At 37.1% G+C, this 72089-nt stretch overlaps 3 protein-coding genes across 3 annotated transcripts; 1 reads left to right on the top strand and 2 right to left on the bottom strand.

Moving 5' to 3' along the window:
• The first annotated feature begins 25291 nt into the window (after positions 1-25291).
• On the top strand, positions 25292-29035 carry LOC127127165 (shaggy-related protein kinase theta). The gene is made up of 13 exons (XM_051056295.1): positions 25292-25670; positions 26282-26539; positions 26660-26752; positions 26842-26901; positions 26985-27257; positions 27362-27436; positions 27533-27589; positions 27676-27816; positions 27917-27967; positions 28069-28164; positions 28247-28330; positions 28418-28520; positions 28601-29035. The coding sequence occupies exons 1-13, from the start codon at positions 25608-25610 to the stop codon at positions 28660-28662; spliced, it is 1416 nt and encodes a 471-aa protein (XP_050912252.1). The 5' UTR covers positions 25292-25607; the 3' UTR covers positions 28663-29035.
• Positions 29036-29519: 484 nt separating this feature from the next.
• On the bottom strand, positions 29520-32252 carry LOC127127164 (pentatricopeptide repeat-containing protein At2g03880, mitochondrial). Its single transcript, XM_051056294.1, has one exon. The coding sequence runs from the start codon at positions 32142-32144 to the stop codon at positions 29718-29720; it is 2427 nt and encodes an 808-aa protein (XP_050912251.1). The 5' UTR covers positions 32145-32252; the 3' UTR covers positions 29520-29717.
• Positions 32253-36881: 4629 nt separating this feature from the next.
• On the bottom strand, positions 36882-41533 carry LOC127127163 (homeobox-leucine zipper protein ANTHOCYANINLESS 2). The gene is made up of 9 exons (XM_051056293.1): positions 41211-41533; positions 40937-41112; positions 40730-40847; positions 40028-40660; positions 39822-39923; positions 39446-39664; positions 38579-38753; positions 38090-38457; positions 36882-37516 (listed from the first exon to the last, which is right to left on the bottom strand). The coding sequence occupies exons 1-9, from the start codon at positions 41415-41417 to the stop codon at positions 37145-37147; spliced, it is 2370 nt and encodes a 789-aa protein (XP_050912250.1). The 5' UTR covers positions 41418-41533; the 3' UTR covers positions 36882-37144.
• Positions 41534-72089: the final 30556 nt, after the last annotated feature.

The raw sequence follows: 72089 nt of genomic DNA, 5'->3' as shown, positions 1-72089 counted from the left end.
TTGATGAAAAGAGACTTGCGGCTGTTTGTCATGGGCAGATATATCAGAAGCACATGACCCAGGCATTTAACAAAAAGGTCAAGAGACAGGTGTATCAAATTGGCGACTTGGTGATTAAGCGTATCATTCTACCACAAGGTGATCCCAGAGGCAAATGGACCCCCACATACGAAGGGCCATTTGTAGTTAAGAAGGTATTCTCTGGTGGAGCCATGATACTCGCTACAATGGATGGCGAAGACTTTCCACATCCCGTGAACGCAGACATAGTCAAAAAATACTACGCATAAAAGAGACCCGCTAGGTTGACGTACCTAGGAAAAAGTAAGGGCATCCCGGCGGACCAAAAGGGTCCAGGAAAAAATTAGGGATAACCATATAAAAATGTACATCCGGCAAGTCGAAGACCTGAAAAGGCGGCTTGGGCAAAAAGGGGTATCCTGGTGGACTGAAAACCTGAAAAGGCGGTCCAGGCAAAAATTAGGGATTAAAAGCGTATGACTATGTCCCGTTCTCAGACAACTTCACCCAAGTCAAAGGGACTGAACAAGCCAATCACTTCTATCCGACAGCAGGAGATGAGATGCTTGAAGACATAATGACAGTAGCAGAATTAAAATCGATAGGACTTTTCCTTCATAGCTTTTTCTTTATGTTCTCGACAATTTCCTCTTACTAGGATTTATGTCTCCGTGTATTCAAATTGCTTGTTTATAGGCCCTCTTTCAAACTCAATACAATTTTATTTCCAAAAAGATGCTTTGTTTTACTTTCTCTGTTTTGCTTGCATAAACGTCCATTGATTTAATTTGAATTGATACATGCACTTGAATATGATCGATGTTTATCAAAAATACATGTATAAAACAGAAATAGCAATTACAAAAGACTTCAGGATCGAGGAGAAGGTCTAACCATGCGTTCCAATGAATCCAGTTGCTAATTCTATTCCCCAGCATAAACCAGCTATTCCCCAGAAGAGGTTGGCATTGCTAGACAGACTGGTCATCTCTTCCATCCCCAGCCGGACTCTGTTGAGTGTTTCCACCATCAGACATAAATCAAGTATCCCTAGCTGAGAAAGGGTCATCAATACAAGTATCTCCAACCAGAAAATGGGGATTTATTTTCCCCAGGGAGTCGCCAGGAAAAACTTTTCGGATGCATAATTCATTCATTACATCATTTCACAGCATACGCATGCATACATTGTTCGCATTTATTTTCATAAGCATAAAACATCTCATGCATCATGACATGGCATGAAGCTAACTTTATTTTTCAGGTTAATTATCCTCCTGATACAGTCAAAACAGAGGTCCATTCAGACAGACATCTTTATCAATTACATTCAAGATTCAACTACATCTCTCATATACAATCCATATGAGCATTCACTCTGGCAAGCGCTCTGATATCCGCCCAATGGTGGCATCATTAAACCCACCCCAGATATTCATTGCAAATACAACATATACAAATACTATCAGATATAGCCTGGCGTACGGTTCATTCTGATTCAGCTCAACACGTGACTCCTTCAACTCAGATACGATCTAACATACGATCCATTCTGACCTTCAACTACTCCAATACGGTCTAACGTACGATCCATTCTGATCTTCAAATCCTCAGATACTGCCTAGCGTACGGTACATTCCGGGGTGTAGTCTAGCGTACGACTACTTTCTTCTTCAGATACAGCCTAACGTACGGCTCATTCGGCAACTCAGATACGATCTAACGTACGATCCATTCTGATCTTCAAATCCTCAGATACTGCCTAGCGTACGGTACATTCCGGGGTGTAGTCTAGCGTACGACTACTTTCTTCTTCAGATACAGCCTAACGTACGGCTCATTCGGTAACTCAGATACGATCTAACGTATGATCCATTCTGACCTTCAAATCCTCAGATACTGCCTAGCGTACGGTACATTCCGGGATGTAGTCTAGCGTGCGACTACTTTCTTCTTCAGATACAGCCTAACGTACGGTTCATTCTGCAACTCCAATACGGTCTAATGTACGACCCATTTGGATCTTCAACTCAGATACGATCTAGCGTACGACCCATTCTGATCTTTCATCCCCATCGAAGTCATCCGCCTAATGAACGACTCACTCTACTATTCAGATACGGTCTAGCGTATGATCCATTCTGATCCCTTATCCCCAGCAACGTATAACACACTCTGACTCCCCGGCGAAGTCGACAGCCTAATGGGTGACTCACTATATGGTCTAGTGTATGACCCGGTACGACACCCATGTCTTCAGATATCGTCTAATGTACGACGCACTCCGAAGCTCTCATCATCAAACTTCTTGGATGGCATCTTTAAGCCCATCTTCATCAAGACAAACTGTTGATTAACAAGTGAAAATTTTGGGGCATTCTAAGTGTTCAATAATCTTCCACCTCCAGACCACGAATGGCATACATACCATCCTAATTCTCTCGGTTCAAGAAAATTGAACAGGGGCAGCTGTCATACCCCAAAATTTGCCCGTTAATTTTGTAAGACATTTTTTAAGGCACCCCAACTTATTTTCCAAGGCATTGACCTTAAAGGAACCAAAACCCAGCTCGCAGATGGCAAAATCCAGAAAATGGCCAAACTGGCCTGCTCGCTAGGCGAGCAAAACCTTCGCCTAGCGAACCCTTTGCTACAATACTCGCCTAGCGAAGCTTGCGAATACCAGAAAATTCTGGGCTTCATTCTGAGCCCATTAGGTCACAAAAACTATTATAAATACCAAGGACTTCATTCAGAAAAAGAACGAAAAAACGGAAGGAAAACCGGAGATAGAAAGAAGGCACAACAAACCCTGGAGGCTAACCAAGAGAATTCAGAGCAACCCTAAAGGAAACCCTGAAGGAAGCTCATCCGCATCAAGGTCACCTCCGCCCAACTCAATCCGACTGGCCAATTCAAGGTTGCAATTCGATTGCAAACAGGTTTGTATTACCATTACCGCTTTATGTTCTTAATTTGCATGTGATATTATAATTGAATTCATAAACATATTTGAGGTTTTGCATGCGAATTTAAGTGTGCCTGAATATTGTGAATGCTGAACCCTGTAATTTGTGTATTGGACGCCATAAGGCGTGCAGCAGGCTGAGGTCATATTGTTCTGAAATTCAAAACCCGCAGCCGCTCGCTAGCACATCGCTAAGCGAGCATGTAGCGAGTATTCGCTAGGCCTTCGCTAGGCGAGGCAGAGGCGAACGTGACAGTCGCTAATATTTTGGGTGTTCTGTTCGGTGCTTATTTGATCTGTTCTATGTTAATCATGCGTTATTTTGCCTGACATTCCTACTGCTGTGTTTTCCTTTGCGGTGCAATCCTCGATTGCACCCCCATTTGGTATTCTGACCTGTGTGCTGAATGTTGTAAGGGTTCACATATTCCCAAGAACAAGTAGCTTGCTAGGTATCCCACTTTATTTGTGGGATACCCTTGTGGAGATTCATCCTAATTGTTCAATTGATTTTAATGTGGAGATTCATCCAAATTACTTAGTTGATTTTAATGTGGAGATTCATCCTAATTATTTAATTAATTATAATATGGACCTAATTACCTAATTGATTACAACTACCCAATTGATTATAAAATATTGCCTTTGAATATGTGATCTTGGACCTCTCTTTGTTGCCTTACGATATTACGGTACTACGGTCATGTCCCGCGAATGTGGGGATACACTTAGCAAAGGTCCTTCGATTAAATCATCATGTCCCTATAAAATAAATCATTGTCCCTCGGATGTTGCCTGCGAATATATGATTTTGTCCCTCGATGACCCTTCGTTGTAGCCTACGGTTAAATGATGATCGTCCCTTCGAATGCTAAGGTATCCTTACAAATGTTGCCTTCAATGACCAATCGATGACCCTACGATGACCCTTTTACATCCAAAGGGATAAGACTACTTACTTCTCAATAGTAAGGACTGTTTTACCCTCATAAGGATAGGAAATGCCCATAAAGACCTGGGGTGGGTATAACTCTTAATTGCTGACTCACAACCTAAAACATTTTTCATACCTCACATTTTGCAAATACTAGAAAATCACCACTTGGTATACATTCATACTAGAATCATTACCGAGTTATATTTTTCTAAGTAACTGTCAAAACTAAACGAGATAACCACTTTGTATACATTCATACAAGAATCATTACAAAGTTAAATTCTCTTTTCAAAACATTTTTTAAGCAATTCACAAACACTTTTTTCAGACAAACATAAGTGATCAAGCAATTAAGAGCCCATGGATAACCATGGATACAAAGGGTGCTAACACCTTCCCTTTGTATAATGTACCTCCCGAACCCAAAATCTAACTAAGGTCTTTCCTGTTCTTTTCCACCTTTCCTTATTGGATAAAAGAAAAGTCGGTGTCGACTCTTGCTATCCGCGACATTTGCTTTCCAAAGCAAAAACACATAAAGTCAGTTCACCGTATGACACTTACAAAAACCACCAATAAGTATGGCGTATGTGACAACATTAGGCTCTAAATCAAAAGATTCCATCCCTCTGAAGACTTTTTCATCCCTGCTCATGTCTGCCTTCTTGCAGAATCCATTGATCAGGCGGATGTAGGTAACTATATTTGGCTTGCATTTTTGTTTCACCATCTGTCCAAACATCTTGAGTGCATTATCTAAGTCATGTTGTTTTACCAGTAGGGTCATGATAGGTTGTGTTAATGCAATGGCTAGGTTTGTAGCTTGGTTGTGGCTTGTGCTCATGTCTGGCAATGTCAAATTGGATACAAGGTTTATGTGGTGAGCAAAGTGGTTTACATTGGTCATGTGCAATGCATTGGAGGTATGCCGGCGTGCAGGCTTCAAATCATGGTGCTTATGAAAACTATAATGGTTATTGAACTGCTTATGCATTGCTTGATTTGTTAAGCTTATTGAGTGAAGTTAATTGTTGTCATAATTTATAGTTATTATTATTGGACTAATGGGCACCTTTATTTTGCTTGTTTAGAGACAAAACATGTCGGTTTGAGGTCTGCTGCGTGACTTGACGACAAATTGGTCCAGGGACATCCAAGGCATAGAAAAATGGTAAACTTCTTGGTTTCTAACCCTACCTTTCATGTATATTGCAGCATTGCTGAATTTATGCATAATTACCGTATTTGATGCTTATGTAGAATTTTAGACCATGGCACATTCTGGAGAGCTCTTTGACGCCATACACAAAATGCATCCTCAACGTGGTCGGCAATCTTGAGTGCAATATGTTCAGAAGATATGTTCAAGTGATCAAGTAAGCATCCTGAGGAGAACCGATTTGATGTGCTGTACCGGTAAAATGAAATTCACAGAAGATTGACTGCTGCAGCACTAACTGACTTGTTCAGTCACCAACCCAAACTAACAAATTCTACACGCTTGCTCCCGACTTCAATGATAACAAGCTGCCGGACACCTGCAAAATGCATCACATGGCCCTGCACGTCTAATTGCTTCTGATTTCCGTTTGCGAACAACTGAAGCCCATGATGAACTATTGGAAAAGCGAGATCTCACATTATTCAGAAATTCATGTCTAGTACACCAGGTAACAATCTCCATATGCTGCTTTGTATGTAGTATGTTTCTTCATGTGATTGGAAACTTCAGTAGGAATCAAATTTCATTAGTAAATCCATGCTTTGATATCTTCTTATGTAGCATATCTACGTGAGGGAACACCAACAGATTCATGCTCTTTGTTATTTGCTTGCTTGTTGCTGATACTGCTGTGGTTAATATTGTGCAGGCAGTTTGTTATTTGTTGCAGAAAACAATTCATAACAATTCTGAACCGTTGGTTTTGTGGCAAGGTATTGGTCAAAGAGTTTGGATCGTGACCACATTTGGAGACGCACCCTTCGCTCATGGATGCTCGGAATCTTCCTATCTTGGGATTGTTGCTAATGAGCTAGGAGTTTGGCTATCATATCAAGTTGAACTATTATGGAATTTTGTTGCAATTGGGTGTATGTATTTGTATGGTTTATATATGAAATGGAAAGTTTGGAAATTGGTTCAAACAATGGTTTCTGTATTGAAATGAAATGGTTTATGTAATAGGATCCCACATGTAATTGTGACTTGGGATTATGCAATGAATGTTCATTGAATTGTATTGAATGGAATTATATATATTGAATGAAAGTTTTAAAAGTTTGAATGAATTGTATGGTTATGGTTGTAGTTTGAACTTGATTGAAGTGATTGTAAATAATAAGAATGGTTGTAACTTGGTTTATGGAAATGGATATTTGGTTATAAAAATGGATATGGATTTTAGAAATAATCCAAGACTAATCAAAATGTCAATTTAAAATTAAAAAAAAAACAATAAAACCAATTAAAATCAAATCAATCTATAATTTGTTAAAATTACTTTGATATCAATTCTAACATTTATTTGAAAATTAAAATCAATTAGAGTTTGAATCATTAGTAAAAAAAAACAATTAAGATTAAATTGAAATTTGGAATTAGACTTAATTTGAAATTAAAATCAAATTGAAAATTAAAAAGTCAAATAATTAGAATCCATTTTATAATCAAAAGCACCATGACCAATGTTTATAAAAAAAATATGGATTTGGGAATGGACGGTTGCCTTTGGTCATGAATGTATGCAAATGAACTTTAGGCCAAGTGCCAAATGAAAAATGAAAAAATGGAAAAAAAATTCAGGACCAAAATCGGGGTATGACAGGTTTACTGCAACTTTTGGCTTAAAGAGTGAAAGTGTGGGATGTGAGCATAGCGAAGGTGTGTGAAGTGGGTGGAGTGAGTTTAAATAGAAAATTCTGCAATCATGACAAATAGAGATTAAAGTAAAAAAAATCTGACAAAGGGGTAAAGTGTGAAAGATTTTACCTAATCCCAAGGTATATTCACCTAACGTGGCGCTGTCGCATCACGCGAAAAACCGGCGGGAAAAGAAAGAAACAACAGAGCCGCCACCGTGCGTTATTTATCCCAAAAGAGGGAAAGGAAACGCTCAGAGTAAACCTAGGAAAGAACATGGTCTCGCGACCAAAGAGAATGGGTTCGGGAGTCGGTTATGCGAAGGGAAGGTATTAGCACCCCTACGCATCCGTAGTACTCTACGGGATCCACGCACAAAAGGAAGGAAAAATGGTTGCTAAAACACTGCTCAAACTCACACACACTGGCTGAAAGAGACAAAAGAAACTGACTGAAACTGACTCGGCAGGACATCGTATCCTGGGCCTACTTAGTCTATCAGACATAGACATCAGAGTCGAAGTAGTTCGGATTGGGGAAACAACACATGCTCGCTAGGATATCGCATCCTATGCATACGTATCTCCTTGGACGAAGGAGAATCAGAGCATTCGTAGCTCGGCTGACACGCACACAAACAAACACAGGCAAAGGCAAACGTGGAGCCTGAATGCCAATCACTGGACTTACATCAGCATCCGAACCAAAACACACACAGGAAACCAACTGCCAATCGCTGGGCTTATGTCGGACTCCAACCAGAACACACACAAGGGTGGTTAAGACACAAAGGGTGAAAAAGAAAAAAGGGCGATAAAGGAAAAGGGCGCCCGGAGAGATCAGCTCAATCTCCTGCCTACATACTTCATCTGGTGTGAAGATCAGGGCGATGTAGTTCCCCTACGCAGGGACAAAGGATCTAGCCTGACCAGATAACAGAGGGAGACACAACTCTAGGGAGACTACGACTCGAGCCTAGATGTTGTCATGCAAAAATCAACCCTAAGTTAAGGTTTCTAGCTAAATGGCACGAGGGCCAACCTATCCTAGACAAGGCTTGCACAGGAAGCAAGGGTCTCGATTGCAACTAGGGCAAGAGAAAGGGGAGGTCTCAATCGCAACGAGGGCGAGAGAAAAGAGTTAGTGTTAGTGGTTAGTCAAACTCGGCAAGACATCGCGTCTCGTGCCTACGTATCTCATCTGAACATGAGAATCAGAGTTGCCGTAGTTCGGCCGGCAGGGAAAAAGGTCTCGATTGCAACTAGGGCAAGAGAAAGGGAAAAGTCTCGATCGCAACGAGGGCGAGAGAAAGGAAAAGTCTCGATCGCAACGAGGGCGAGAGAAAGGATCGCAACGAGGGCGAAAGCAAACAAGGACTAGTCTAAACTAAACCTAACTTGCACAGGAAGCAAGTCTAAGCTAGCGTAAGAAGCAAAGCAATCACAATCACAGATAGCACACACTATATACACACAAGAGGCTCACACAAGGGTTAGGCACTAGGGCCAACTGGAATAGGGTAAGTGTGCTCTTAACCTTGCCATTGAGAGGCTAAGGTGAAGCAGATGAAAGGATGAAGTGAGGATGAGACCTCACAGCTCTTATCCCTGGCCAGGGAGAGCTAATAGACAAATGAGCATGGGTCCAGAAAGTGGGAACCCTTCTATACTCGAAGACTCTGACACTGTACACTTTGTACAAGATCTTGGGTTTGTATCCCAATGCATCAACACACAGCAGTGTGAGCAGAGGGATGACACAACAAGAGTAGTGGGGGATAGATTGCATATCCCTACCTTCCACCAATTGCCTTTTTTGAAGGACTTTCAATATGTACAGGGACAAGATTTAAACATACACAAACATTGCCTCTTAAGGAGGACTTCAGACAGTTTGCCCGGCCAAATAACGGGCCGGGTCTCCAGACTACATGAAGTAAAAGAGATTATACCTCAAGCAAGTTGCTAAAAAGCAAAGCAAATCAAGTTCAGAGAACTTAAGCAACTAAAGGTACCTGAAAAAGTCAAACAGATCAGTATGCAATTAAACAGTTAAAAGCAAAGGAATGGGATTCACAAACAAAACAGATGATCAACTGTGCAAGGCACAAGACTCAAACACATGAGTCAAACCTACAAAACAAAGGTTAGCATATGGTAAACAATCAAGTTCAAACAAGTTTGAATGATCTTTGAGGCATTGGTGCTTAACCTGAAACAAGAACTCAATTGTAAGCTCAAAAGACCACTAGGACTAGCCTAGGGTCAAGGATGAAAGAAAAAGTCAAAACAGCAAAGAAAAGTCAACCAAAGTCAAGGTCAAACATTTAGTAAGCAATCACAATTGGGCCCACATTCAAATCATGCATTATTATCATTTCATGAACATTTGAAGTCAAAGTAAGGCAAATGAAAGCACAAAAAAAAGTCAACAGAATGACTTGCATCAAAAGTCAACCCAAACAATCTCAAAAATCATCAAATAAATCACATTCAATCCTAACATCTAGCATGGCAAGCATGTCAAATTTCATGGCATTTGGATGAGAGGAAGGCAGTCAATTAAAATCAAGAAGTCAAACCAAATTCAAGCATGCACAATGAAGGTCAACAAACATGGGTCAAATTCAAAAAATCATATCAAATTGAAAACAGATGAGAAATGAATGAGATTAACACCAATGCAAAGCTCAAGATGTCTAGTTATCACATATGAAATTTCATGATCATACAATATGGTATGAGAATTTCCCAAAGGATTTGGCATCATGTATCATATAAAGTCAACATTTGACTAGGCAGGGAAGAAAAATCTCAAACAAATTGGAAACAGCATGATTAAATCCAAGAAAAATCACACACAAACTAGACATGTAAGAGATCATTCATACAAAATTTGGGGTCATTTGGATGTCAGGAAGTGAGTCAACAAAATTCATGGAAATGCACATTCATGGTGTGACACCAAATGTAACACCTAACTTCAAAAAATCAAAGCTCTCAATCCACATATGATAAATGCACAAACTTTATATGGAAACAAAGATGAATGAGTCTAGTTTTACCACAAAAAATTTCATAACCAAAGGATGCATCATCATTATTTCACAATTGTTTTGGCAACATGTATCATTTTTGGTCACATAACACAAACCCTAGAGCCAATTAATATCCACTGATCAGAAAAAATATTAAAAATCATGGTAAAATACTAGACATCCAACAGGTCACAATGCAAAAAATCCCATAATTTTTGTAGTTGAAATGAGTAAAAAATGAATTGTTGAAGATGAGTAACAAATTGGAATAACATGAATCAAATAATATGAATGGCAAGTCAAACTATGTTGACCGAGTGGCATTTCAGTAATTACCACGCATACTAATCCAAACGCACCGTTTTGAAATGGACACGGGAAATGTTATGATTGGTCACTCAGGAACAGTGTTAGGGCATGCAGAAAATTTAAAAACAACAGCCAATCGCATGCATTGTTCTGGGCAGGGTTTAAGGTTACTAGGGTTTATGAACAGATGCAACAGTAATCATCCCTAAATCGTGTTTTTTCCAGAAAATCCCAGAAGTCAAAATCAAATACATGGAAACGTTCATTAGGGCATGGACAACATGAATCTACCACTAATTTTCAGTAAATCCACACACATACTTGGAATCAAACAGAGGAGCATTCATCATCAAACATGTGCTTATGAACAAAAAGTTTCAGAAATGAATAAATGGCATACCAATAGGTTCATTCAAGCATGGTGAAGGTAAATCCATCATTATTTTTCAGTATAACACAGCATGGAGAGAGGTTCGAACAAAAATGCAAATGATCATCAATCTTATTTTTCAGATTTCTAACAATCTACTCAACCAAATCACACGAGACAAACTTCATTGCAATCAGCATGCTAGGCTCTATGTTAAACATGGCATGGTTTGATAAATGGAGTAAATCGAAAATTTACCAAATTGAAGAGCAGTTGCAGATTCAGTGATGTTTTAGCTCCACAAGTCTGAAACAGTTACTCCACAAGCTTCAAGAAGCTGAATGAATGAAGGTTTCGAGCTCAAAGATGCTGGGTATGGTCCATGCCTAGAAATGCCATGTGTGAAGCTTGCAATGGAACAATGAATTTCTTCTGCTTACAGTCGAGTAGTAAGGTCCAAAACAGCCTCCAAATAGTTGATGGATGATGGAACAATGAAAGGAACTCGTGGTGTTTTGAAGTTTTGCTTAGAAATTCAATTTTGGTCAAAATGCCAATTGAGAGAATGGAGGTTTTCTGTGTGTTTTCCGTTGTGGCTAGGGTTTGGAATGGACAGAAAATTGCTTATATGCATCTGTTTAAGCTTGCCTAATAACATGCTAATCCAAGTTTAACTTAATGAACCATTTGCAAAAAATGCTAAGTTTGGTCATATGGAAAGTGGAGGTGTAGTGCTGCCACGAAATGGGCCTCAAACAGGCTGCCAATGACCTATAATTCATCTGTTTTAAGTTGCCAATGGAGTGCTGAACTTGCTTTGCTCTTATGAATCCATATTGCTAAATTTGCCAATTTTGCACCTATGCACAAAATGGTGATATGATGAAAGCATGAGCATGATTTTAAGCTTGGAACATGTTGCAAATACCATATGAAACAAATCTCAATTGGCCAAATGGTGTGAAAATCAATAATTCAAAAAGTCAATGGTTGGTCAAACTTGATTTTTAAATGAAATAGGTCAAAAAATGCCATTTTGACTGGCAAGGTTTAGGTACATGATGTTTACATTTTTGGAAAGAGGAGGAAAAATGTGGTTTGTAGGAAAAAACCCCACCAAATTTGGCCTTATGGTTTGAGAGATATGGCCCTTTGAAGTTCACAAATTTTTGAAATTGAATTGATCATATCTTGACAACCACACATGGGATTTGAGAGTTCTTGGACTTTTTGAAAATGGGAGAACAAGATCTTCAACTTTCATGTTGGGCAAAAATTCATTTGAAGCTTGTATCATGATGCAAGTTGAGGATCAAGAAGTTTCCATTTTTGGCAGTTAAAATTATAGGTCCACTTTCTATTTTGGGAAATTTTCTGATTGGCTTCAAATTCTTCAATGATGTTGATTGCCATGACACATGAGGTCTATTAGGACATGAATAAGCTCTCTCAAACCATTTCCATCCATCAAATCCACAAAATCAACCACAGTTGACCAACTTTGACTTTCTAGGGTTTCTGACTGTCTATGCATTGACTGATGACTTCTGAACATCCAACCCTTGACTTAAACACTTCAAATGGACCTCCAAGATATGTGAACTTGTTGGGAAAACCCTAGGGCCTTGGCTCCTTGAGAAACACCCTTGCTTGATTGGTTGACTGATCTCCTGATCAGTTTGACCTAATTCTTGACTTGCTTGCACTTGAGGCAACTGGGGGCAATGCAATGCTATGCAATGGATCATGATATGCTATGACCTAATATGAGATGGTATGTATAATGATAGGTGCAAATTTGAGGTGCTACAGGCACATCATCTGATCAGAGACGATTCAGTTTTCTAAGACACCTGTCTTAAAACTATTCCACTAATCGAGATTGATTGACAGTTATTTAATGGACAAACTATTCAGTATCCATAAAGAATATTTTTTTAAGTAAATAAGATATGATTGGATACATTCGAACTTATGAATCCTTCTCCCTTCAGAAGTCTCACACGTTCAGCATAACTGACAAATCTCATAGTCTTATTTTATCATTCTGAGAGATAAACATTCTAAGAAAAACATCCTTTTCATTCTGGACACAAGTCCATTTTTAAATTTTTCAGAATGAAAACAAATCTATCTTCAACAAGGGATTTTGTAAAGATATCAACCCATTGATGGTCTGTATCAATAAATTTTAGATTTAAAATACCCTTCTGGATAAAGTCATGAATAAAGTGATGTTTTATCTCTATATGTTTTTTCTCGAATGCAAAATAGGACTCTTAGACAAACAAATAGCAGAAGTATTATCACAGAATATAGGAATGTTACTCTCATATATCTAGAAATCTTCTAGCTGATTTTTCATCCAAAGCACCTGATGTTATATCTAGAGGTTGTTATATATTCAACTTCAGTAGTTGAAAGTGCTATTGTTTATTCCTTTTTGTTGGACCATGAGATCAAATTATCTCCCAGAAACTGACAACTTGTAGAAGTGTTTTTCCTCTCAAGTTTGTCTCCAGCATAATCAGCATCATAATAACCAAATAGCTTGTAGCCTTTGGATTTTCTATAGCACAACCCAAGGTTAATCATACCTTTCAGATACCTGAAGATCCTCTTAACAATTGTTAAGTGGGACTCTCTAGCATCTAATTAGAAACGAGCACCCAAACAAACACTAAACAAAATGTCAGGCCTAGAAGAGGTCAATTATAAGATAAATCCAATCATACCATGCTCTGGTAGCTTGTTTCAGACCATACAAATATTTCTTTAGTTTGAAAACAAAATATAGATTTTTGGTATCTTCAAAATCAGGGGGTTGGTATACATAAACCTTTTCAGTAATGTAATCATTCAAAAATTCACTTTTAACATCCATCTGATATAAGATGATGTTGTGATTAACTACAAATGAAATTAAGAGACAAATAGACTCTAACCTGGAAACCGATGTAAAGGTTTCTGTATAATCAACCTTTCTTGCTGACTATAACCTTGTGTAACTAGTCGAGCCTTATTTATAACTACCTCTCTTCGTTTGTTTAACTCATTCCTGAAGGCCCACTTGGTTCCAATAACATGAGTCCCTTTGGCTCTTGGCACCAGATCCCATACATCATTTCTGGAGAATTGATTGAGTTTCTCTTGCATAGCCATAATCCATTATGTGTCCAAAAGTGCTTCATCAATTGATGTAGGCTATATTAGAGACACCAAACCCATAAGGCTTTCTCTAGAGGGCTTGAAAGAGGATATGGTTCTAACAGGTTCAGATTTGTCACCCATAACCAATTCTTAAGAATGTGAAGATCTTTGCCTGTGCCTTCTCAGAGGAGTCTGAGCTTCAACAACTTCAGGTTGAGGAGCTTCATAGTCTTTGGCTTCAGCTTCTCTGGTTTCTGAATTCTTTCCTTCAGAACCTGAGTAAGTGATCTCCAGATCTATAAATTTCTTAACTAGTTTTGACTTATAAAATTCAAGCTTATCATTGAATCTGACATGGATTGATTCTTTAACAATCTACGTCTCAGTGTTATAGACTCTATAGCCTTTTGAGCATTCAGAGTATCCTAACATGATGCACTTTTGTGCGTTATAATCAAACTTTCTCAAATTCTCTTTAGTGTTCAGCATAAAACAGGAACATCCAAAGGGATGAAAATAAGAAATGTTGGGCTTTAAGTTCTTCCATAATTCATAGGGAGTCTTACCTAGAATAGGTAATATAAATATCTTGTTTTGAATATAACAAGTTGTGTTGACTGCCTTTGTCCAAAAGTGCTTGGCCATATTAGTCTCGTTGATCGTGGTTCTAGATATCTCTTGTAGAGTCTGTAACACCTCAAAATTTGCCCTCCTTTCTTGGGACTAGCTTAGCATATTGTATTTCATTTTGTAGGGCATTAGTCATTGCATCTTTGCATATCATGTGGAAACAATGAGCAAGTCATCCTCCTAGGTCTTTCTCAGAAGATGGAGAGGTTAAGAGATGCAAGCCTAAGGGTTTCATGAATTGATCACCAGTCATCTGAGGGTTTGTGCTTAAATTAGGGTTTCTTGGTTCCTCAAGGAGGTGGAGTATTATCTTGGTTGAAATGGTACATCATCATCATCATGATTCATTATTTCTGATCAGTTTCCTTGGGATTAGGGTTTTGACCTCTAGTCAACCCTATTCAGTAGAATTATGCCAATCAGGGTTTGTCAAGGAGATGAGGTCTTTAATAAGATGGAGATCATCATGTGGTTTTGTTGAGCTTGTATAAGCTAGGGTTTCATGGTGGAGCCATTTCATCAAGAGATTGAGGTTCAACATCCTCTGTGCATGACCAAGTCATCTATCAACTGCAAAAGTCAACTGTTGGATTTGGAGGTGGGAAGTGATTAGAAATACTTCATTCATGTTCAAACAAGTCTCATTTGACATTTCAAACATCAACATTGAAGAAAATAAAGTCAGGACAAACTTTCCAAAAATAGAAAGTGACCTATAATTTGAAATTGCCAAAAATGGAAAGGTTTTCAACTCAAGATTACATCATCAAGAAATCTTCAAATGAAATTTTGTTTAACATGAAAGTTGTAGATCTTTCTATCCCATTTCCAAAAAGTCCAAGATCATCAATTTCTCATGTGTGGTTAAGGAGATATGATCAAAACTTGGCCAAGTGAACATTGAACTTCAAATGGGCATAACTTCTCAACCAAAACTCCAATTCAAGTGGTTCTTTTTGCTAAATTCTCCTTTTAACCTCTAGTTTCCAAAACATACATTGCATTACACCAATTGTCATCACATAATCATTTGCATTTCACTTGATTTTTGGAGGGAAAATATGAAATTTAAAATTTGGGCATTGTTTGAACATTCTACCATTGCATTTGGCTCCAAAACATCATTTGAAGTGAATTTGAAGGGAAATTCGTGCACTATTCACCATGCATTTTCATGCATAGGGTGAAAACTCATTTTTGCACTTACACTCCCTAATTCATCCATTTCATTAGCATGTGGCTTAAGATTAATTAAACATGATTAAGAGGAGCTATATATACCATAACCCTAACTGTTTTTGAGAACATCCATCACAATTTTCAGATCTAGAAAATTCATCAAACTTTTTCTCTCAAATTTTCTTTGAAATTCTTCAAACAACTTGCATTTCTCTTGCTTGATTCATCATCCTGAAGCATTATCAAGGAGATTTGCACGTGGAACTGGTTGAAACAGAGCTGAATTGAAGCACATTCAAAGCATGAAGCATTAATGGTGAATCCAAAATTTGTTGAAATCATGCATAATTAATCCTCAATTTCTCTTCCAATCAACTGTACAAGCATCATAGAGAAGCATTGGAGCATTGCAAGGCTTGAATCCATTGAATTCCAAAGCTGCTCATCAAGAGGTCACAATTTCGATCTCTCTAATTCTTAAAATGCTTATGCTATATTTGTAGATCTAAGAACACTGATGATGTTGAGCTTTGAATCATTGAAATCCATGCAAAATTGAGTGAGATATGGTTATTTGAAGTTTTGATGTTGAATCTTCTTCACTTCGATCCGTGCATGTTTTAGTGTTTCTTGTTGATTTGATTATGGATTCGTGTTGTGTGATGGAAGATCTACACATTGATATGCGCCAAGCTAATTTCTGGACACTTTTAATTTTTCTGGAAATTGGTTGATGAAGATCTTCATATGTTCTTCATACCTGCATATTACCTGCGAATTTTGCTATGACCTTCATACGTTTTCCTGCGAATTTTGCTGCGTGTTCATCATGTTTCCTGCGGATTCCATTTGCATTGCATGGCGTGCGTGTTAGGGTTTCAACGTCCAAACATTGTCGTTTTGGACTTGGCGCGTTTTCTCATTCAAATTGCGCCTGGCTTCGATCCTTGGCTGAAGCGTTTCTCACAATGCCATTTCATTTTTCTCATATTTTCACATGTTAATGTCCACTTCATTTTTTATTTTTCTATCAACTTCATAAACTCATAAAAAATTGAAAAATCAACCAAATGTGCTCCAATTTTTTGCATTATGTCACATTTTCTGTCTAGTATTTTATCATCATAAGTTTGAAAATTGTGCTTGGCTGGAAAATAATTTGTGCTAGGGTTTGTGAACATGTATCATATCTTGACCTTGCCTTGCTTCTTCATTTGTGGAATACTCATTTTTAATCCAATGCTTTTGAAATTTTACATGTTGAGACTAGACTCATGGCTTGAAATTATGGTGTTGATTTGGCATTTTTATCTTTCACCATTTCTGTTATATGAATGTGCTAAGTTAGGTGTGACAATTTGTGTCACACCTTGTGATGTCCAACTTGATTGATGTATTTGCCTTACCAAATGAATTCCAATTGTCCTGATTTTTTGTATGATGCTTGATATGAATGTTGTGATTGCTCATGATTTTTGTTGGAATTTTTGAGATTATTTCTGATTTAATTGAGATTTTTCATTCTGGATGGTCACATTTGAGCTTGTACATTGCCTTGAACTTCATTCATTCATGAAATGCTTGTTCTTTATCCAATGAATGTGAAATTTTGCACACTATTTCTAGACATGTTGAATGGTGTTTTGGCTTTGGTTTGAGGTTTTTACCATGATTCATTTCTGTTTTGTGCCTATGCTAAGTTGGTGTGACAATTGGGGTCACACATGTGCTTGTTTGTGCTTGCCTTGACTTATGCAATGTGATTACCATGCCTAATGTTGTCCAAAGCTCCTAATTTTGTGTGTGATGGTCATGTTGTATGTTCTGTTTACTCATGAATTTTTCCAAGATCATTTGAATCATTTTTGATTTAATGTGCATTAGTTCATTCTGGTGTCACAATGTGGTCACAATTTGCATACCTTGCCATGTTTGGTTCATGAAATGGATTTGGTAATTGATATTGAGATTAGACCTTTTGGATTGTTTCAAGATTTGTTTGAAGTTGATTCATGTTAAATTTCATGTTTTGTTTTGGATTTTTTCTCCATCTTTGACCCTAGGCCTTGACCTAGTGGTTGGTTGCTTACCTTTGAGTTTTGTTTTCAGGTTGAACATTCAAGTTCCATAGTTGGTGATGCTCTATCACTTGAGCATTTGATGTTTAATTTTGGCTACTAACCTTGTGTGTTTTGTAGGGTTGTTAACTCATTTGAGTTTGACTTGTTGGCTTATGCCTTTGCTCATTGGGTTTGACTGTTGATATTGATGTTGTTTGTTTGTCTGTACAGTTGAACTGATTTGTTTGATGTTTCCACAGGTACATAAGTTGCTTAAGTTCACTTTGAACTTTGCTTTGCTTGGTTGCTTAACCACTGAGGTATAACTCTTTGACTTCATGTAGTCTGGAAGACCTGTCCTGTTATGTGGGCAGGCACCTGTCTGAAGCCCTCCTTAAGAGGCAATGCTTGTGAATGTTTATTTTTGTGCCAAGCAGGAAAAGTCCTCTTATGAGGCAATTGGCAGATAAAAGAGATGTGTAGTCCATCTTCTGCTATTCAGTGTGTCATCCACTTTGCTCACGCCTTGTGTTGATGCATTGTGGATATTAACCCAAGATCTTTGTTGTGTCAGTCATATGTGGAGAAGAGTTCCAACTTTCTGAACTCCCACTTTCATTTGTCTGAAGCTCTCCCAGGCCAGGGATAAGAGTTGTGAGGTCTTACCCTCACTTCCTATTTCATCTGCTTCACCCTAACTCTCAATGTTAGGGTTAAGAGCTAACTACACCCGATTCCAGTTGGCTTGTATTTCACAGCCTAACCCTGTATGAGCCCAATTGTGTGCATATAGTGTGTGTGCTTGCCTTTTGTGCTTGTATGTGTTTGCTTCTGCTGTTTAGGATAGCTTGCTGCCTGTGCAAGTTAGATAGAAACCTCAACCTAGGACCATTGTGGATTGCATGATAACTATTAGGCTCGAGTCAGTCTCCCTTTTAGTTTGTCATTTCCCAGTCTCTGGTTAGGAGAAATTTTCTCCCCTGTTAAAGGGAACTATGTTGCCCTGATCCTCATACCAGATGAGGTACGTAGGCAGGAGATCGTGCGAGATCTCTCCGGGCACCCTTTTTCTTTTTTGTGTGTGTTTGCTTGACAGTTATTAGGCTCGAGTTCCAGACTCCCTATTAACTTGTTTGTTTGTTAACCGTCCTGGGTGTGTTAGGAGATGGATGTAAGACCAGCGATTGGCATTCCGTATCCTATTGGTGTTTGTTTGTGTGGAGTCTGACGTAAGTCCAGCGATTGGCAGTTGGTTTCCTAGGTGTGTTTGTTGGTTCGGAGTCTGATGTAAGTCCAGCGATTGGCATTCGGTTTCCATGTTTGCTTGTCTGTGTGGAGTCTGACATAAGTCCAGCGATTGGCAGTCGGTTTCCTGTTTGTGTTTTGTTTGGCGTGCGTGAGCCGAACTACGGTAGCTCTGATTCTCATTCTAGATGAGATACGTAGGCATAGGATGCGATATCCTAGCGAGCCCGTTCCCCCTCTTTCCATCTGTGTTTTATTCCAGTGTGTGTGTGCATTCTTTTGAGCAGTGTTTAGCAACCTTTCTTCTATTCTTTTGAGCGTGGATCCCGTCGAGTACGACGGATGCGTAGGGGTGTTAATACCTTCCCTTCGCATAACCGACTCCCGATCCCATCTCTCTTTGGTCGCGAGACCATGTCTTTTCCAGGTTTACTTCGAGCGTTTCCTTTCCCTCTTTTGGGATAAATAACGCACGGTGGCGGCTCTGTTGTTTCGTTTTCCCGCCGGTTTTTCGCGTAATGCGACAGAGTCCTATTCTTCCTCTTTAAAACTCTATTTTGTTGTGGAGTTTTAGGGCAAGAGAAGTCATGGTAAATGTCGTTAGCAACAAAGAGTTTTTCAAAATCTTTGTTTTCAAATTCACCACCATGATCACTTCTGACTTTTACAATTCTGAGATATTTCTCATTTTGCACTTGGGAGCAGAAAGTAGAAAATACAGAGTGTGACTCATCCTTGTGTTTAAGAAATTTCACCCATGTGCATCTGATGTAGTCATCAACAATGACTAGTCCATACTTTTTTACCATTGACAGATGCAGTTTTCACTGGACCAAACAAGTCAATGTGTAGAAGCTCCAACGGTCTGGAGGTCGAGACAACATTTTTAGCCTTGAAAGAAGTTTTAAAATTTTTTCCTTTCTAATATGCTTCACAAAGAGCATCTAAATAAAACTTCATATTTGGCAGGCCTCTGACAAGATTAAGCTTGTTAAGCTGAGAAATTCTCCTCAAGCTAACATGACCTAATCGTCTATGCCATGTCCATTGCTCTTCATTCACAGATATAAGACATTTTACATTTTGATTTTTCAAATAAGAAAGTATTATCTTGTAAATGTTATTCTTCCTCTTTCCATTGAAAATAACTGAACCATCCTTTTGACTGACAGTTTTATAGGACTTTTGATTGAAAATAATGTCATAACCATTGTCACTTAATTGACTTATGGACAATAGATTATGCATTAATACTTCAACTAGAATAACATTAGTAATGGAAAAGAGTGTATTGTTACCTACTGTTCTGGAGCCAATGATCTTCCCCTTCTGATCACCTTCGAAAATGACGACGCCTTCAGGCTTAAGTGTCGGGCTTTGGAACATATGCCTTCTTCCCGTCATGTACTGCAAGCATCCATAGCCCAGGTACCATGAGTGGTGTCTCAGCTCCACTTCTAAGGATATATGCAACATAATCTATCTTGTGCTTAGGTACCCATATCTTTCTGGGTCCTTTTGGATTTAGTCTTTCCAGAGTTCTTAACAAAGTTGGGTTTCTGAGCAGGATATTTATACATGAATGCATGATTAGAATGGGCATGAGGTTTTGTTTTATACCTAGGTTTAGAAATAATTCTACCTTTAGGCATAATATTATTTTGATTCCCAGAAGGAACAAAATGAGCCTTAAGAGTATTTGGCTTATCATCTTTTTTAGAATCAGATTCTTCATCAGAATCATAACCAATACCTCTTGTCCCGTTCCTGCTAACACCATAAATCATGGAAGACATTAAGCTTCTATTTAGGCTTTTAGCAAGAAACTTCTGGAAAGATTTATCATACTTCCTTATGATATTACTAGAACTTGTAGAGTCTTTAGAAAGAATTTTCTTTTCAGGTTTGGGACTTTTAATTTAAGGCACAAAGTTATTGTTTTTCAAAGTAATATTTTCTTCACTCAAACTTGAAAACTCTTTCTGAAGTTACATTGAGCTTCTGATTCAGATACATGAATCTTTTTCATATCCTTGTATTTGTCTAAAAGATTCTGATATTTCTCCAAAACTTCTGACAGACTCGATTTAAGCTCAGAATGAGATAGTTTAGAAAATACCTCTTCAGAATCTGACTCAGATTTTGACTCTGATTAAGTTGTTCTATAGGAGCTTCTATGTAAGCCATCAACTCCATGTTAGACTGCTCTTCTTTAAAATCATCTTCTGAAGACTCTGAATCATCCCATGTATCCGTCTTTCCTCTGAAGTTCTTCCTTGGATTTTCTTTCTTTAACTAGGGACATTCATTCTTGAAGTGGCCAGGCTCGTTACACTCAAATCACGTGAGTTCTTTTCCAACTCCAACCTTCTTGGATCCAGAAGTGGACTTAGAACAACCACTTGTCCTTCCTTGTCCTCTAAATTTACCTTTCCTTTTCTTTCAGAGTTGATTAACGCGTCTGGATAGAAGAGATAATTCATCTTCTTCTTATGATTCCTCTTCAGACTCTTCATTAGTTTCAGCTTGAAGAGCTTTAGTCTTCTTAGATATTCCTAAAGACTTCAGAGCAACTGACTTGCTCTTCCTCTTGGGCTAATCTTCCTCGATCTCAATCTCACGACTTCTTAAAAAACTAACCAGTTCTTCAAGAGAAGTGTTATTAAGATCCTTTGATAACTTCAGAGCAACCATAGGTCTCCAACACTTATATAAACTTCTAATGATCTTTTTAATATGATCAGCAGTAGAATACCCTTTGTCCAAGACCTTAAACCCTGCAACAAGAGTCTGAAACCTTGAGAACATATTCTCAATAGTTTCTTCATCATCCATCTTGAAGGCTTCATACTTTTGAATCAATGCAAAAGCCTTGGTTTCTTTTACTTGAGCATTCCCTTCATGCGTCATCCTCAAAGAATCAAATATAGATTTAACAGTATCTCTGTTGGTGACTTTCTCATACTCAGTGCATGAAATATCATTTAGAAAGATAGTTATTATTTTGTGATGATTCTTATAGTCTTTCTTTTTTTGATTAGTCATCACTCTTTTTTCTACTTTATTACCACTTACATCTACTAGGTGTATGTAGCCATCAACTACCATATCCCATAGATCAACATTGTGACATAGACAAAATATATTTATTCTATCCTTCTAATAGTCAAATCTATCTCCATAAAAATCTGGAGGTTTAACATTGTAATGATCTCTATCATTTGTTTGAGCAACTGGTGGTGGAATGGGAGCCATTGTGCTTCACGCTGGATCTTTATCTGACACTGTTAAGTGTTTGATAACTTATCAAGACCAGAATTTAAGCTCTGATGCCAATTGAAGGTGGCAAGAAACGCAAGAAAGGGGGATTTGAATTGAGTTTCTAAAAACAAAATCTTTTTCAAAACCATCTCAATAAAGCAATATCACGAACAAGAAAAATAACAAAGTTATTTTTATACTGGTTCACTGTTAACGAAGCTACCTTTAGTCCACCCTACAAAGGTGATTTCGCCTTCTCAAGAAGGACTTAATCCACTATAATTAAAAGCTAATTACAGACACCACAAAGATAAATTGTCCTTGTCTTCTCGAGTCTATCTGTCTAAAACCTAGTCACTCAAGAAAACCACTCAAACAGATTTGAGTTTTACAAGTTGTGTTTACAAAGAATGTTTCTAGAAAGCAGATTAACACAAGTTAATACAATGAATATTTCTCACACAGTAACGACCAAAAACTCTTGTATGTTTATAAAGACTATACACAAGAGTAATATATTTTCACTAAGAGCGTGTGTAATAGCATAATTATGAGTGCAGTGGATTAACAACTTCTTCCAATCTTCAAGTATCCTTTATATAGGCATATAAAAGAACCGTTATAGGGTATAATTGGAATACTGAATTGCAATTGTCTCTTTCATAACGGTTTGCGTATGGGAGGGAAAATGGTACAATACTATAGTCCTTAGCCCACAGAATCAGGGTAATGGAGGAAAGGGTGATCTTGTACTGTATACTATTTTCCTGATGCAAAACCTTTTGATCTTATCTTCTAATCTTCAAAGGATTCTGATAGAATGATGTTGAAGCATGCTTAGAAGGATCAAGAGATAAGTTGATAGAATCTTCAGAACCTTGACCTTTGGAGTCTTGACATAGTTCCTCAGAACTTGGTCTTCAGAGCTTGGTCTTCAGAATCTTTCGAACTTGAGTGAAGAATCTTGAAGGCAGACAAACCTGTAGAGGCTCTAACAATCAGAGTCACAGTCAGAAGCTTTAGCACGAACATTCATCAGAACCGCTGTCTAAGAGCTTTCTAGAACTTGATAGCATCTTATAAAGCAATTGTATCTCCTCAGAGTCAGAGTGTGTTGATTCTAGAATCTGATGATGTCACATGTCATTGCTTTAGAGTCAAAACCTATTAGAAAAAGCTACACACTAGATAAAAACCATTAGTGTATAAAATTGTTCTATAAGAAATAATGCATTGTTATCATCAAAACTAAAGGCCAAATGCAAAACTAAATCTTGTTCTAACAAACACTTTGGCGTGCCAAACTTCTTGAGAGCAAAGGTTGTATGCAATTTTTTGATAAGTTTGTGCAACAATGAAGGTGAGGACCATGTAAGTAGAATATCATCCATATAGAACAAAGCGTACATTGTAACATTATGATGATGATAAATGAAAAGTGAGTGATCATATTAACTCGAGATAAAGCTAAACTGAATCAAGGCCTGGTGGAACTTTTCATACCATTCGCGTGGAGCCTGTTTCAGGCCATAAATTGCCTTTTTGAGCTTGCATTCTAAGATTCCGTCAGTATCAAGAAAACCTGGTGGTTGTTGCATATACACTTTCTCTTACAGGTCATCATTCAAAAAGGCATTATTAACATCCACCTGTTGTATTTCCCAGTTGCATGAAATAGCCAAGGTAAGTATGCTCCTTTCATGCTTTCCTCATTCAAAAAGGCATCATTAGCACCCATCTATTGTATTCCATTTGCAATCTCCTTTACCTTAAATACCCACTTACAGCCAATTGGTTTCCTATCTGATAGTAATGATGTAAGCTCTCACGTATTATTCTAAATGAGTGAATCATTATCAGCTTTCATGGCTTGAAGCCGCAGAGGATCAGTTAGATCTTGTTTAATGGAGGTTGGTTTAGAATGCACCACAAACACTTTGGGTTTGGACTTTCCTGTTTTAGACTGGGTGAGCATGCATGGTTATTTATAGTGAGAGGAGCTTGAGGTTGAGATGTTTGTATGTGAATGGAGGATGATATTATGCCTAAGCTAGACACATTCCAGTTGGATGTGCTAGCTTGTGATGGCTAAGAGTAGGTAAGTCAGTTGTATCAGATGGTTGTGGTACACTAGACATAGGTGTGTCATCTGATATCTGAGGTATGCCCGATGAGGGTGAGTCATGGGACATAGGAGAAGTTGTTTCAGACACATGAGAGGTGCTTGTATGTGGTTCTTGGAGAGGAGAATGAGAAAAATTATTTGTGGAAGGAGGCAGGATAGTATTTTGAGTTGTTTGCACATTGTTAGTATGATTACCACAATTAGGATGTATCCTAAGTGATGAACCATTAGATGGCTTATGATTGCTAAAAGATGGAGAGAAGTTTGATGTGCAAGGAAATCCAGTTTCATTAAAAACCACATCTTTTGAGATGAAGATTTTATCTTCCATATTGAAACATTTGTGGCCTTTGTGAGTGGGGATACATCAAGATAGAGACATTAAGAACTTCTGAGCTCCAATTTATTCTTGTTGTAGGGTCTCATGTGCGGGTAGCAGGCGCACCCAAATATTTTGATTGCTGCATAATTTGATTGCTTGTTGAGCATGACTTGAAAGGGTGTTGTGAATTCACCTTAACATGTACCATAACTAACCGACCACACACCTTCACTCATTTTACTACTCTACATTCCAATAAATAATGTTAAATTTTTTTTGAAAGAGAACTTTGTAATTCATTACGGTTTTATTCAACTCGAAAGATTAGTCTCTATAATTACGCGTAAAAGATACTCCGTTTCTTAAAAATAAAAACTAGTAGTACTCTTGTAGGAAATTCTATTCAAAATTTATCAAAAAAGTTTTGGTCAAAATTTCAATTGTGGACATTAAATACAATTAGAATGAAAATTGAAACCGTGAAGATTAACCTAAACTCTAGCACATTTGGTTATTGTTTCATTTTCACGTAAAGTATTAAACGTTTCTACGTTATCTATTATCCTAAAATGTCGCATATGATTCATCATCGTATTAACATTAATCTAACACCCTCGAATATTCCGTTTATCTCTCACATCTCTGTCTTATGATCCTTTTTCTTAACAATAAAACAAAACAACTAGTACCAACATTTTCTTACAAAACTAGAAGATCTTGACCGTCTATTCTTATCAACGGTCAATATCTTTCCTTTGACTAAGGTACAAACTTTGAAGCTTAGAATGATTGGAATTGATGGATTTATGTTTGACCATTCAAATTCTAACAAACACCTGTCACACATTTTTTAGATAGAGAGAGAAAAAAGGGTTCATTAGATTTGTGTTTTCTGTAGTTTTTTTTCTTCATTTCACGTCATTTTTCTCTTCTCTTCTCTTCCATTTCTTGTTGTTGTTCTTTGCAGGGAACTGAATCAGGGTAGAGGGAAGAGAGAGAGAGAGAGAAAAGAAGCTTTCTCTCTCTCGTTTTTGTGTTTCTCTCTTTTGTTTTTCATAAAAAAACTGAGGTTTGATTTGTGGGTATTTTTAGTGGGTTATTGAGTTGGGTTGTTTGGGTTGGAATAAACAAGTATGAATATGATGAGAAGGTTGAAAAGCATTGCTTCTGGGAGAACCTCTATTTCATCAGATCCTGTAAGTTTAACCTCAAGTATATTTGAGGATTCATTATTATTATTTTTTATAATCTTGTTATGTTTGTTATTATTTATTTAAATAGTTCCTTAATTTGGATCTTGTGTTTTGTTTTCTGTTTTTGCACCTATTTGCTGATGTTTCTTACATCTGTAGATGATTTTCCCTTTTGTTATGGAGCTTGTGGTTTTTGTGACCACTTTTTATTGTTTTGTTTTTGAGATGTGGTTTTGTGTGTTTTTGTGTGATTTATCATGATTGTGTTGTTGAAAGTGTACCCTTGCCAAAATAAGATGATAATGATTGTATAATGTACATTATGTTTTGCTTGTTTGTTTGTTTGTTAATATGTTAATTGTGATTTGTGATTTCACACACCTGCGTTTACAAGATTTGTTAGTTAACGAGAGGTTGGCCTATTGAAGGCTTAGGATCTCTCAAGGTCTCATGTTCGAATCTTGCTAGGTGCTAGCAATCTCTGTGTTGGAACATTCCATTCAGGGCCCCGTCTAGCGGACGACGGGATTGGTCCTTTTGGATTAGTCGATCTCAAGGCTGCATACCAAGTTTTCAATAAAAAAGATGTGTTAATTCTAACGGTTTCTTTTTAGGGAGGTGATTCTACTACAAAAAGAGCCAAGTTCGATCAAGGGACTGAAGGAAAAGAAAACGAGGAAACAAATCGTGTTGAGGGAAGTGAAAATAATCGGGATAAGTATGTAGATGCGTCACAAGAAGATACGTCTAGTAAATGTAATACTACTGTTTCTGCGGTTTCTAAAACTGAGAAGTCGGGTTATGATCAGCTACCAAAAGAATTACTTGAAATGAAAATTAAAGATGATAAAAGCAAAAACAACAAAGAAAAGGTATTTATTGTCATTCATTTTTTTTCTATTTTCTTGTGATGTTTCTATCTATATTCATGAGTGGAGGCTCTTTTGGAAGCAATCAATTATTGAGCTTTGTAATTGATTTTCTGTGTTCAGGACATGGAGGCAACTGTTGTGAACGGAAACGGAACGGAAACCGGTCAAATAATTACAACTTCTATTGGTGGTCGAGACGGACAACCAAAGCGGGTATTTTTCTGATCAGTTCCTTATTATCTATTTCACTCTATACTCTTACAGTATGGTACATTCAATAACTCCATTTTTGCTTCTCTCAGATAATCTCATACATGGCAGAACGTGTAGTTGGTACCGGTTCTTTTGGTGTTGTTTATCAGGTATTTCTATTCCCTTTAACATTGCTTCTTTTGGAATTGTCAAGTTATTCTCTGCTTATTTCGTTGCGTTGAATTTACTGTAGGCTAAGTGTGTTGAAACTGGTGAAGCCGTTGCGATTAAGAAAGTCTTACAAGACAAGAGATACAAAAATAGGGAACTCCAAGTTATGCGTATGCTTGAACATACTAATGTTCTTAAACTAAAGCATTGTTTCTACTCGACGGCTGAAAAAGAAGAGGTGTACCTTAACTTAGTGTTGGAGTATGTACCTGAAACTGTGTACAGAGTTTCAAAGCACTATGTCAGGATGCACCAACACATGCCTATACTCTACGTCCAACTATATACTTATCAGGTAATCTAGAAATTTAGTCGATAATTATCATTTATTATAGTTGTGTTGGTTATGAGCTTCGTCTATAATGTTATTGATTGATCATGGTAAAATCTCTTTTGCAGATATGCCGCGGTTTAAATTACATGCACCATGTGGTTGGAGTCTGTCACCGTGACATCAAACCTCAAAATCTATTGGTATGAATTCCTTTTTATCTTTCAAGTTTTCTTGTCTTGGAAGCGTATATTTTGTATTTTAGGAAATGCTAAATGCGATGTGAATGCACATCACAGGTTAATCCGACGAGTCATCGGTTAAAGATATGTGATTTTGGGAGTGCGAAAATGTTGGTAAGTTTCGTTTTTCTTTCCTCTTTATCAAGTTGAAAATTTAATGATTGTATATGCACGACCTTATGATATTGTTGATCTTTTAGATGCCTGGTGAACCCAACATATCGTACATATGCTCGCGGTATTATAGAGCTCCTGAACTTATATTTGGCGCAACGGAGTACACAACTGCTATTGATGTTTGGTCTGCTGGCTGTGTTTTGGCTGAGCTTCTTCTAGGACAGGTGAGAATTTTTCGAGCGTGTGTATATATGTATACATTAATTTAGAATATGACATATTGTTAGATGGATTCTTATATTGACTAAGTTATGTTATTTGCAGCCATTGTTTCCTGGAGAGAGTGGGGTTGATCAGTTGGTAGAGATCATTAAGGTAAATTTTTGTGTCTCGGTCTCCTTGCTTTATCGGCTTCTTCTTGAAAGTTGCTTTCTTTTTGTTTTGATCTTCAATCTGAGTGTAATTATGTACTACAGATCTTGGGAACACCGACCCGAGAAGAAATAAAGTGCATGAATCCAAATTACACTGAATTCAAATTTCCTCAGATTAAAGCTCACCCATGGCACAAGGTTAGTAGCTCATTACACCCTAATTTCCTCTGAAATTTTATGATTCGTAATCGATAAATATTAATACTTATGTAATATCCAGATCTTTCACAAAAGTATGCCATCTGAAGCTGTGGATCTTGTATCGAGGATGCTTCAGTATTCGCCAAATCTACGTTGCACTGCTGTAAGAAAGCTTCATCGTTTATTCAGTCACAGTACAGTCCTGTTTAGTTTGTATTGAACAGAAGTGATGATTATATTTTGTTTACAGTTGGATGCATGTGCACATTCCTTCTTTGACGATCTTCGGGACCCAAATGTACGATTACCAAATGGGCAAGAACTTCCTCCTTTGTTCGATTTCACAGCTCAAGGTAACATGTCGATAAACTAAACATGATTGATCAATTCAAATTGTGTGACTGCTAACATAATTAAATAAAAAATGTTGCAGAGTTGGCAGGCGCACCCGATGAGTTACGTCGGCGTCTCATTCCTGAGCATGCAAGGAGTTGATTTTTTTGCTCTGGCATTGTAAATTGGTTTTTGGATTAATAGATAACCAGGCCAGCAATGCTACCTTCGCTAGGTCTCTGCTGTCTGTCCAACCCGCACAATCGTGACTATACAACTCAATTGAACCTCAAACCATGCAACCTCTTTATCAAAGACCTGCAGATGACAATCACATGGATGATGTAGGAGAGTGCTGCTAAAGGGTTACGACCATTTTTTAAGTAGTTTATGATTGATGTATGCCTCAATTTTTTATAAGATAATGAGTTCATACAATTCTTTTAATCATGCTTCATATAGTTCCAGCTTGTTTGTTCCTCAAAGTGGACTATGTGGAATCATCAATCAAATGAGTAGGCATCTTGTTTTTTTATTTATAGTTTTCCACAAGCTTCTCTCTTGGTTCTGCTAACTGCTAAGTCATAGTTTTCCACAAGCTTCTCTCTTGGTTCTGCTAACTGCTAAGTCATGTTAAACTACAGTTCTAGAAGAACTTAATCTCTATATAAATTTGATGACTTGTAAGCACTTTTTCATAACATTCTCAGTGGATGTTACATATTGAGAATGGATCATTTTCCAGTAATTCTTTTGAGCCACCCAAGAATACTGGAGTGTTTTGCAAGTAATTTTCAACCTCCACTTCATAAGGGCGACGGTTACTCCATATTTAAGATAAACCACTTTATTGTCAAATTATGAAAACCAGAATTGTTGTTTTCATAGTTAAGATGATATTCTCTGCTAATTGATACAGTGGTTGTGCTGCTGGATATCATTGATCTAAACAATTTCAGCTCATAATTTACAATTCAATTAAATAATGTAGTCGTGCATCATTCTCCATCCCTGAACAATTTAGGCATCAAACAAGTTCTTAACTTTCTGGAAAAATGTCAATTTCTTATACATTAAAAAAAGAATTGATTCTTTATAGTACAAGAGAAACAAGGGATTTTGTATAATTGTGCCCCGAAAGCTTGAAATGTCGTGTGTTATAATTCCCCATGAAACTAGAGGACTACTTGTATGAAGTTTGTTAAGAAAAAAAATTCCTACCAATAATCCCCACAAGAACATTCTCCTTCTCTAAAATGATGAAAACAATTTGAATCCCTCAAGATTATATGGCGAGTGAAAACTCTTGATATATATTTCATAGCAGAATGACAATCTCCACAAACTCGAAGATTCTTAAATATCCTGATTGGTGCACTTGGTGGAGCAGCTAATAATCCAAAAGCAACAGCCAGTTTCTCACTGTGATAAGCAAGACCAACTTCCTTTCCCTCTTTATCCATGTCATGCAAAGAAAAATTCATATCTGGTACATAACCTGCTTCTTTAATTCTTACTATAATTTCTTCAATCTTGGAATAAATTTCAGCCTCCCTTGGATGTCCTCTATCATCAGAAATGAAGTTATGCACCCTGCTGTTTATCTCCAACCAACTGCATCCAGGCTCCTTTACTATTCCTTTTGATTTCATTAACTTACGAATTTTCGCAGCATCATCCCATTTATGAGCAGCAGAATACATGTTAGACAGCAGAACATAAGGCATAGCATTGTTAGGTTCCAACTCGAAAAGATTTGTAGCTGCCCTTTCTCCCAACTCTAAGTTTCCATGCACTCTACAAGCAGCGAGGAGTGATTTCCATACAGTTGCATCTGGTTTCACATCCATTTGAGCTAGTAATTCTTTTGCCTCGTCTAGTTTTCCTGATCGTCCGAAAAGATCAATCATGCAGGCATAGTGTTCAGGGCCAGGTTTTATTCCATAAACCTTGTTCATCTGTTGAAAATATCTGCGACCTTCATCCACAAGACCAGCATGGCTACAAGCAAATAATAATCCTATAAATGTGATAAAATCTGGTTTTGTGTCACTTGAAACCATGGCATCATAAAATCTTAAGGAGTCTCTTCCCTTGCCATTTTGTGCATAGCCAACAATAAGAGCTGTCCATGTAATTACATCTTTAACTTCCATTGAAACAAAAATGGTATCAGCGTCATCTAGGCATCCGCATTTGGCATACATGGCTACAAGAGAATTATTCACTGACCGTGATGACCAAAGGCCTGATTTAATGAAGTCTGAATGCACCTGTTTACCGAACTCTAGCAGAGTGAGTTCTGCACAGGCACTCAAAATACTTGCAACAATAAATTGGTCTGGATTTACCCCCGCGACTCTCATGTCACAAAAAATCTTCAATGATTCTTCATGGGAGCCATTTTGTGCATAACCTGTGACAAGGGAGGTCCAGGAGATGACATCTTTCTCAAGCATATTTTTGAACACTGTGTATGCACAATTCATGTCCCTAGTTTTGGCATACATGTCAACAAGAGCATTGCTAACAAGTTTATAATTCTCAAATCCAGTTTTGATTATCAAACTGTGAACAGATCTCGGATCTATACTACCTTCAACGCAACAATTCAGGATTGACGGGAATGTATAATCATCAATCTTCATATTTCTTCCATGCATATTTTTGAATAAGAGTAGAGCTTCCTGTTCAAACCCATGTCTTACAAACCCAACAATCAAGGAGTTCCATGAAACAATGTCATCATCCTCCATAGTTTCTAACACTGTCCTTGCACTGTTTAAATCTCCACATTTTGCATACATATCAATCAATGCACTTTGAACATAAACATTGCATCCAAAACCACTTCTTACAATGCAACCATGCACCTGTTCACCAAAACAATGAGCTAAAACAGAAGAACATGCTGTCAATATTGTTGGAAAGGTATACTGATTTGATTCCACCCCTTGTGCACGCATGTAACGAAAAAAATCAACAGCTTTACGACCATCACCATTTTGAGCATAACCAGTAACCATAGCAGTCCACAGGACATGGTTTTTCCTATCAAATGACAACCCCTTGAAAAGAAACTCAGCTTCTGAAATACACTTGCATTTTGCATACATGTCAACAAGTCCAGTAACAACATACACATTGGATTCAAATCCATTCTTTACAACATACCCATGAATCATTTCCCCCGTTTGGATCAAACCCAATGATGAACACACCCTGAGAACACTTCCTAAAGTGAACTGAGTAGGTTTATGACCCTCCAACCTCATTGACCTAAACAAATCAAAACCTTCAGCTTTACACCCAAATTTACAATACCCGGATATAAGAGAGGACCATGTGATGGAACTCCTACATGAAAACCCATCAAAAAGTTCTCTTGCTTCAACTAGTCTTCCCACATTAACATAGCCAGATATCATGGTGTTCCAAGAATATTCATCCTTTTGAGACATTTTGTCAAACAGTTTCCGTGCATCGTCAACTCGACCAGATTTTGACAACCCATTAAGGAGCTGATTGGAATGGTAGATAGACTGATAGGAAGCAGCAACGGCAGTGTGTATACAACGGAGAGATGATATAAGGTTGAATGGGTTGTGAGAAAAGACCGGAACTTTGGATCCCAGCTTATGCATAACGACTTGTAGCACCGTTCTTTCATCGGTGCTTGCATTCAGAGACGGCGAAAAAGTGCATCAGTAGAAGCATTGAATAAATATTTATGCATGGGTTTTAGAAGATGATTCTAATGGAGAAACTTTTATTCAAATAACCAATTTTTTTTATAAATAAATATCTAAGAATTTTTTTAAAAAAATAACCCAATTTTTTAAGAAAATTTTCAAAATATCTCTGGTTTAAAAAAAATCTCAAACTACCTCACTTTTAGGAGGATGCGTCAATTCAATTGACGACTCTTCTTAAAAATTGAATTGAGGCGCCAATTGGATTAGCTATGGCACATGCCTTAGCCAATCCAATTGGCGTCCATGTGTATTTTTACAAAGAAGACGCCAATTGGATTGACACCTCAGTGTAAAATATAATTTTTTTTGCTAAATGGTCTACGTGATACATGATTTTGAAATAAGACCTATTCATATTAATAAAATTTTCCGTTTACACAAAAAAGCCTAATGGTGATGACCGGGATCACCTAACCGACCTCCGGTCCCACATCCCCTAGCTACCCTAATCCGTGACCCTAACCCACGTTGATGATTCACTATTGGTGTTTGAGCATCTGAGAGGCCAGAAGCGTCACTACCAACTACAAGAGATGGCCTATTGAGGTAGTCAGACAAGTCAGCATAGTCTTCAGTATGCATCGAGTGTGTACCGTCGTAGCTGAGTTCATGACCCATGCCAGAGTAGTTGGATTGTGTTTGACTCATTGGTGGGTGACCAGGACGGTTGAAGGGAGACATGGGTGTGAATGATGCGTCGAGGAAAGGTTGGAAAGGTTGTTGGGGTGTTTGGTAGAGATAGGGTTGTTGGAGGTTTTGGTTTTGTGAGGTTTGGGTTTCTTGGCTATGGTAAGAGGAGGGGTGGTTGGGGTTGAATGATCGTTGGGTGTGAAGCGCCGTGAAAAATACAGAGTCGCCACCGGATTTTATTTATTCCAAAGGAAAGGGAAAATAGCGATAAAACCCCAAATGAGAGAAACGGTCTCGCAACCAAAAGCGGATTCGGAAGTCGATTATGCAAAGGGAAGGTATTAGCACCCCTCACATCCATGATATTCCATGGGAACCACTTGCTCGTATCAAATGCGTATGGATGTTTATTTATCTGTATGTCGCTTGCTATCGAGAATGTGATGAGAGAATAAGATGGGGGAGAAAATAAGTTTTAATTTAGTGTGCTCGCCAAAGATTTGGGCCCTCGTGCCTACGTATCCCCATACGTGCAATAGGGAAGTCAGAGCTTCGTAGTTCGGCTCAAAAATGGCGTATTTGTTTGGTTGTTTTTATTGAACAGTATTGACGTTCGCGTGCCACTGTTCACTTGCTTGTATACTCTGTCATGGGAGCGGAAAGTATTTGCTTGTTTGCGGTAAAATGGATACGCTTGGTTCGCACTCTAGCAGTTAAACATTACTTGCTCACACATGGAGGCTTAAGCTTCGTTCATAGTAGAACGGAAGTAACACGTCCTTATTGAAAGGTTTTGAAGAGTGCACTAAGGCAAAAGATGATTTTATTTGTTAGGGTTGATTTTATGCATGGAGACAAGCATTAAACCTTTGGCTAGATACAGTCAACGGTCCAATAACTCGGGAGTTGAGAGGACAATGTTGTCCTAACCACTCTTTTTCATCCAAAAAAGAGATTTGAGTTGTGAAAGAAGTTTGACAAGTTTAATCGTTGGAACTTAGAGGGGGGCACGTCTCTAACCCTTGACTAAGTACGGTCAACGATCAAAATACTTGGGAATGGAGAGAACAAAGGAGTCCTAACTATTCTTTTTCTTCCTCATAGCACCTAGATCTAACTTGTTTGAATCATTAGATGTATTAAGGGGGAAGGTTAAGTGTCGGGTCCTCAGGCTAGGTACGAACGACAACCCAATTACTTGAATGTTGTGTACAAACACGTACACCCCATTTGCATTCCAATTTGTTATGAAAATGTTTTGAAAAAGGAACTTGACGTTGAATCAAGTGTTTGAATTTATTATGAAAATAGTGAGTGAAGAATGGAGGAGAGAGATAAAATAAGGTTGAGAAGAGAATGGAGAAGAGATGTAAATGATGGATCTTGGAGTGGATGGAGAATGCTTGATGTTGGATCAAGCATTCACGTTGCAATGGTGTGAGTTTTATTTGGAAAATGACTCGACGTTGAATCAAGTACCTTTTGTTTCTTTCGAAATGCTTTGTTTATCGTTTTGTATTTTATCTTTGATTATTAACATGCATAGTGGACTATCTAGAAAAACAATAAAGCTAAGCTATTACATGATTAAGGGGAGGGGGAAATTTTGACCCACAATGGGGGATGAATCCACACAATACAATGAAAAGGAAATGAAGGTAAAATACAAGTTACAAACTATCAACTATGTATCATGCCTAAGGCATACAAGTGACATGGTACTTCAAACAATACAAAGTTATTGAATGAAAATGAAATGGTTAGGAGCATGGCTAGCTAAGAGTGAGCTTACTTCTCCAAGTCATATGTGGCAACACAAGGTAACAAACGAATTAGCATGAGATAAAGTAAGAATGATGCAATGATATACAATGGTTAAAATCGGTTCAAAAGGTAATGGATTAATCAATAGAAAATAATCAAAGATCTATCCTATGATCATGGCAAATGGAATTAGACATACAAAGTATTCTTCACCTAAATTGAAATGGAATTTTCAATTTACAATATGATCATAAACCAAAGAAATGATTAAATGGGCAATTAAAGTGATTATTAATTCTAAAAATTAAAATCTACCTAAACATGCATTAAGATCAAAATCAATCGAATATGGCATTCACAATCCAAAATCAAGAATCAAATCTAATGACTATGATTATACAACTCAAATGAGTGAAAATTAACCTAAGGTCTAACCATGGCAAAAACAACCATTAACCATATAAAATCTACACAAAATCCACAAAAAGAAATGACGAGATTTAATGACTAAAAATTAATCGTGGCAAGGTTAATCAATCACGAATTAATTCTGGAAAATTAAGAAACTAAACCTAATCTAAGAAGTGATTAAATCTAATTTCTAATTTAATCACCTAATCTAAAATTATGTTAGTTCCTAATTATCAAAAATCAAGCCTTAATTCTAATATTCCTAAAAACTATGAATTAACATAATCAAAATCTATTATATATTGGCTTCTACCTTCGCAACCAGAGGTGAAAGATGGAGTGCGGTGTTAATGTCTGGGCAAATATCCAGTGAGTGTTGCATGAAAATGATGAAAGAGGAGAGCATCAAAGCTAGCACACACGCAGTAACAGTCTTTGACCGTCATAGGCAAAATTTCAGCGTATAGGAAACAATGGACCACAATGAGGGGAGACCAAATTTATCCTATGCTATCAAACTAAACAGAAGTTGGTGCGATTGTGGAAAGTTCTAGGCCTTCCGCATTCCTTGTTCCCATGTCATTGTGGCATGCAAACATACTCGCCAGGACGCTTACAGCCATCTGTCTGATGTTTACAAGGCCATTACCATCATGAATGTGTATAACAAAAGCTTCTCAGTGCTACCAATGAAGGAATACTGACCTCCATATGAAGGTGACATAGTTTGACAGAACGACGAGATGTGTAGAAAGGAAAAATGACGGCCAAACAACACGCGTATTAGAACAGAAATGGATACGACAGATAAAATGATAAGACTATGTAGTATATGTCGTCAACCAGGAGCAACATCTGAGTCATAATCTTTTTGTAACATTGGATTTTTGTAACCTTTATATATCATTAACTTTTTGTTACAACAAGGTTCACAACCAATATCACTACAACATAAGCAAACTTAAAATAGAATATTTCTAACTGATTACAACAATCAAACTGATGTCATCTCGTCCAAACATCATTTCCCTAGCATCCTTATCAGTTTTGATTCGCATCCAACTAAACATATTGTCGAGTCTCTCAATACTTCTAATTTTTTCTCCTTCTAGTATTTTTCCATCTAACCAACGAACCAGCTCCCTCTTTAGTTGGTCGAAAGTAATGATGTTCCAAAAGAGCATCAACATCTGAGGTTTGTCTCTCGAATAAATCACATTTCCATAACAGTGACGAACACCAAACATGTTTGCAAAATGATGAAATGAGATGTGGAAAAATGATTCACAGAACACCTCTATTTATAACAAAAAAATAGCACTTTGCACTGAGGGGCGCCAGACCAATTGACGTCTCTTCTCAAAAGTAACACATGAGCGTCAATTGAATTGGTTGCACCATGTACCCTAGCCAATCCAATTGGCACCTCCTCTCTAACTTTAGGAGCCGACCCCAATTGGTCTGACGCCTCCTCTTAAAAATGGGATAGTTTGAGAATTTTTTTGAAATCAAGATTATTTTAGAATTTTTTTTAAAAATTATGGATATTTGGGTAAAAAATTCTAATGACGAAGAAGGAAAAAAAATATAAAAAAATAAAAAATATTAAATTTTAATGATAACCATTATAATTAATAAATTCTAAAGATTCAATACTGTAAAATAAAATAAATTAATTAAAGTGTATGATAGACATTCAATCCTACTATCTTAGCTAATATTTATGGGTAAAAAATTAATATAATAGACTAAATCATCAAAAAGAATAGATTTTAAAAATTAAAATATAATAACTATTAAATAAGAAACTAAAATAAAATCTTAGGAGTAAAAGATGCATTGCAAACAAAACAACTTCGCCATCTCATCACAATAAACAAACTATCACAACATAATATATTTTTGCATATTGAATGGGTCAACCCGAACCCGAGTCAATACCCGAACCACCACATTTCCTTCGTGCATCCAAACCCAACCATGTCTCGATCCTCACCACTATTAGAAGAGTTTTTCCACGCGCGGTTCGTTCTTGACTCCACACCTCGCGTTCTTCCCACGCTCCACTCAAAATCGCGTGCAATTTAACTCTCACATTGAAGTGCTGCTTTTATCTTCTGAATAGTACATGAAATAAGATTATTCACCGTCTCCACTGATTCCACCGTCAGCTTCGCCGTGGGAAGACTATTCACAAGTATCTGAAACGCAACCGTTAAAAGAGATCCCGTCTCTCTCTGCTGCGACGCGCCGCCGTGATTATCACCCCCGCTAATACGTCCATCTGGCAACACAGCGAAACCTGACGGAAGTAACGCGACGTAAGCGGAGTCACCGCCGTTCATAACCAAATGCATCGCGGGAATATCTACCGGCGCGTACACAACAAGCGACCCTGACGCGTCTGTGCAAGTCTCCTGTAAAATCAGCATGCTACTCTGGCTGGAATTAATAGCCTGCAACAAGAGAAATAACTTTAAGAAACTAATTGAATTTTATTTGTTGTCGTTTTCGTTAAGTTCTGTTTGGAGAGCAGTCAATAAGTCAAACCATGGTACCACTTTTTTTGTTTTCTTTTTCAAAATGAACTTAATTTCAAAATTTAACGTAAAATAATAGTTAGAAAAATAGGAAGTTGACAAAAGTTTGATATTTTGACTTTTGCGCAAACTTTACTGAACAAATGATGTCCTATTTCTGTTACAAATTGTCGTCATAGATGCTTCCAAATATTTTCAACCCTTTCATTCTCAATTTCACCTTTTTATCCTATTGCTAAACGACAAGACAAGATTCACGTTTCTTCTTATCTTGAAAACAGTATCATCATACAACAATAGAATCAAGAATAGTATAACCTAATTTTAACTTTCTAATTTCTATTATGGTATTCATTTGATAACTAAAAAGAATAGTATTCATTTTGAGTTTTTGTAATCCATAAAGTTCTGTTTGTTTTTTATTTCTGTATAAATTTTATTTTATATAAAAATAGTACTATTCAAGATGAAAGAGATAGATATTCATACACTAGCTCTTAGGAGGGACACACTGTTGCCATGGTCATGTCCTTTAGCAATGTGAGCCATTTCTTGCATTGGTGCGCCATTGGAGAGTATGTCCCACTCGCTTCTGAGGTCGTCGTTGCGAAGGAAATTAAACACTCTTAGGGGAGAAATTGGTAGCCAAACGGAGGTTGCCGCGCTTAGCACAACCCCCGATGGCTCACCTGGATCATTGACACTCTTCCGTGTCATAACCCTAATGTTTTCGCCCACGTTCCCTGCGTTTAGCTTGTTCCATTTATGTATTGTTGATGCACAAACTCCGGCGCAAAAGTTGTTTGTCATTCGTTGCGCTAGCTTTAGCATGCTTCGCCTTCCTCCCGCGCTTATTGCTGCACAATATACAAACACAACTCTCTTAGAACTACACTTCAACTTTTGTAAAGATATTTATATAGTACTTGAATCCTCTATGTCTTCGATCTACGTAGAGGGTTCAACATATGTACATACCAGAGTGTTCTCGAGAGGGGAGTGCTGATGACATTAAGATGGCTAGACATTCGCATTGGCGTTGGAGGGTTGCAACCCAACGTTGTGCGCCAAACCCCATGCCTAAGCTTAGCAAGGGCTTGTAGAGCTGGTGAACATCGTTTTCTTCGTATTCAGCATGCTCCACCCATGTCACCTACAACATCATATTCATACAAATAATTGACTTAAAAGAAAATCTAAATTTAGTACGTCTTCGAATTTACTATGCATTATAAAATCGCATTAGTGATAATGTAATTTTGCTGTCATTGTTCATATATGTTTTTTATCTCTGATGTCCTTGCATATTTATCAATTGAGCTGACATTCATGGAAATCTCGTTCATATATGATGATCAGGAATTAGTGAGGATGGAATCATGGAAATGTATGGACAGAAAATCTTGGAAAAAGCCTGGCAATAGGCTCAACAACAGACAAAGGTATCTTATTGAGGTCAAGCAAGTACATAAAATAATGGTTCTCTTAGATAAAGTCATATCATCCGGGGTTTTAGAGAAGCTACATACTTACAATATAAAAGAAAAACAATCATCGAGATTTGCTATATTTTGCAGTGTGGTGAACAGTGAACTCATTCCAATCACTCATATACGAAAAAGACAAAATATCCAGTCTATTATCTTGACTCAAAGGGTCCACATTAAATTTTTTTTTAACTGACCTATTGTTTATATGGTCCAAACCAGGTCACACACAATCTCATGAATTAAAATAATATTCTTATAGAAAACAACCAAAGAATGCATGAAAGATTGGAATGGAAACACCATATGAATATTTTATACTAGTAGCATTAGCATAGGTTAAAGTTGAAATACCAACCTTAGAGTAACCATTAGGCATATCTTGAACCACACAACCAGAAGGAAGTCTCCTACAGTTATGAAAAGTGGGTGCACCGCCAGAAGAAGTTTCTCTGAAGGTATCTATGGACACATCAACCACTGCCCATACCCCTTCTGCATGTTGCTTGCAAAAACGTAGAAAATTCACTTCACGAACTGGAACCAATGGAGAAAGTACTTGAAGTTCCCCTTGCATCTGTTAATTAATTAACAAACAAATTTCTAGTCGTAAATAAAATAAATAAAAAATGTGTTTGTATCCGTCTCCGTCTCCGAAACTCACACCGAAATTATTACTGTTATGGACGTGCCATTAGTAGTAACTATTATGATTTTATATAGAATTTATATACCAGTTGAAGAGCACCATTTCTAGTTCCATTTATTCCATTAGATATAACTTCACTTGTGGAAGCTTTTGCAATCACACAAGGGAACATCTCTGACCATCGATTCTGTTACAACAGAAACTAAATCAGTTTTTAGTACAATAAAAAAAAAATACAAACTAATAAAGTGGAAAAAAGTTGAATTAAGTAGTTGAAAAAAAAAAGCTTACTGAATCCATTAAAGTTTCAACAAGAGCCAGGCTGTTTATGATAACAACACCACTTTCTCTAGAAGCCTCAGAAACAAAACCATTTGGTTTCAAACCAATGCAAGAAGAACCAACTGTCCTTGAATATTCCTCATGGTTAAGAATTTCTCTTCCACTTTCAACACTTTTAATCCAAAGAGGCTCCTTAGTTTGAGCCATTTTCACTAACTCATCCATTGCAGATAAAGCGAGTTCAAGAAACATAGATCTCTCCATTGATCTATCAAAACCATTTCCATTGCTACTATTTGTTACCATGGATCTCTCCATTGATATACCAAAATCTTGTTCCAAAGGCAAAGTATTATTATTCAAACCAACGAAACCGATGTCTAAATTTGAGTTTTGTAACGACGTAATCGGACGGCCTAGAAACTTGCCAGCAAGCGTACAAACTCGGTCGAGTTCGTCTTTTAATCTCGCGTTTTCGATTCTTAGATGTTGTTCTTCGAGTGATATTTCATTAATGATAGCTGGTTCGCCGCAATTTGAACACATTGGATTCCTCATTGCTTCTCTTATTGACATGTTCTCAGCTCTTAGCTTATCGTTTGCTTGCCGAAGTAGCGAATTATCATGGCGTTCTAATTGAGTCTGGTACAAACAAACATCAGTACTAGAAAAAAGTAGTGACAAAAATGTAAACTTTTTTAAAAGTGTTACCTTCATTTGTGTTCTTCTATTTTGGAACCAAAATTTTACTTGTCTTGTTTCCAAACAAAGCCTTTTGCTGAGTTCAAGTCTTTGTTTTTCATCAGGATGAGGACACTCCTTAAACATCCTAAAAAATATCAAAAAGCAAAAAAAAAATTATCATCATTTCTTAACTTAAAAAGTGATTTTTTGTATGAAGAGAATTATGATATGTACGATTCAAGTTCTTGAATTTGTTGAGGAGTGTGTCGGTGATAACGTTTCTTCCTTGGTGGATTGTCGGCAGCATCAAAATCATCACCAGAAACACCATCCATGTTCTCACTACCACCAGATCTGCTTTCATGTTCTTCTTCTTCTTCTCTATTCCTTCTCAAACCATTATTTGTTTGCTGTAATTTAGTTTTTCCAGAAAACAAATAAAAGAAAAAAGTTAGGCAAAAATAATAATATCATATTAGTATCACAAGAATAATCAATAATCTCTTACAAGTGCTAAAGATAGACCAGGTGAGTTGAACATGGATTTAACAGAAGTAGGAGTTGATAAACGAGGTTGTGAGATTGCACCAGAAGGCATTATTGTTATGTTGTTGCTGCTGCTATGGTTTGTTCCGTTGCTAAAAGCATTAATATCTGCTTCTGATATGATTTTACCACTTTCACCACAACCTGGCTTATTCTCATCAAAACTCATCAAAGTAGAAATTTTTTGCTTTCTTTTCTAGTGGTTCAGCTTTGTCAGTGATTTTTTGGTATTGATTATTCTTATCCTAGAATTTACAACCATAAGGGTATCTTGAGAAATGAATTGGGTACTTCAGAATCAGGCTTATATACTTGAGTGAACAATCATAAACAAATTTTTTAAGTTAGGAATTTTTTTTTTCTCTTTTTTAAAATAATGACTAAGTTTGGTAAAAATATTGTCTCAAAATGATTTATCTCTTATAACTTTTAATATAATATTACTTTTACTTTTTTAATTGAACATTCTACTTAACACAATTTCTTTTATTTTTAATTTAATATATTTTATTTTGTATATATGATAAAAATAATATATAATAAGAAAATTTTAATAAAAGTTCTTTTTTAAATAAGAAAATATAAATACAACTTTTTAATCTATGAAAATGGATTAATTGAATAATTTAGCATAAAAAAAATCCTGCAATAGATATTAAACAAGAGAGACAAATAGAGAGAAAAGGATAAAGTAAATAAAAATTATAGTTTATGTGAGAAAATAATATTTCATTTGCTAAAAAATTAAAATCTCTTATCATTTAACCAGGACCACATCTCTTAAAACTTAATTCATATATATATATATATATAATAAAGTAAAAAAAGTTGAACCAAATAAAAAGAGCAATACAATGGATCCATGTATTGGTCTCTCTATAAATGCATGTGAAGAATTAAATAATCAATTCCTTAACTAGGGAGAAAGGGTGAGAGAAGATAGAAATAAATGTTAACGTAAACATGTGTCCTCTTGAAAGTCTACAAAATAATACATGCATTCAAAAAGGATAGCTAGGTTGACTCTATAAGTCTATCTACATTGTGATCACACTTTCTCTTTCTTTTTTTTATTCGATTTGTACTTTTGGAGTTGATTTTGGAATAATTTTAAAATATTTGTTTTCTCAAATGTAAAATTGATTTTATTTGAAGTTAGAATTTATATTTATTGAGTTTAAATATGATTTTTACGTTGAATTGAAATTTTTTATTTAGTTCGCTTCTACATGAACTTATTCAAAAATAAATCACTTTATATTCAATTGACTTTTAATTATTATAGATTTTTTAGTTAAATATGGCAGGGGTCCTCATAAATATGCGAACATTCAATTTTAGTCCCTACAAAAATTTTCTTTAAATAATGGTCCTCGCAAACTTTTCTGTTTTTAAAATTAGTCTTTCCCGTTAGTTTCTACTAATTGAGGCTTACGTGGCATGCCAACTGCGTATTTTTTAATTGACACGTCAGATTTTTATTAAATTAAATATTTTTGTATAATATTAAAGTGAAGCGCAGAAGCCCTAATGTCCTGGCTCTTTGGTTTTCTCCATTTCGTGTTTTTCAGATCCCCTTCTTCTTCTTCTTCTTTGTTGACCGTATTCATCTTTTTCGCTTACAGTCGTCTTCTTCTTCACTAACCTTATTATGTCATTTTCATCAAGGCAAAGCAAATCAGTATTGTATCATTTGACAAATGTGTGCAACCGTACAGTGAGAAGGTGTGGGTGTAATGGTCGTATGATATCATACATGTCCAAGAACGAACGGAATAAAGGGGGAATGTTCTGGAGATGTTCGTTTTAGCAAAATGAAGAAAGTTGCAATTTATTCATTTGGGATGATGGTATTACATAAGGAAATGATGATTATGAATTTGTAGATGAAGAATGGAACAAATATGAGAGCAAAGTGAGAGAGATGCAAGTTGTTGAAACTTTGAAGGAGTTGTATGAATCTTCAAGGAAGAAGAACAAGAGGTTGCAGATCAAGATTAAGTCAAAGGAATTTTGGGGAAAGTTGAAGTCAATTTGTGTTGTGTTTTCGTTTTTGGCCAACATATACTTGTTAATGAAGTGTAAATGTTGAAATGATCTATTGGTGTTCTCCTAAGTTTGTAATGTTTAATTGATGTTGTAGTGTTCACTAGGTATGAACTATAATTTGGTGTAATTGATTTTGTAATCTTCACTTGTCATGACCTATAATTTGGTGTAAATAATTTTGTAAGTTTCAAATTGTAATTTGGAATGACCTATAATTTGGTTCAGTTAAGCATTGTACTATAATTTTGACATAATGTGACCTATAAAGTTTGACTTGATATGACCTATAATTTTGACACAATTTGACCTATAATTTGGTTCAATTAAGCATTGTACTATAATTTTGACATGATGTGACCTATAAATTTGACTTAGTATGACCTATAATTTTGACACAATTTGATCTATAATTTGGTTCTATTTGACCTATAATTTTGACATAATGTGATATATAATTTTGACACAATGTGATCTATAATTTTGACATAGAAATGCAAACAGATTTCACCAAAGACTTACATTACATATTCAGTACTTACATTCATTACATATCAAAATAGTTGTTGATCCATATCAAAATAGTAATTGATCCATTCATTGCATTACAAAACAGAAACATAAACAAAACATAAATATCTAAGCATCAACTGCATCTTCACTGGGTTAGCCCCTTGCAAATTTTGACCAAATTTTTTATATCCTACCACCACCAACAAATTCTTTTATGATATACTCTTCAGTTATCACCAAAGGATCGTTAGGTTTTTTACTATGGCCAGATACATCCTTTGTTTTCAGGGTCTTCGGCCTTTCACTTTGTCTTTTCGCACCTACCACATCAACATTCTTGTACCTGTTCTTGGTTCTAATACTCACTGGTTCACTACAAGTTGGCTTTGGTGAAGATAATTGTGGGGCTTTGAAAGGTTTGTTTTTGAAGACTTTTGGTTGTTTACCAAAGAAAACATTGACACCACTTGGCTTTGACTCAGTTGGCTTGATAGGTGATTTGTTAACACTTAAAGGTTGAATGTACAAAACATCATCACCCCCCAGTAATGCAGCCAAAGTCTCAGCAACCTAAGCACAAAACTTATCCAAACTTGAAGTTGACTGATTGACAGCTGGCTCATTGATAGTTGACTCATTGACAGCTAGCCCATTGACAGTTGGTTCATTGATTGTTGCCTCATTGACAGCTGGCTCATTGACACTAGGTCCCTCATTGACTTTTGTCTTCTTTGGTTGGGTTTTTTTTAAACTTTGTTCCAGTCTTACTTGTACCATTGTTGACAGACCCCTCAGGCCTCCCCTGCATGAAACATTAAGATTGTTACACAATCTTAATATTAAGTACACACAAACACAAGCACAATACTAATCCTGATTGGCTTGTGCAGTATTTCCAGATATAACAAGCACAATTTGCTTATTTTTCTTGTAATTCCTTTTGTTGTGGCCTAGTTCAAAACATGTTTTGCACTTATGGCTTGTATTTGTTCTTTTCCTTTTTTTGTTCACCTCATCAGGCTTTCTCCTTCATAGTTTCTTGGGCCTCCCTGAGCCACGTTTGAACAAAGGGGGCGACATAGTAGGATTAGATGTTATAGGCCACTTGTTCTGGCCATTTAATGGGGTGATCACTTCACTATAACATTTTTCATATGTGCTTCTGTGATAGCATTTATGCACATATTTGATGGGGTCGTCTACTTTCCTAGGTATTACCTTTTGCTGGTCAGATATGAAACACCATCTGCTATCTCCAATGTCTTCAAGAAGCAATTTCATAAACCAGTTCCGTGAATCTTTTGATTCAGTCTCAACTACAACAAAAGAAATAGGCAAATATTGGTCATTAGGATCTCTTCCTACACCAATCAGTAAAATACCACCATAGTTGTGCTTCAAATGACATCCATCTATGCCAATGAATGTTCTTCATGCTTTTATCAAAGATTTCTTGGTCTCATCAAAGCACATATAACACCTCTCAAATCTAGTTTTCAAACCTGGAGCTAGAACACTAGTGTTTATTTTGAAAGTATTACTTGTTGGAGCCCTTCTCAACTTAGCACCATAAGACCATAGTAAGCTAAATTGTTTGCTAGAGTTTCCTTCAACTATGTGTCTAGCAATTTGTCTTGCTTTGGAAGCTCTACAACCTGGGATTTACGTGGCAAACCTAAGTCTAACATTTGTTACCACCTCACTTAACTTCATCTTTGTATTATTCTTCAATCCATCAAATATGACCTTGGCAACCCACTCTGCTTTAGCACTTTTGTTGAAGAATTATCTTCCACACTTGTGCTTTAAAAACAATATTTTTATCTTAAATGCTGTGGAGGTTAAAACTCTACTACACAAGACAATATAGTTACATTTTTCCTTGTTCTTACATACCACCTTACATCTGCTACCATCATTTTTCTCAAACCTAACATCCATGTCATTCAAAACATTATGCTCTAGTATAACATCTTTGAACTGCTTCAATGAAGAAAACTTCATTCCAACCTTGAAAACAAAATCCTTACTTAGAGAATCTTCTACATTGAACCTGATTAAACATGGCCTTTCATCATCACCTTCACTATCCAGTTCACCAATCATGTATGAATCCTTAATAACATGTTCCTTACATATCTCTTATGTGATAAACATCTTCTTGTCTAGTTGACTTAGGGCCTCATTATTAGCAATAAGTTCAGTTATAAGTTATCCATCAACACCTGCATCAAACCCTTCATTAAGCCCTTTCATCAAACCTTTTCATTCTCACCTCCTCATTATCATCAAAGTGTACATCCCTCACATATTCATCACCAGAATCACCATTACTTTCATTTAATTTGTCATCATCTTTATCACATGCATTCCCCTTTCCTTTATCTTTAACCCTATCCATAAAGGTGGCCTTAATTGTAATTGGTTTTGGCTCACAAAATATCTCAACTTCACAATTATTTTCAACAACATACATAGCTAACTCAGAAGCATCTCCATCATCCCAAAATGGTTTTAAATCTTCTTCAAAATATCCTTCATCATGTTTCCACCACATCTTAACACATCTCAAATCAAACTCAGGGTCAATCACTTTAACTAAGTCACAGGCTTCAAAAAAAGACCAGTAATCAGGATCTTGACCAGTAAAAGCATATAGTTCCCCACCATCGTATCTTATGTTAGGTTTTTTTACAAAAACAACCCTTTTAGTAAAACAGAACCTTAAATTTATCCATTTCCTATTAAAAAATTTAACTTATGTTTAAAATTTACCAAAATTAGGTCAAAGAAATTTAGCAAAATTAGTTCAAACAAATTTACCAAAATTAGGTCAAACAAATTTACCAAAAATTTCAACTTTTATACAAATACAACTGGGACCACTGAATGCAAATAAGTATGACAAAGAAATGAAGATGACAAAGCAAATCAAACAAGGGAACAAAGGAACGACAAAGCGAATTACCTGGGACCACTGCAACAAAGATAACAAAGTTGTTGTTGGGACCACTACAACGAAGATAACAAAGTTGTTGTTGGGACCACTACAATGAAGACTTGTTCCTTAACCACAGAGAAGCTCTTTTCAACGCATATGAAATTTTGTTCTAGGGTACGACATGTAAACTGAGATACTTGTTTATCATTATCTCACTTGTTACTTAACAAGATAACATTATCAACTATTCCATCGTGGCGAATTAGTAATTACCATTCACACGTCAGCAAACAAAATTACATATTTGACATGACACGCAGGCCTCCGTTAGTGAAAACTAACGGGAGGGACCAGTATTAAGGACGAAAAAGATTGTGAGGACCATTGTTTGAAGAAAAATTATAGAGGGACTAAAATTGAATGTTGGCATATTTATAAGGACTAAAAATATATTTAATCCTAGATTGTTTCTTTGTATTTTCAAAAATGGATTTTATAAAAATATTTTTCAAAATATTGCAAATTTTTATATATTCGTTTTTTCTAAATTGAAAAACTAATTTTCACATTGTATAACATAAACATGTTGGTATGTCAAACAAAATGTTGCAGCATTGTGTTCAACATGTAAATGTTAGAATATAATTGGCTAATAAAATAACTAACTCTGAGTTAGTTATAAGGTAGTTAGTTATGAGTGTGATTCCTTACTATGTAAGCAATTGACCATTCATGTAAACATATAGCTTGAAGTTGCATTATTCAATAACAACCTTCTCTCACATTCTAACAAGTGGTATCTAGAGCACTGGTTGATGACAAAGGTGTGACTTTTTCATTCAAGAACACACTTTTGATATCATGGTGAGATAAATTCGTTATTTTCGTTATCCTCTCGTACCAGTCCCTCATCGGAATCATCTACATGGTCGATTCATCAAAATTCTCGACACCAACAATTCCCAAATTCGATGGATTATACGATCATTGGGACATGCTTATGGAGAATCTTCTTAGATCCAAAGAGTATTAGAAATTGGTAGAGAAGGGTGTTACGGTTGCACCACTAGATGCAACGCCGGAACAAACAAAACTTGCAGAAGAAATCAAGCTCAAAGATCTCATGGCAATGAACTATTTCTTGCAAGCAATTGATCGAACAATTCTTGAAACAATTCTGAATCGCAACACAACCAAAGATATATTGGATTCCATGCGCAGGAAGTATCAAGGGTTAACGAAAGTGAAGAGAGCTCAATTGCAGGCTTTGCATCAAGAGTTTGAAGTTTTTTGCATGAAGGATAATGAAACAATTGATTAATACTTTGCAAGAACTTTGTCTATTGCAAACAAGACGACTGCTCAAGGTGAGAAGATGGAGCAAACCACCATTATTGAGAAGGTGTTGAGGTTTATGACTACAAAATTCAATCATGTGGTATGCTCCATAGAAGAATCGAATGATGTCACAACCTTGTCCGTTTATGAGCTACAAAGTAGTCACTTGATGCATGATTAATGGATGAAGATCACTTAAGAAAAGGAGGATGAACATGTGTTAAAGATTGCAAGTTATGACCGTGGTGGTATCAACGATCGAGGTAGGAGACGTGGTGGATTTTGTGGTCGTGGTAGAGGAAGACTGAGTAGAGATCAGATCCAATGTTACAAGTGCCACAAGATAAGGCACTATAAAAGTGAATGTCCAAGTTAGTAACAGAACTATGCCAACTTTGCTGAATTCGATGAAAGTGAATAGTTGTTACTCATGGATCCAAAGAAAGACACAAAAACCAACAATCAAGTATGGTTTCTTGACTCAGGATGCAGTAATCATATGGTTGGAACAAAAGAATGGTTGTTCAATTTTTGATGAAAGATTTATTTAATCTGTCAAGTTAGGGGATGATTCCAAAATACAAGTAATGGGAAAGAGGAAATTGAAGTTATACATGAATGGAATCGCTGATGTATATTACTTGTCAGGCTTGAAGAATAATCTTTTAAGTGTTGGTGAACTAATGAAAAAGGAACTAACAATAACGTTCAAAGATGGAGGTTTTCAAGTACATCATGCTGATAGAGGATTGATCATGAGCACAAAAATCTCTTCTAACATAATGTTTGTTGTGTTTGCACCTGTTGTTCTTCCCATGTGCACGAAGATTTCTTTAGATAATGTCATACACCTGTGGAATTACATATATGGACATCTGAGCTTTAAAGGCCTTGACACATTCATCAAGAAGGAGATGTGAAGGGAATACCTAATTTGAAGGACCTGGAGGAGACTTTGTCATATTACGTAATGTGAAAGAAACATAGAGAAGTCATACCAAAGCAAGCCACATGGAAAGCCAAATAAAAGCTTGAGTTAATCCACTTAGATGTATGTGGACCTATTAGGCCTGCATCAAATGGTGGGAGCATGTATTTCATTACATTCACATATGAATTTAGTAGAAAGACATGGATTTACTTTTTGCATGAAAAAGATGGTGCTTTTGATGTGAAAGAAACATAGAGAAGTCATACCAAAGCAAGCCACATGGAAAGCCAAATAAAAGCTTGAGTTAATCCACTTAGATGTATGTGGACCTATTAGGCCTGCATCAAATGGTGGGAGCATGTATTTCATTACATTCACATATGAATTTAGTAGAAAGACATGGATTTACTTTTTGCATGAAAAAGATGGTGCTTTTGATGTTTTCAAATATTTCAAAGCCTTAGTAGAAAAAGAGTCAGGCCTCTACATCAAATGTCTTAGGACGGATAGAGGATGAGAGTTTACATCAAATGCTTTTTGTGACTTATGTAGTCTTCATGGCATCAAGAGGCAATTGACAACTACTTATACTCCAAAGAAAAATGGAGTATCAGAGAAAAAGAATAGGACTCTAATGAATGTGAGTAGAAGCGTGATGACAAGTAGAAATGTTCCTAAGAGCTTTCATCCTAAAGCAGCTAAATGGGCAACATATCTAATCAATAGAAGTCCAACATTAAAGAACATGACTCCAGAAGAGGAATGAAGTGGTGTAAAGCCCTCCGTGTATCACTTCAAGGTGTTTAGGTACCTAGCTTTTGTACACATTCCTAATGTGCATGGAAAAAAGCTAGATGTCAATAGTACAAAGTGTATTCTCTTGGGAGTTAATAAAGAATCAAAGGCTTACAAACTCTATGATCCCGTGAATAACAAGATCCTGATCATCAAGGATGTGTTTTTTGAAGAATTAAAAAGTTGGAATGGGACAAGCATGACAAAGAAGACATGATTCAATCAACCAACAATGTTGATAGAGAAGAAGTAGACATGGAGAGTGACGAAGTTGAAGTGGTTAATGATGAAATGCATGTTGAAAATGATGTATCTCAACATGAGGGAAGCAATGTAGAAAGTACTAGTGAGGATAGTGCTACTGAAGAAGAAAGCAATGCTCAAAGGCAAGAGCATGCAGAGACAACAGTGAGGCAAAGAAGAAGGTCAGGGTACTTGAATGACTATGTTACAAACTCAGAAGGGGAGGAATAAGAGTAGCTCCACAACTTAGCAATATTTTTTGGGGAAAGATTATTTTTATTTATATTTTTTCAGGGAAAGATTGACCGCCCATGTATGAACGTTTGAATGCTTATGAACAAGGAAGACATGTTTCATGATATTACATATGTTGGACTATCATGTGAAGATCCTTGATGCCTTAAAAGGCTATTTGAATACGTTGGACTTTCATGTGAATATCCTTGCCGCCTTAAAAGGCTATTTGAATATGTTGGACTTCCATATGAAGATCGTTGTTTGCTTAAAAGGCTATTTGAACGTGTTGGACTTCCATGTGAAGATCCTTGCCGCCTTAAAAGGCGATTTGAACATGTTGGACTTCCATGTGAAGACCTTTATCGCCTTAAAAGGATATTTGAATATGCTAGACTTCCATGTGAAAATCATTATTTCCTTAAAGGCTATTTGAATATGTTGGACTTCCATGTGAAGATCTTTTCCTCCTTAAAAGGCTATTTAAACATGATTGACTTCCATACGATGATCTTTGTCGCCTTCCAAGGCAATGCAAACACGCTGGAATTCCATGGGAAGATCCTTGTCGCTCTTCGTGGTAATATGATCAGACTAACCACCAAAGGTGCGATCGAAGTCTAGCCCAAGAGATTTAACTTAAATACTTCTATGAGGGCTTGACATAAGTCCCACCCGAGAGGTCTAACGCCTCATCTGAGGGACTTGAAGTCTCATCAGCCAGGCTTAAGATAACCTTTCCCGAGGGACTAAGAGTCACATCAAGCATGCTTATCTAAATCCATGCTTAAGGTACTTGGAGTTTCCTCGGGCGGGATCCAACATAAAGTCTTGCCCAAAGGACGCGACCGAAGTCTAGCCCAAGAGACTTAACTTAAAGTCTTGTCTGAGGGCTTGATAGAAGTCTTGCTCGAGAGGTCTAACGCCTCATCTGAAGGACTTAAAGTCTCATCATCCAAGCGTAACATAACCTCGCATGAGGGATTAAGAGTCTTATCGAACAAACTTATCTAAACTCCCCTCTTGAGGGACTTGGAGTTTCCTTAGTCAAGATCCAACATGAATCTCTCCCAAAGGATGCGCCCGGAGTCTAGCCAAAGAGACTTAACTTAAAGTCTTGTTTGGGGGCATGATAGAAGTCCCGCTCGAAAGGCCTAACGCCTTGCCTATGGGACTTGAAGTCTCATCAACCAGGGTTAACATAACCTAGCCTGAGGTACTAAGAGTCTCATCAAATAGGCTTATCTAAACTTCCCGCCCGAGGGACTTGGAGTTTCCTCGAGTGGGATCCATCATAAAGTCTTTCCCAAAGGACGCAATCGAAGTCTAGCCCAAGAGACTTAACTTAAAGTCTTGTCTGAAGGCTCAATAGAAGTTTTGCTCAAGAGGTTTAACGCCTCGTCTGAGGGACTCGAAGTCTCGTTAGTCAGAATTGCCATATAATCTCGACTCATAAGACTTATGGACTCGTGATGCCTAATGCTTCGTAGTTTAAAGCACTTCACCCTTTGTCAAAGCCCTTATGCTTAAGGGACTGTGTAATGTTATATTTATTAAAGGCGAGAGAGTAGTGAGCTTCAGGAGGGGTGATACATATACGCCGCCCTCCATAAGGTTTATCTCACTCTAAGGGCCCCCTAGTCGCCCAACCATGAGAAATGTGGGAAAAGGCGTTCCTCGTTTAAAGGGATGTCATAGTCAACAAACTGTTCCACGTCTACCTATGAAATAGGGATTCAACGGTCCTCCATATGATTATTAGTCCCAAGAAAATCCTAGGCCCAGAAACCTCTGTAAATACCTTTCCCCCTAGGGAGAAGAAAGATCATTATACCCTTAGTAACAACATAAACACAAAATCTCTTACATCACGTGAGCTGACTCTCTCTCACCACCGTAAACAAACCCTAACCATTCTTAACTACAAAAACCTCTAAGTATCTTCTATCCGCGTAAGGATTTCATACACTCGTGTATTTTTTATTATAATTTATTCGGAAGACAAAATCAATTATTTGTTGGGTTTTTTTTTTCATTATGGAGCATTGAACATTGTGAGACTTTTTTTTTATAGCAACATCTTTGTAAGAGACACACAACATATTCATCCAAAATTTTGAGGTAATATGTGAGTTGCTTCTCTCACTTATAAATGCTCAAATCTCCACATTTTCAAACAATATGAAACTATTATCCACACTACTCACACTTACTACATTTACAACATCATTCACTTGATAGCGACCAAATATTATGACAAACTCAATTTTACACATTAAAACTATTTCTGGATGCTACAATTGTGGAATTAAATATTGGTTAAATCTTCAAAGGTTAAGCTATATCATTGCTAGACAAATCTTATCTTGTCCTAAAGGTATGTGGTTTGAGAGATATGGTTTATTTGTCCTATTGTTAGGTTTTGTCGTGGTGTTGAATTATTTTAGAGTTTGGAGTAGGTTTTTGTGTTGGTTAATTATATATGTTTTTTTAAATCTTTGACACGCCCTGTGTCTCATATATCATTTTATATAATATTTTTTCTGTTTATTTTTTATAATTAGTTCTTATTAGTTGAATTTAAATGGTTTTCCAGTTTCTATAAGTAGACTACATCCCATATCAATTTCACCGAGTTGACTATTAGGAGAAACATTTTTCTTATAATGGACCATCCAAAAAGGTGATTATAATTAATGGGTAAAGCTTTTCTAGTTGTACATGACATGTAGGACAATCCCATAAAAGGTCACATCATTCAACATTGTGAACTGAAGCCCACCAGAAGAAAAGTTTGGTTTGAAGTTTGAATATTAACGTGGTTTGTAATGAATATTTTTGAAATACAATAACAAATCAAATAGTAAGTTAATATAAATGGTAAAGTAATCTATTAAATTAGTCCTTTCTCTATATGAGCATATGATGCTCTCCAATATGTCATTAATTTTATTAATATTTTATACGTCAAACATTCTTTATTAGTTTATGTAATTAAATAGTGTTAACAGTGCTTATGTGTCATGTTAATCATCATGTGATTTGCAACTCAACTTTTAAATTTACCACCGTCAATGAAAGATGCTTTAAATATGTCCTTGAGTATTTTAATATTTTAAATTATTCGCTAACTATGTCAAATGTTTGTTAGTTAGGGCTCTTTATTAGTCTATTTGATTTAACAAGATTAACAATGCTGATTTTATTTTAGATATTTTTCTATATCAATTGAAATTTTTCCCCCATAAATTACCTCTTACATGGACCAAGACATGGGTTACAATATCCATATCAATGATGTGTCTATCCCGATCACTATTTTACATAACAGTCGGACTCGGGACAAACACAAATAAGGAGATCACTCTTGAATACGTGATTACTCTCATCAATTACTACGTGATTATTCTCATCAATCATTACATGATTATTCTCATCAATCACATTAACGTAATAGATTTTCATACAAAGCCAATTAGCCTCACATCTAGACTACCGTTCACCATCCATGCCATTCAGGCACTCTCGTAGATGGAACGATTTATCTTAAGTGACTACTCGCTCATGGATACACACCGAAATACCTTTCACAATCTTACACCACAACCTAAGTTATTCATTATAACTTAAGTTCATCTTTACTTACAATTTTAACTTAACTAAGATCCTAGGTTTAAACTGATTCATTATCATTGAATTTGATCAATTATTGTCCATTCACTACATACATATCATGGTATAAGTTATATGGCATCCATGGTGGCTTAGAAGCTTCAAACAAATAGGTTTAGTCATAAAACATGGGAGGTAATCAATTAACATGGGAGGTTAATCGATTACCTTCACTATGGCAAAAATGACTTTTAACAGCGCATCTTAGACAGCGCTTTTAAAAGAAAGCGCTGTCTAAGGTTAAAATTAAAATAAAGCGCTGAAAATGTTCCAAGAAAATACTAAAAGCGCTGTCTAAGGGGGGGTCTTAGACAGCGCTTTTTAAAAGCGTTGTCTAAGACCCCCCCTTAGACAGCGCTTTTAGTAAGCGCTTTTAAATATTGACCTTAGACAGCGCTTGTGATAAAGCGCTGTCTAAAGTCTTTAAATTAAAAAAAAAATTAAAACCAAAAGCGCTGTCTAAGGGGGGGTTTAGAAAGCGCTTTTAGAAAGCGCTGTCTAAGGCATACCTTAGAAAGCGCTTTCCACAAAAGCGCTGTCTAAGGTCTAATTAAAATAAATTTTTTTGTATTTTCGTTCTCAGTACGTATTTTTGTTTTCCCTCTTCTTCACTCACCTCTCAGACACCCAAAACACGTTTTTTCCTTCAACGTTCGAAAACCCTATTTTTTCCTCCGCCGTCACCCAAACAAGCGACCGCCGCCGTTTCCGCCACCGTTTCCGCCACCGCACGCACTCCTCATCTCAACAATCTCAACAATCTCAACAATCTCAACCCTATTTCAACGTTCGAACTGGTATGTTTCAAGATACTTCTTTTTCTTTTTTATTGTTTTTCCTGTGTTTGTGTGTTTTTTCTGAGCATATATATAAAGTTAAGAGTGGAATTTGGGAATGAGGGAATTTGTGTATAAGGTTAAGAGTGATGATGGGAATGAGGGAATTTTTCTGAGCATATATATAAGTATGTTTCAAGATACTTCTTTTTCTTTTTTTCACAGCAGTGATGATGTGGATTACAAATACATAAGGTTAAGAGTGGAATTTGGGAATGAGGGAATTTGTGTATGTATGTATATTGAACATATAAAATGCAATGTTAATGATAGTTGGTGATTTGGGAATGAGGGAATTTGTGTATGTATGTATATTGAGTTGTGTATGTATATGTGTATGCAATTTGATTTTCTTTATACTTGCTTGGTATGCATGATGAATTTTGAAATGCATTGCATGTTGGGGCTGTCATGACTAGGCTTGGATTTAGATGTTCAATATTGTTCAAACTTCATGTTTCCTTAGTGATTATACTTGAAGATTGAATAGGTAGTTTTTTTCTTTTTAACTGTGAAAGTGTTATTCATCTCACTTTCATTCTAAAGGAACAAGATTTCTCCCATAAAATGATTGAACGAACTCTAATATAGTTATAGGTATAGTTATAGGTATATTGTAATGGAAAAAGTTTGATTCTTGTAATATAAAAAATGAAAGTGATGAGGTAATTAAAGTTGGTATATTGGCGTATCGGATACGTTATTGAAGTTTATATTAACATTGGTTATGTATAGGTTTTTGAAGTTTAAAATGAATTAAAGCTTATAATTGTTAGGATATTCAAAGATACTACCTTAGCTTATAATTGTATGGATTAATTGTTTACTTTAATAAGTAGGAAAACCATGGATAAAACATGGATCTGTGCCGATCGAATGACCAAAGAGTACGAGAGTGGGGTTTTGGAATTCGTTAAGTATGCTTTTCAACACGCTGAAAACCCCAGACGAATGCATTGTCCTTGCTTGCGTTGTTGTTATATTGGTAAGGTTGACGCACATGGATTGAAATCGCATTTGCTGAGGCATGGAATTGATCAAAGTTATCAGTGCTGGATATTTCATGGTGAGAAAATTAACGAGAATGTTGAATCGAGTGGAAAAAGTAATACGACCTATGCTTCATACGACAAAGACACGGAAACATACGATTGTGATCGAGTTGAAGAGATTGTAGAAGCACTGGAAGAAGATCTTCATGATTGTCCTGAAATGTTTGAGAGGATGGTAAGCGATGCAGAGAAACCGTTGTACAACGGTTGCACTAAATTCTCAAGACTTTCTGCGGTATTAAAGTTGTACAACTTAAAGGCGGGCAATGGATGGTCGGATAAAAGTTTCACAGAGTTGTTGGCCCTTATGAGAGAAATGCTACCGGATGATAATGTTCTTCCTAATCGAACCTATGAGGCAAAAAAAATGTTGTGCTCTATTGGCATGAGCTATGATAAGATACATGCTTGTCCTAACGATTGCATTTTGTTTCGTAACGAATATGCAATGTTAACTGAGTGCCCTAAATGCGGTTTGTCTCGATATAAGAAAAGATTATCTCCCGCAAAAGTCTTATGGTATTTTCCGATAATTCCGAGATTTAGGCGCATGTTTCGTAGTGAAACCGATGCAAGACATCTTACTTGGCATGCAGATGAAAGAATTATTGATGGAATGTATCGGCATCCGGCTGATTCACCACAGTGGTCGAAGATTGATAATGATTATCCTGAGTTTGGATCAGAAGCAAGAAACCTTCGATTGGCATTATCTACTGATGGAATGAACCCACATGGTCTTCAAAGCATCTCACATACCACATGGCCTGTGATTCTTATGATTTATAACCTACCTCCGTGGCTATGTATGAAGCGTAAGTACATGATGTTATCTATGTTAATCTCTGGGCCTAAACAACCAGGGAATGACATAGACGTATACTTGACACCTCTGATCGAAGATTTAAAGATTTTGTGGGAGAACGGTGTGGAGGTTTATGATGGATATAGGAAAGAAAGTTTCAATTTGAGGGCGATGTTGTTTGGCACAATTAATGATTTTCCAGCATACGGGAATCTATCTGGGTATAGCATTAAAGGTCAACGTGCGTGTCCTGTTTGTGAAGACGGAACCGATACGATTCGATTGGAACTTTGCCAGAAGAATGTGTTTCTCGGTCATCGTAGATTCTTACATTCTAAACATCACTACCGTGGGTGGAGAAAAGCATTCAATGGAGACACCGAACATCGTAGAGCTCCACCCGCATTGTCAGGTGAACAAGTTTTTGAAAAGGTGAAAGATGTGCGTACTGAGTTTGGCAAGCCTTTTGCACATAAGATTGTGAAAGGTGGGTGGAAGAAAAGGTCGATATTTTTTGAATTGCCATATTGGAAGTCTTTGTACGTGAGACATTTTCTCGATGTTATGCATATTGAAAAAAACGTATTTGAAAGTGTTATCGGTACATTACTCAATATAAAAGGCAAGTCTAAGGATGGCCTTAAAGCAAGGGAGGACATGTTAAAAATGGGAATGAGAACTGAATTAGCAGTCGTGAAGAAAGGAACACGAACATATCTACCACCTGCTGCTTTTACTTTATCTAGAAAGGAGAAAAAAATTTTGTGTAAGTCTCTGAGTGAAGTTAAGGTTCCAGAAGGATACTCATCTGATATCAGAAGACTTGTTTCTATGAAAGACCTCAAGTTGAAGAATTTGAAGACACATGATTGCCATGTTATAATGGAACATTTTCTACCGATAGGTATACGTTCTATTTTGCCAGAAAAAGTAAGAAGTGCCATAACTAAATTGTGTTTTTTCTTTAGGTCAATTTGTAGTAAGGTGATCGATCCCGAGATCTTACCAACACTACAAAAAGAGATTGTAATTACCTTGTGTGAGCTTGAAATGTATTTTCCTCCGTCTTTTTTTGACATAATGGTTCATTTAGTTGTTCATCTTGTGAAAGAGACACAGTTGTGTGGACCAGCTTATATGAGATGGATGTACCCTGCTGAACGGTATATGAAAATATTAAAAGGGTACGTGAAATCCCGAAGTCGACCAGAGGGTTGTATTGTTGAACGATACATTGTTGAAGAAGCTGTTGAGTTTTGTACTGAATATTTGTCTAACGTTCAATCGATTGAACTCCCCAGAGCTCAGATTTTCGACAAAATGGAAGGTAAAAAATTAATTGGGAATAAAATTGTGACAATATCAAGGGATGAACGGGATCAAGTTCATTTGTATGTTCTGCACAATAATAATGAGGTTGAGCCATATGTTGAAATGCACAAGGATGTACTCCGAAGGTTAAATCCGAACAGAAATGAAAATTGGATAGTTATAGAGCACAATCAAAGTTTCATACAATGGTTGAAGGATCATATTTATTTGAAGCGCTCTTCAGATCCTTCTTCGGTAACAGAAAGGTTGAGATGTTTGGCATATGGTCCAAGTTTGCATGTGTTTTCTCATAGCGCATATTCAATTAATGGATACACATTTTATACCAAAGAACAAGATGATAAGAGTACTATGCAAAATAGTGGTGTCACCGTGCTAGCTGAAGCAATGCATATATCAAGTATGAAGGACTTAAACCCCAAATATGCAAATTTGTCATATTTTGGAGTTATTGAGCACATTTGGGTGTTTGATTACGAGAAGTTTCAAATTCCCATCTTTGGTTGCAAGTGGGTGAATAGTAGTGGCATACGAATGGATAAGTCTGGATTTTTGCAAGTTGATCTTACTAGGGTGGGGTATAAAGATGAACCTTTTATTCTAGCATCTCAAGCTAAACAAGTGTTCTATGTGAATGACCCGAAGAGTACAAAATGGTCTATAGTGCTTTTCTCTAACAAAGTGACTGATGATAGCGGTGTCGATCAATGTGATATTGATGTTGAGAATGAGTCACGCATTAGACGGAATGAGTTGAATAGAAATGATAAAGTTGAGGATCTTATACCGGATGAGTCATATATAAGAAACGATCATAATGAGGGAATTTGGATCAATTCATCCGTACGCATTGCTAAGAAACAAGTGATTAATATTCCAACAAAGAAAAGAAAGAGATGTTAGTGACTTAGGTAAATTATCCATGGTTTCTTTATTTTTTGTTTTCATTTGTTTTGATTATAAGTTATATGTGGTAATGCATGATTTCATTATATTTTTGTATTCAATTGCTTTGATTATAAGTTATATCTGATAATGCATGATTTCTTTATTTTTTTGTTTTCAATTGTTTTGATTATAAGTTATATTTGATATTTGATGGTTTCCTTGGTTTATTACAGGTTAGACATGGCTGATGACCAACATGAGGAAGTTAGTAAAGTATCCGCGGAAGAAGAAATTCGAAGAGGCATCACAGTAATGCGAAGGGTGGTCCAAGGAAGATCTCGAGGCATCATACTAGATGTCTCTTGGAACAACCAGGGACAACTTATAGAACCTAATGGGCATACCTTAACTAGTTTCATCGGTGCACTAGTAAGGAATGAAATTCCCATTACATGTGATGATTGGAGAAATAAAGAGTTGAAAGAGTCCAAAGAAAAAATTTGGAGTGAGATAAAGGTACAATCATTTGGCCCTTAATTATACGGTATCAATTATGTTTTTTCAATTACCGATACTAACTATCAATCTGTATGTTTTTCTTAGCGATGTTTTAACATCGAAGAAGAAAGAAGAGGGTTTTGTATGAAATTGGCCGGAAAGCTTCTTAGAGGATTTCGGACATTTTTATCATCCAAGTTCCTTAAGGATGCGGATGGTAATTTTGTGGATGCGGAGCTTCCTAGAAAATATGAAAGTTTGATATCGGCTGAAGAATGGGAAGCTTTCAAATCCAAGAGACAAGACCCGACTTTTCAAAGAATAAGTGCTACAAATCGGGAAAGAGCATCAAGTCCCGCATATCCGTACCGAAAAGGACGTGTCGGATACAGACGCTTAGAACAATCCATGGTAAGTATTTATAAATTGCGAAAACAAATTTGTTCATCATATATTAGTTTTATCTGATCAAATTGTATGACTTAATGTGTAGCTGCAGAAGGAGGAAAGTTCAGAAACATCTCTTCCTGCACATGTTTTGTGGAAGGAAGCCCGTCTGGGCAAATCTGGAGTTACTCAAGAAGACGTTTTAAACGTATACCAGAAATGTGTAAGTATAACATTTTTTCATTAATTGAATAACATTTTTATACACAAATATTTGACAAGTATACGGTATTCATCTGATTTTTCAGGAGGAGCTATCTCAGTCTCTATCTCCCGATGATACTAAGAGCATACTTAGTCGGGCATTAGATGTCCCTGAGTATTCTGGTCGGGTGAGGGGTAAGGGATTTGGAGTCACTCCGACCTCCCTCATTGTTAAAAAAGGAAAGGCTCCTAGTAATCGGGAGCTTCATGCAAGATTGGAAGCCATGCAAGCTGAGCTTGATGCATTGAGGAGAGAAAGAGAGGCTAGCGCCTCAACGGTATACAGAGATGCTTCGGACAAAAACAGTATCAACTGTACCTTTCAACCGAACATTCCAGAGGTAATTACATATAATTGTCTTAAATTGAACTATTTGCTTAAATTATGTATTTGACATATATACACATTAACGATTTCTTGTTATTATTGGTTTTAGGGCATTTCCCATTGTCAGCTGTATTTATCGTCACCACACTATCGGATGGTTGGCAAGGGAAAAGTGCATAACGTTAGCGGAGTATTACTCCACACTAGAGAGCTCCCTGCTGGATGTTTGAAGGTATCAGTTGATATTGCAGTTGACCCGAATGCATTATTACCATATCCTAGCGATGATTCGGATGCAACAACGGTGCACGAAGCAGTAGGTTCGTTTGTTGCATGGCCGACAAACCTCATATGCGTAGGATATGAGGTATGCTTAAAACTTATGTTAACTTTAATGTGTATATTCAAAGTTTAAAATTTATGCTTAAAATTTTACTTACATATTTTCCTTGATTATGTTAAATAGACTCCCACAAAATCCAAATCAAGAAAAGAGGTAATATACAATTATATGACATATATTCATGGAAGTTGTTACATTCTTAATTTGATCTAACTATTTATATGACATGTAGGTTCAAGAAAATGAGGTTAGCAATGCCTTCGCACAACAAATAAAGGAGGTTAGGAACGCCTCCGCACGGGTAAAAAGTTCTGGTGCTAAGAAGACCGTAGCTAGGAAAAAACCTACCACCAAGTATAGGTCGTGCCTCAGGACATTTATAGAGATGACCGATATACCGACCGGAGGTGTTCGGACTATACATAGGGAGGAAGGGATTTTCGGCTTTGATCACGACCAAATGATTGGTAATGAAGACTTCATGCAAGTTTTTGGTCATGAAGAAATCGGCGTCAACGTTGTCAATACATATATTAGGTAAATCCGGTCTACTTTGTCTTATTAATTAAACAACTTATGTTAATGATGTTTACTTTATGTTAATCCGGTTTACTTTATGTTTCAAAAGAGGTGTTAATGATGTTTTTATATTAGGTTTTTGTATGACAAAATGATGCGCCCCAATGATTTGGACGAGTCATTCGGATTCTTAGCACCCGCGAGCATCAACTTAGGTTTAATTTTAAATAGACCGGATACCGTGACGGAGTACGTTCTTCGGATCCTCAATGACAATAAAGATGCGGAGAAGTTGTTTTTTATACCGTTTAATACCGGGTTAGCATTTCATTCTAAATTCATCTATTATAATTATTTTCCAAGTTACCATCTAACATTTGCCTAATCATTACAGTGGACATTGGTTGTTGCTCGCAATCAATCCTATCCGAGAAATTGTGTATTATCTTGACTCGTTAGGAAATGATTGGACAACATACCCGGATATGAAGTTCCTAATTGACACGTAAGTGAGAATGTTCAAAATTTTTCTTAGTTTATGTGAATTGTTCTAATTGCTTCATTTTTATTTTATTAGCATCCTACAAGCTTTTCGGGCCCAACGAGATATCCAAACCTCAAGGAGGGGCGCCAACCGCATTACATGGATTAAAGTGGCGGTATATTTTTAATTACCACATTTTTTATTATATTAGTGATGACACTTGATAAAACTTAGGATTTATAATCCATATTTTTTTTTTCATGTAGTGTCCTCAACAACGTAATCAAATAGATTGCGGGTATTTCGTGTTGAGGTTTATGCGGGATACTCTTGCTTTGGGCCGATTAGTGATTCCCACCGATGTATGTATTTCTAACTTATGAGTTATTTTTATATTTACACATATCTCATATAATTAAATAGTTGGAATTAATTCAAAATATGTTATATTATTATGTAGTACTTTGAGGAATTCAAGTGTGCATTTTATACAAAGGATCAAGTGGACGAAATCAAAGAGGAGTGGTGTCAATTCATGATAGAGCTCAAAGTTTTTTCATAAATTTGTGTAATTAATGTGTACATTTGTAGTATATGTAATGACTTGTAAATGTGTACATAAATTTGTATATATTTTGATACATTTAAGGCAAATTAAAATGTGTTTGAATTGGTATATATATATATATTTGTTAGCCAAAAATTGGTAGAAAAAAGGCCAAAATGGCATGTATAAAATGTGATAACTGTCTGTCAAAATCTGGTTGAAAACAGGTAGAAATTCTGGTTTATAAACCTGGAAAAAATGTGGTTTAAAACAAAAGCTTCAAAAATTTTCGTATACATTAGACAGCGCTTTTGTAAAAAGCGCTGTCTAAGGGGGGGATTAGAAAGCGCTTCAGGCAAAAGCGCTGTCTAAGGGGGGGGGCTTAGACAGCGCTTTCTGAAAAGCGCTGTCTAAGCCCCCCCCCCCCTTAGACAGCGCTTTTGCCTAAAGCGCTGTCTAAGGTATACCTAAAAAAATTAAAATAGGGGGGGCTTAGACAGCGCTTTTTGTAAAGCGCTGTCTAAGCCCCCCCCTTTAGACAGCGCTTTTGCCAAAAGCGCTGTCTAAGGTATACCTAAAAAAATTAAAATAGGAGGGTCTTAGAAAGCGCTTTTGGCCAAAGCGCTGTCTAAGGGGGGGCTTAGACAGCGCTTTTAAGATTTAAGCAAGCGCTGTCTAAACCTTTAGCAGCGGAGGCTTAGACAGCGCTTTAAAGCGCTGTCTAAGGCTAAAAAAAGCGCTGTCTAAGGTCTTGTTTGGCGTAGTGCTTCCTCTCTGTTACCAAATTTTATGAAATTTTGATAGGATGATCGATTGACATGGAGGGATAATTGTCGCATCCGCGAAAAACAACCGGCGGGTTGAAACAAAAACAACACAGAGCCGCCACCGTGCGTTATTTATCCCAAAAGAGGGAAAGGAAACGCTCAGAGTAAACCTGGAAAGAACATGGTCTCGCGACCAAAGAGAATGGGTTCGGGAGTCGGTTACGCGAGGGGAAGGTATTAGCACCCCTCACGTCCGTCGTACTCGACGGGATCCACGTTCTAGAAGAAAGAATAGGTTGCTAAAACAGAAAACAAACATCATACACACACGCTAAAACAACACAGGTGGGGGGGAAAGAAGAGGGCTCGATAGGACGTCGCGTCCTATGCCTACGTATCTCGTCTGGAACGAGAATCAGAGCTACCGTAGTTCAGCTCACGCACGCCAAACAACACAAGACACACACCGGCAAACATGGAGCCTGAATGCCAATCACTGGGCTTACATCAGCATCCGAACCAAAACGCACACAAGAAGGCAAACGTGGAGCCCGAACGCCAATTACTGGACTTACATCGGCATCCGAACCAAAACACAAAACGGCAAACGTGGAGCCCGACAGCCAATCACTGGACTTACGTCGGCATCCGAACCAAAACGCACGCACACTGGAACCCAGATGCCACTCGATGGACTTACACTGGCTTCCAAGCACACAACAACCAAACAAACAACAAATGGCTAAGGAGTCGGGGACTCGAGCCTAACCATCGTCAAACAACGCACACAAAAAGGAAAAAAAGGTTGCCCGGAGAGGTCTCGCACGACCACCTGCCTACGTACCTCATCTGGTATGAGGATCAGGGCGACGTAGTTCCCCTTAAAGGGAAAAAGATTCTAGCCAGAAACCAAGGGGAGACACACTACCAGGGAGCTGTACTCGAGCCTAGTGTTATCATGCATCATTGCCCTATGTTCAGGTTTCTACCTACTTGCACAACAGCAAGCTAATCCTATCCAGGAAGAAAGCAAGCATACCAGCATACAAGCAAAGCAGAGCAAACAAATATTCACAAAGCACACACTATATACACAACAAGTGGGGCTCAAACAAGGCTAAGTCTTAGTTGAGGGGTCATATCAACCTCAACAAATAGACTCTGTAATCGGGTGAGAGTTGCTCTTAACCTTGCCATTGAGAGGCTAAGGTGAAGCAGATGAAAGGGTGAGTGAGGGGTGTGCCTCACAGCTCTTATCCCTGGCCAGGGAGAGCATCAGACAAAGGAGCGTGGGTCCAGAATGGAGGGACCCTTCTACGCTCAAGACATAGACTCGATTGTACAATGTACAAGATCTTGGGTTTGTGTCCCAATGCATCAAACACAAGTAGTGTGAGCAGAGGGACGACTCAACAGAATAATGGGAGATAGATTGCATATCTCTATGATCCACCAATTGCCTTAATCAAGGTCTTTCACCTGCTTGGGACAAAGTTAAACAATCACAAACATTGCCCCGAAAGGGGGACTTCAGACAGGTGCCTGGCCAAGTAACAGGCCAGGTCTTCCAGACTACATGAAGTTAAGAAAGTCTACCTCAATTGGTTAAATAACCAAGCACAGCAAGCACAAGTTCTCAAGGAACTGTAAGCGACTAAATGTACCTGAAATCAATCAAGTATCATCAGTACTCAGACAAACCAACAATAAACAGCAAATGTTAATCAGTTAATCTGTACAGTTAAACACAAGCTAATGCACACAAGTGCAAGCCATGAGCTCAAGCTCAAGCATTAAACCTACAACACAAAATCAATGTTAGTAGACAACATCCAACAAATTCAATTTGCAACTTTCCCCTTAAGCTTTTTGCCTTTTAACCTGAAATTCCAAACCAAAGGTGAGAAACTAGACCACTAGGCCAAGCCTAGAGTCCAAAGGGGATAAAAAAATCAAAACAGCAAGTGTAAACCAACCAAAATCACATTCAATCAAATTAAAAGCAATTACAATTGGTCCCATGCTCATACCATTCACCATTATCATTTCATGCACAATTTAGTATCAAACATGCAATTTGCAACTTCAAGTGACCAAACAGAACTATCTCACTCAAAAGCATACCAAATCAATTCAATTAATTCCACAAAAATTCACACCTAAACAGGACACATCCAATGCATAGCATGTCAATTTTCAGCTCAATTGGACAAAAGAAAGTAGGTCAATGAAAATCAAGAAATCCAGACACAATTATACAAGCCAATTCAAGGCATCCAAACAAGCATCCACTTCAATAATTCATAAAACAGTGACAAGGCATTAGAAATGAATGGGATCAAAAGAATAATGTCCTATAATGTGTCTACAATCCACATGTTAAATTTCATTTTCATCCAATACACTATGAGAATTTCACAAATGAAATACAAACATGTGTCACACAAGGTCACCAAAATGAACCAACAGGGAAGAAAAATATCAATCAATTAGAAAATGACATCAAAAAATTCCAGCAAAAATCACATGCAATCTTGACATATCGATGATCATTCATGCAAAAAATTGGAGCAATCAAACATTTTTAGGCCATGTAAATAAAATCAGAAAGTTGACCTAGCTTGGCGTGACACAAATTATCACACCTCTATTCAAAAAATCATATCCACATCATCAAGTATCCAAAAATCACAAACTCTACATGAAAATCACCATCAACATGTCCAGAACAAGCACAAAAATTTTCATTCATTTCTTTGGAAGTATGAGCATTTCATGAAAGATATGGTGAAACATATACAAAATGCACACAAGTCAAAGATCAATAGGCAAAGTCAAAAATCTACCAAGCACAACTTGAGTTATCATACCTATAAAAAACTAGAGAAAATTATGAATCTAAGAAAAAAAAACTCCCACTGAATTTGGACTAATATTGGATTTGTTTGGATTTTTTGAAGTTAATTGCAAAAATGAAATGAATGTTTAAAATGAAAATGAATTTATTTAAATCTGAGTGGCACAATTGTAAATACTGCGTCCCTGCCCAAAACGACGTAGTATCATTAATTCGGTGGCGCATGGTGTCGCATCCGCGAAAAACAACCGGCGAGTTGAAACAAAAACAACACAGAGCCGCCACCGCGCGTTATTTATCCCAAAGAGGGAAAGGAAACGCTCAGAGTGAACCTGGAAAGAACATGGTCTTGCGACCAAAGAGAATGGGTTCGGGAGTCGGTTACGCGAGGGGAAGGTATTAGCACCCCTCACGTCCGTCGTACTCGACGGGATCCACGTTCTAGAAGAAAGAATAGGTTGCTAAAACAGAAAACAAACATCATACACACACGCTAAAACAAACACAGGTGGGGGGAACAAGAAGAGGGCTCGATAGGACGTCGCGTCCTATGCCTACGTATCTCGTCTGGAACGAGAATCAGAGCTACCGTAGTTCGGCTCACGCACGCCAAACAACACAAGACACACACCGGCAAACATGGAGCCTGAATGCCAATCACTGGGCTTACATCAGCATCCGAACCAAAACGCACACAAAACGGCAGACATGGAGCCCGACAACCAATCACTGGACTTACGTCGGCATCCGAACCAACAAACACAAAATGGCAAACGTGGAGCCCGACAGCCCATCACTGGACTTACGTCGGCATCCGAACCAACAAACACAAAATGGCAAACGTGGAGCCCGACAGCCAATCACTGGACTTACATCGGCATCCGAACCAAAACACCAAACCAGAACAAACAAACACCAAATGGCTAAGGAGTCGGAGACTCGAGCCTAACCATTATCAAACAACACACACAAAAAGAAAAAAAGGTTGCCCGGAGAGGTCTCGCACGACCTCCTGCCTACATACCTCGTCTGGAACAAGGAGCAGGGCGATGTAGTTCCCCTCAAAGGGAAAAAGATTCTAGCCAGAAACCAAGGGGAAGACGCACTACTAGGGAGCTGTACTCGAGCCTAGTGTTATCATGCATCATTGACCCTACGTTCAGGTTTCTACCTACTTGCACAATAGCAAGCTAATCCTATCCAGGAAAGAAGCAAGCATACCAGCATACAAGCAAAACAGAGCAAACAAATATTCACCAAGCACACACTATATACACAACAAGTGGGGCTCAAGCAAAGGTGAAGTCTTAGTCGAGGGGTCATATCAACCTCAACAAACAGACTCTGTAATCGGGTGAAGGTTGCTCTTAACCTTGCCATTGAGAGGCTAAGGTGAAGCAGATGAAAGGGTATGAGGGGTGTGCCTCATTGCTTCTATCTCTGGTCAGAGAGAGCATCAGACAAAGGAGCGTGGGTCCAGAATGGAGGGACCCTTCTACGCTCAAGACATAGACTCGACTGTACAAGGTACAAGATCTTGGGTTTGTGTCCCAATGCATCAAACACAAGTAGTGTGAGCAGAGGGACGACTCAACAGAGTAGTGGGAGATAGATTGCATATCTCTATGATCCACCAATTTGCCTTTATGAAGGTCTTTCCTGCTTGGGACAAAGTTAAACAATCACAAACATTGCCCCGAAAGGGGGACTTCAGACAGCTGCCTGGCCAAGTAACAGGCCAGGTCTTCCAGACTACATGAAGTTAAGAAAGTCTACCTCAATTGGTTTAATAACCAAACACAGCGAGCACAAGTTCAAAAAGAACTGAAGCGACTATGGTACCTGGAGTCAATAAAGCACAGTCAGTATACCAGACAACCAACAGTAAACAGCAAATGTTAATCTATACAGACAACACAAGTCAATGTACACAAATGCAAGCTATAAGCCCAAACTCAAGCATCAATCCCTACAAAACAAAATCATGTTAGTAGACAACATCAAACAAATTCAATTTGCAATTTGCACTTTTTCCTTTAAGCCTTTTTGCATTTCAACCTGAAAATCCACACCAAATGTGAGAAACTAGACCACTAGGCCAAGTCTAGGGTCCAAAGGGATAAAAAAAATCTAAACAGCAAGCAAAACCAATCCAAAATCACATTCAAACAAATAGAAAGCAAATGCAATTGGTCCCATGCTCATATCATTCACCATTATCATTTCATGCACAATTTAACATCAAACATGCAATTTGCAACTTCAAATGACCAAACAGAACTATCTCACTTAAAAGCATACCAAAACAATTCAATTAATTCCACAAAAATTCACACCTAAACAGGACTCATTCAATGTATAGCATGTCAGTTTTCAGCTCAATTGGACAAAAGAAAGTAGGTCAATGAAAATCAAGAAATCCAGACACAATTATACAAGCCAATTCAAGACATCCAAACAAGCCTTCACTTCAATAATTCATAAAACAGTGACAACAATTAATAAATGAATGGGATCAAAAGCATGATGTCCTACAATGTGTCTACAATCCACATATTAAATTTCACATTCATCCAATACCATATGAGAATTTCACAAAAGAATTACAAACATGTGTCACACAATGTTGCAAAATGAACCAACAGGGAAGAAAATTATCAATCAAATTGAAAACTCCATCAAAAATTCCAGCAAAAATCACATGTTATCTTGACATATTAATGATCATCCACACAAAAAATTGGAGCAAGCAAACATTTCTAGGCATTTTAAATAAAATCAGAAAGTTGACCTAGCTAGGTGTGACACAAATTGTCACACCTAGATTCAAAAAATCATATCTACATCACCAAGTATCAAAAAATCATAAACTCTACATGAAAATCACCATCAACATGTCCAGAATAAGCACAAAACTTTTCATTCATTTCTTTGGAAGTATGAGAATTTCATGAAGGTTTTGGCAAAGTGTATACAAATGTGACATATTCCACAAACCCTAGGCATTTTAATTTTCTATACATGCAAAAATTCCATAAAAATAACCATAAAATTCTACACATCATCATCAGCATGGCACAAAAAATCTCACTAAAATTGGATGAAAAATGAAGCCTATAGGAATTTTTGAAGTTCATGGCATAAAATGAAAAAACAAAAGAAAAAGAAATAAAGAAATGATGTAAATTAAAGGCGCCAGTGGCATTTTTGTAATACTAATGCCACTGGCCAAAACGACGTCGTGTGGATTAGAAGCGCTGGCGTGTTGCTATTGGACAAGGCGCGCGGGAAACAACATTTAAACAAGGCCAGGCGAAATTTCGGATCTACGCGTTTCTGGAAGTGTTCTTCCTCAAGAACAACTTCAAAAATTTCCAGAAATGAAGAACAACGAAACTCCACGAAAATTGGCAAATGATATACCAAAAGAAACGTCTGAACATGTACATGATGAATACCTAACTGGATTAGCCTAATTCCTAACATACAAACGGGATCGAGCAAAAGAAGATATGGACACAAAACTTTGAATCAAAATATCTCTCTCTACAGTTAATCATTTCACAAACCAAGAGTATCATGTTGATCTACAATGAACGCACTACAAAAGCCCTAGCATAGTTTAAGAAATGAAGAGATTCGAAAATTGACCTTGTAAGTGAAGACAGTGATGATTTGCGCGTGTCTTGATGTGATTCTTCAAAACAGATGTGTATCAAGGTTGTGGAAGATGAATGCAATGCGTACTTTAGCTCAAAGATGCCTCAGTTGGAAGAATCATCAAATTGCCATTGTTGTGCACCTTATGAACAGTTGCGATTTTGATGTTGTTGGCAATGGAGAAGTCCAAACAGATGGAAATCTTGATCCAAGGAAGATGAAGCAACAAGAATTTCTCACTTTGGTGGAGAATTGATGAAGAAATCTTGAAAAGTGTTGATGAAGATTTTGAGAGAATTTGGAAAATGGAGGGAAAAGCTTGTTAGAGATCTAGAGAATTGTGATTATCATTAACATTTCTGTTATAATTAGTGATTTATACTCCACTTTAATCACTTTGCTAATCACCAATTAACAATTTCCATGTAATTAGCATAATGTGGTTTTTTCAATGCAAGGGAAAAATTGGTATTTCACATAAGGGCTCATGACAGCTGTATGACAGCTCATACATCTCCTAAATATCATTTGTGATGTGTTGGCTTTGATCCCATGTTGATTGGCATTGTATTTTTCATTTTCACTATGTCATGCCAAATTTTGCATTTTAAGTGCAAGTTCCAAAAGGGCCTAGCCAAATATTGCACCTTGAAAACTTATGACAGTCCAAACCATTTCTATTTGGCATATGTGATGTGTTGCAAAAACTCCCATTCCAAAATTCCCATTATTTCTCAAGTTGGACCATTTTGCCCTTGGATTTTAATTAGTATACTTGAAAATTGACCTTTTGCATTGACCATTTTTGAGGAATTTTGATTATGCACCATAAAAGTACATGTCAAATGGAGTTTGCTCATAAAAAGATCATCCATTTTGGACACTCCATGTGAAAGTTATGCCACTTTGATTATAGGTCTTTTTTGAAATTGAATGGACCATAACTTGTCAACCATACATGGGAATTTCAAGTTCTTGGACTTTTTGGAAAGGTAAAACCAAGATCTACAACTTTCATGTTGAACAAATTTTCATTTGAAGCTTTTTTGGACACGTGGTCTTGAGGTGAAAAACTTTCCATTTTTGGAAACTTCCATTACAAGTCACTTTCCATTTTTAGCAACTTTTTGTCTGACTTTATTTTCTTCATTCTGGAGCTTTGACATGTCAAATAACACTTGTTCCAACATGAATGAAGTATATCCAACTCTCTCCCACCTCCAAATCCATAAAATTAAGCACAGTTGACCACAGTTGACTTTTTCAGCTGATAGATGAATCTGGCAATGCACTGATCAATCTGAGCCCCAATCTTCTGATGAAATGGCTCAAGGATGAAACCCTAGCCTCAATAAGCTCAATACAACCATATTATGATCCCCATATCCATTATAGGCCCCATCTCCTTGCCATGCCCTGATTGGCCCAATACAACTGATTAGGGTTGACCAGTGGTCAAAACCCTAATTTCAAGGAATATGCTCAAACACTTGATGATGACCAAACCATGATGATGATGATGTATCATTCCAACCAAGATGAAGACCAATCTCCTTGAGAATCACAAACCCTAATTCATAGCCCAATCCTCAGATGGCTAACGATCAGTCCAATGAAACCCTAGCTTGCACATGACCTCTTCATCTTCTGATCAAGACTTGGGAAGGATGACTTGCACAATGTTACCACATGATATGCAATATGCAATGCCTAATGACCTAAAAATGATATGCAATATGTTAAGCTAGTCCCAAGAGAGGAGGGCAAATTTTGAGGTGTTACAGCTGCCCCTATTCAATCCACTGTGAATCTGTCGATATGAATAGCCTCGGCTTTCAGATGATCAGGATGAAGAGTGATTGAATACCAAGAACAGACGAACAATTTGCACTCTGATGGGATATAATTAACAACGCCTGTCAGAATCGGCGAAGAAACAATCTTCTGAAACAAAGATCCGTCGGGAACGGAAAAAAGTCGGCCTGATCACCGAAAAAATCGACCTGGATACCAAAATAAATGGTAACACAGGGATAACTATGGCCTGAACCCCACTCATCCGCTCGGGATTATTATTCTCTCTTCTCTTTTATGCTTTTCTTGAACCCCGAAATTTTCTGATGACTTCTCTTTTTTTCATTTTCTTGAACCCCGAAATTTTCTTTTGCTCGAATGATCCTCGGATCACTGCATTTGAACCCCGCTCTCCTGTTTGCCAAATAATGAACCCCATTCTCCAGAAAACACCACGTGTTTCCTTTTCTCCATTTGAACCCCAGTCGCCTGACGATAACTTGTGATCGCCAATGTGAACCCCGATCTCCAGAAAATGCCGCAACATCTCCCTTTCTCCATTTGAACCCCGTCTCCAGAAAATGTCTCAACATTTCCTTTTCTCCATTTGAACCCCGTTCTCCCATTTCTTGTGATAATTCCGCTTGGCAACGTCGGAACTAACACTAAACCACTCTGAGGGTGACATGTCAGAGGGTATACCTTCACAAAAGGAAGGTAACATGTGCATCTCTTCCTCAGAAGACCCCCTTAACGACTTCCATTGG

This window comes from Lathyrus oleraceus, chromosome 3, assembly GCF_024323335.1.
Source record: "Lathyrus oleraceus cultivar Zhongwan6 chromosome 3, CAAS_Psat_ZW6_1.0, whole genome shotgun sequence".
Lineage (NCBI taxonomy): Eukaryota > Viridiplantae > Streptophyta > Magnoliopsida > Fabales > Fabaceae > Lathyrus > Lathyrus oleraceus.
The sequence above is the reverse complement of the archived record's forward strand: the minus strand, read 5'-3'. Positions and strand labels throughout refer to the sequence as shown.

Coding starts and splice junctions, on each gene's coding strand:
- LOC127127165 (XM_051056295.1), top strand. CDS start 25,608: ATGAATATGATGAGAAGGTTGAAAAGCATTGCTTCTGGGAGAACCTCT. Junction 27,590..27,675: donor TTGGGAGTGCGAAAATGTTG/GTAAGTTTCGTT, acceptor TTGATCTTTTAG/ATGCCTGGTGAACCCAACAT. Junction 27,817..27,916: donor CTGAGCTTCTTCTAGGACAG/GTGAGAATTTTT, acceptor TGTTATTTGCAG/CCATTGTTTCCTGGAGAGAG.
- LOC127127164 (XM_051056294.1), bottom strand. CDS start 32,144: ATGCATAAGCTGGGATCCAAAGTTCCGGTCTTTTCTCACAACCCATTC.
- LOC127127163 (XM_051056293.1), bottom strand. CDS start 41,417: ATGAGTTTTGATGAGAATAAGCCAGGTTGTGGTGAAAGTGGTAAAATC. Junction 39,665..39,821: donor GAAATGGTGCTCTTCAACTG/GTATATAAATTC, acceptor ATTAATTAACAG/ATGCAAGGGGAACTTCAAGT. Junction 38,754..39,445: donor TGCCTAATGGTTACTCTAAG/GTTGGTATTTCA, acceptor ATGATGTTGTAG/GTGACATGGGTGGAGCATGC.